Genomic DNA, 72,089 nt, shown 5'->3' with positions numbered 1-72,089 from the left:
AGAGTCGCCACTAATCAGTTTATGATAGGTTTATTAGACATCTAAGTAAAATAATGGGAGAATTATTTGACTTCTACGAACTAGAGATTTTGGGTACGGGGACTTGGTTACACTAGATTTCTCTAATGTCATTTCAGTACCATTTCTTTTTATTTTCAAAAATGTTTTTGCAGACATCTTAGATTGATTTTAAATCTATTTCCTTAACATGTGAGGTGATCATGCGAGTGCGTAAACCACCAATTTAACACTCAAATAAAACAGTGAATAAATTGTAGAACTTACCTCATAACAATGAAAGTATCTGCAATGTTAGATCAGAATTTATATCAGCAGTCATAGATATGATTTCTAATTAAAACGCAATCACTCAAGTTTTTTTTTTCACTTAATTAATGAAAATCATGCAATGCAATGCTTCTAATCTAATATGAAATGATATGGCATTGCAGCATGTCCTAAACTATATGAATGAGTAAAAATTTTAAGATTTCTTAATGAACATGCAATAATTAAGTATGGAATCTAAATTAACAAAAATGACCTAATTCTAATGACGATCAATTTCTAATTAAATGAACTTAATAACAATTACTAAATGACGTGCATTTTATGAACCTAATTCTATATGACGTGCACATGATTTTTTATTTTCTTAATAAGCATGCAATCTATCTAGGAGAAATTATTTAAACCTATAATTAATAAACATGCAATCCTAACATGTGATGACGTGCAAAATATGCCATAACTCTACATGACATATGCATGATGATTTTTTGTTGTTTTTCCTTTTTTTTTCCTTTTTATAAACTTCGAAATTAATAATTGCCAAATAATTAAACATGTAATCCAAATTAAGAAAGAACTAGCAACCTAAATTAATTCATTTTTTGATTTTTTTGAATTTTTGAATTTTTGAATTTTTTTTAATTCAGAATAAAATTTTTATTCTAAATATGCAAACCCTAAAGCAAGAAATAAACCCAATTCTAACCTACATTTTTTATTTTTTAAAAAAGAAACTTAACTTAAGTGACACGACAACAAATCAAGCAATATTGATATCCAAATTGATGAATCATATCTCGCGCATGAGATTGGATTAGCCAATTTCACCTAAATCACGAATCGAACCTTAGGCAGGAGATCGATTAGCGATTTTTTTTAAGTGATTGCAAGTCGGATTTCGGGCGCGAAAATTAGACCGACAATCACTAATTTCAAGGCAGTTTCATATCATGCAATTTCAATTTTGCATTAAAGTGATAATTACACTAAAAAGAGAAAATAATGAAATAACAATAATAATAATAATAAAACAAAAGATAAATAAAGAAAAGAAAAAAAAATTTACCTAAATTAATTTTGGCTTTTTTTTTTTTTTTTTTTTTTAAGAAAAAGAAAAAGAGAGGCTAATCGGTCGGTGGGGAGGAGGGTCGCCGGCGAGGGTTTCGGCGAGGGAAGGCACCGGCGAGGAGGCGCGTTGTGGCGGGAAGGCCAACGGCGGAGCCAACATTTAGGTGCTTGAGCTTCGACGACTTGCGATGGGGCTAGACACGGGCACAGCGTTCGGATCTCAACTCGGCAACGGCGGCAGCGAGTTCCGGTGGGGGCAGATCGGGAGTCAACGTTAGGTCACGAGCAGATGTGAGCTCGATCCAGACCCGCCCGCATTGGGTCTCAGCTGGAGTAGGGTAGAGTGCAGCGGGACGAACTGGCAATAGGCACGGTGACATCGGTTGTAGTAGCGGGCAGGTCTGGAACAACGGGGGTGGCGTCAAATTGGAGTAGGGGATCTCGGCGAGAGACGGAGCATCGGCAGTCGGAGACTCGGGGGTCAGGTCATCGCAGGCGGAGGCTGACCAAGCATAGCGCCAGCATGGGCAAGGGTTCACCCGTGAAGAAGATGAACAAGTGCTGATTTTTTTTTTCGGCTCGACGCCTTACACTCTCTCCTTTTTTTCAAAATTTTACTCTAAAAAAAATCAAACCTTTCACCTATTTTACTCTCAAAATTTGCTGACCCCTTTTTCTTTATATCATCACACCTTTTATAGGGTGAAAAATTGAATCCGTATAGCATATTTCGTTTCCAATTTTGCTCGTGCAATATTCTCTTTTGCATTTTCCGCATATTCCATCCAAAAAAAGAAATCATTTCTGCTTAAAACACATCCCCTAGCGTATATTACCTGAATATTCAAAAAATCTGAATGGATTATGTGAAAATTTTTTCCCTCACCGGTGGTCTAAAATAAAATAAAATCAAAATAAAATGCTTCTAAACTATATGCCATGTGTTTTTTTATTATATATTTTTATTATTTTTAAGTAAAAATTAACCCAAAAAATTATGCAAAACTTTAGGTGTCAACACCGGTCAAGCACAATGGAAAGCAGTGAAGAGGATCTTGATACTTGAAAAACACCATGGACTATTGGCTTTGTTACCAAGGGAATGATTTGCGCCTATTAGGCTATTTATATGCTGATTGGGGGTGGAAACCTGGATGAGTATAAATCGACTTCTGGATATGCGTTCTTGCTCAATGGAGATGCAATTTCTTAGAATAGCAAGAAATAGACATGCACGACATTGTCTATGATGGAGGCAAAATTTGTTGCATGCTCTACTGCAGTGCAAGAAGCAGTATGGCTAAAACATTTCTTGGAAAATTTAGCCCCTGTCACTGAGGTTCCAAGACCGGCGATAGTTTATTACGATAGTCAAGCAGCCATTGCCTATGTGAAAGATCCAAAGTATCATGGAAGGACAAAGCACATTGACATAAAGAACAACTTCATCAGAGATATAATAGTGCAAAAAGAAGTGATCCTATAGTACATATCAACTAATAGAATGGTTGTTGATCCATTTACGAAGGATGCTCCTAAAAACGTATTCTTGACCCATAGGATGTCACTAGGATTGCGTAGAATGTGATATGTGTTATTGTAGAGGATCATTGGTTTATGTATATGTAGACATATGTATTGTACTTATTTGTTTATTAATGACTTGATGTTTTATCAATAAGTACAAATTCATTATGAGACTGACACATACACACATATATTATTAGGAAATATGTCAGCAGGCAATGATTGACTCACTCACATGAGCAATCACCTCAAGTGTTATAATTAGTACGTTGAGATGAGACGTTATGTACAAATAAATGTTGAAGAGTAAGTTTAGTATATAAAATAATATATCGTCTTGATTGGAGTCAAGATGAAGTCTGTGATTTGTTTATAATAAGATCAAACATGATAGCCCCACAATCATGTATGCCTGAAAGAGGCCGGGTGCGAGTACTTAATTGGGCATTATAGAAAGCGAGCTGATTTAGCACTCGAGCTAAACATGAGTACGTGAGAAGCACGTGACTATGTTTAGGCTAAAATCGGTATAATATATATATTTAATAAATGAAATACGCTCTTATAGAAAGATAAATCCACTATAGCATGTAATTCATACTACATGTGTATTGTACGATCGACAATGGAAGGTGAGTAAAATTATTCCTATTTACTCATCCTATGAGCTCTTGAGATAATTTATAATTTACCTCATTTTGTGCCATGTTCTCAAAGTAAAATATCAATGTTACTACTTTAGTATGTTACCGGCGGTCATGAATAAATATGACTTTATGGGACATGTCTAAGAAAGCAATTGTTCTAAAATGGAGAGAGACATGAGTGTGAAGGAAAACTATTATTATTTTACATCTATCACATGTATTTACTAGTCGACCAATTATATCGCCTTATGTGGTTGCGGATATAATTATAAATACATGGTGTTTTTTTTTTTTTTAGAATAGTCAAGTATAGCCTTTAATGGATAGGTATACTTGGATCAATGTAACAAAATATGTCTAGGGCATTGTGAGACATCAATTGTTTATTTCTTTTTAGGGTTGTAGCCATTATGTCATCTTTAACAAGTGCATAATTTGAGTTCCTAAGTGCAGGTGTACTCACTGGTCGCACGGCTTACTTGCCAGTATGAATTGTTTTGTAAAGTTAATAAATGTTTGATGCCTTATATTCTAGATAGAGAGCTATCAAATCCATCATGTCCAAGTGAGAGATGTTGTACTTAATTAGTACGTTCATGATGAGGTGCGATGAGAACACACTAGTTTGTCTAGATACGTTACGATGGAAAGACACCCTTTGAAAAGGCATGATTGACTTATATAAAATTCTTCTTAAGATAACCGTTGACACGGTTGACAGAACGTATGCCTAGAAAGAAACTCTTCTCATTTTCTTGTCCCCTTTTATCAAAAGAAAAGAAGGCGTTCCATTTCTTCTTTACAATAACAATTGGCATTTACACTGTGAAAATTGGATTTTTTTTTTCTCGTGACTACATTTAGACTAATGTGAAGTAATATTGTTCATGATTCATTCACAATTCAACGTTCGTTCCCAGGTAAATTGTTTATCGCGCATCGAAAACAAGTAAGTCGTCTTCTGCCAACTTTCTTCCTACATAGTGGATAAGGAGACTATCACAACCGGTGTGTGATTAATTGGATATCAATTGGCATCAAATGTGTCGAGAACATATATTAAGAAAAAAAAAAAAGCTTTCTACTAGGAGAAAACTGCTCATTTAACTTGCATTGAAAAATCTTGCTCTTTACGTGGTTTCGGAAGAGAGTGATTTGCATTAGAAAATCTTTTTAATTGGGAAACAAGTTCACATGGAACCAGCTTCTGGTCCTCCCATCTGCATTTGTTCCACTTTAATCGCGAGAGTTCGTAAAGTCTAGTTTAAAAGCACATTAAGGCTAGGATGTATGAAGATTAATTTATAGAATTCGTATAGACAGTGATATGATTGAAGATTGTTTTATTTTTAAATTGGACCTACCTTGGAAAAAATAATGTTCATGTCCTCTGACTCCCATTATGGTGCTAATCATCATAGCAGCATATGAAAGTCTATACCTAGCATCCCCATTACTGCTCAGGATTTCCTCTGGTGAAGCTTCAAATGGAAGTCCACATCATAACGACGTCACTGGAATTTGGTTCTTTCCCTTCTTATTCGTTTTCTTTTCGGCAAAACTTCAGTGGAATTTGGGGGTCACTCCTTGATCCCAAGATCTTCAAAGGAGATGCACACATAGGAAGGATGTGCTCAAGCTAAAATGAACACTGAGCTGACTAATGACCTTTCTCTTTTCCTCTATATTTTCGTATGCGCGATCATTAGAATGACCCTTTTTCCATGTATCAAGATTGCAATGTCCAAATCCCACTTCTCATGGACTGCTTTTGCTCAATTCCGCCCCCATTTAAGTGGCCCAATATCTTTACATCAATAAGGAGAAAAACGTTTGAAAAAACAACTCCCGAGTCACCATGTTCTGCCACACAATGAGTTCCACGTAGGTATGCGAAAGCATATAGCACCATGGCAGAACCAGAAGATTTTCTTTTGCCTCCTTGGAGTTTGAAGGCGTACACTGTTGATGAGCGTGGAACATGATTGCCAAAGTGAAGCAATTGCCTCTTTTGAAAAGAAAAGAAAAGAAATAATTGTGGACCATAGTCCTGCAATTGAAGTTTGTAGGAGTAGATAGTTATGAGCAAAATCATTAGACACTTGCATGAAAGTCTCTAAGTTGTTGTCATATGTGTTCTTGAGGTTTGAAGGTGGATATTGCTTATGAATAACATCACAGGATCTCTCCTGTCTAGTGTATCATAAACTCTCTCACTGAAACCCCTGACATACAATATTCCGTATTTGATTGTGGTCTCGGCCATTTTCGTCACCTTGACATTTTAGAAACATCCATATCAGGAACCGCACCACGTTCGACACCTCTCGCTGCAATAATCATTCCTCGCCCTTAATGAATTGGGAATGTACGTAATTTGTCCATAAACCACCACACATCCATTGAAAGGGATCTTGCCCTCCTTTGTATTGACCTAGCTCATTCCACGTCGACCATACTTCCGAAAGAAGTATTAGAAGTAACTGTGCAAGGTAATGATCATTTTGGGATGGATCCTGGAATAATATCACAAGATCTCACCATTTTGCTCCTGCCGCTAGCCCAGAAGCATACCCTACTAGAAGCCATCCTTTGTTCGAGTAATCTTGCATCAACAATCATTCTCACATCTCCTTGAATTAGGTATGGGCCAAGTCCGTTTAAAAACCACATATTTAATGAAAGGTATTTTTTTTTGATACTATCTGTATCGATTCAACCTATTCCATAAAACTTTCCAAAATAGTCAAAGTAGTTATATAATATTGTTAGAATATTTAAATAATAAACTACGTCTTCATCTAATAACTTAGATCTTTAGAATGGTTAGCGGTGGCTCTATCAATATTTCTTATTAGTATTAGAGTTAGAGGTCTTGAGTTTAAATTGGGCCCCATTTGATTTCGCAATTAAATTTTTCATGCTTAGTACTAGGAAAAATATTAGATTAAACGTAAGGGAGAGTGTTATAATATTTAAATAATAAACCACACATTTATTCAATAATTTAAATTTTTAGAATAGTTGGTAGTGCTCTCGCCAAAATCTTTTAAATATAATAACCATCTAGGTATGATCTTATTTATGGATAACATTACAAGATCTTACACATTTAATGTGAGACTTAGATTGTCACAAGTTTCCAAACTCCGTTGCTTATGAGGCGGATGCTTAACCTTTTACGGGACGAAATGAAAGGGAAACTAATTTTTTGAACAGCTTTATATAAAAGAAGACATTTTCATCAGAGTTAAACTCTGAGAATCTTCCTTTTCCTAGAAGGATGGCAATTATTAACCTATGGAGGACAACGATTCGGATAATGACACTTGAGGGTGTGACAGCGGTCCTTAAGATTCGATTATTGATGTTTGATCTTTAATGTTGAGTACCGATGGACAGAACAAACCCATTTGAAAAATGGGTTACTTATTTGAGACTCTGGGGAGATAATGATGTTTCGTAAAATTTTTTATTCCGTCCACTGGAACAGAGCGCTATAAAATTCGACTTTGTGTACATTTTATTGCTATAATAAAGTGTTGAGGTAAAATTCTTCATAGGTAAATAAGCTTAGGTGACATTTATGATTCTTTAAATTTTAATCACCAACCGCACTGCAGTTTCGACTTTTTGCAATTGATGCAATCGAAATTTAACTAGTTTCCTTGTGGAGATCTGACATGCGATGACATGGCGCCGACAAATTATCCAAGCTGGCATCGTGTCAGCCCTGAAAAAATAATTAAAATACCATCACATGTCTGCTACCACTGTCGGTGTTTGGCTGAAATTCAGTCAATTCTGATCAAATTCATAAATTGGGAAAAATCGAAAGTTCATAGCGTTCAGCTGGTGAAATCAAAGTTCATCTGTTAAATTGCAAACACCCCCTAAATTAAGTGACCAGTGACCAAACTTACCCAAAATAATCCATTATTCTTTGGGTTCCACTACATACACGGCTAGGCAAGAAATTGAGAAATGGAATATACTCCATCGAATGGGACTTCCTTTTGTTTGTATTATTGAAAATCACCTTTCTAAAGTAAGTGGAATATGTTATCATTTGTTTAATTGCATTCCGGTCCTGTATAATTGTAATTTATTTATATTTTGCAAAGGGCGATGGGTGCTATTTCCACCCCATTTTAGCTAAAACACTCCCTTTTTCAGTTAACCGACCCAATTACTCTCTCTCTCTCTCTCTCTCTCTCTCTCCAAGTTGTTGTTTCTCCTCTTTTATTAGTATCAGGCAAAATTCCAAATAAAGACTTGAAGTGGACCAATTTTCTCAAATAAGGACCCGAAGTGAACTTTGTGTCCGATAAGAACCCGAAGTAAACTCATTGTCTCGAATGAGGATCCAAAGTGGTTGAATTAATTCCAAATAAGGACCCGAGCTTGCTGGTCAACCAAATATTTGCCAGCTATCAAGCATGTGACATTTCCGACGACCGGAGTTTGGGCAATTTTGTCCAAAAAAAAATCTAGGGAAAAATTAACAAATCCTAAAACAGAAACAAAAAAACCCTAGGTTTTTTACAGTATCCCTACTCCTTGTACCCATTCTTTGCAAAGTCAAAGGCTGAAGTTATCCATTGTACCCATCCTCCGCAAAGTCGAAGACCTAAATTCTCTGCCAATTGAGGCATGAATTCAAAAACAAGAAGAAAACCAAATTCTTCTTTCTTTGTTTGTGGCACAAGTGCGTGTAGTTGCCGTGGGAGAAGCAATTGCTACATAAATTGAATGTCTCAGCCTCACCAGCGTCCTTGAAGCACTTCACACACGTGAAGAACATCCCCGGTGCAAGGCACCCGCACCCATCACATAGAGGCCTAGCGCTCGTGGCAATGTAAAAACCATGATGGCATCGTCGAAGCTGAGCTTTCCTGTGCCACACGCGTTCAGTTCCTCGAACAAGTAAGGGTTGCTCATCCTCACAGAGCCCTTGAACTTCGTGAAGGAAAGAAACTCCAAGAGGCACACGACGCTGTCGTGGTCATGGTCCATCTCGGTGACAAAGTCCTATGCCAACTGTTTGACGTTCTCGGCAGCTGCATCGAAGTAGGCATTCACAGTACGCTACAAATCCTCCCTTTTTCCCTTGCACAAAGCACAAAGCTCGAGAAGGCCCACCTCCCCATCAATCAAGGTTAGTTTTTCCATCTTAGAATTCACTCACGTTAAACCAGCAAAATGTAGACAAAGCTTGTGTATAAAGCCCAATTCTCCATCATCTTTTTCCAGGTTTTCCATTTATTTCAATTTGCACTCACATTTAACCGTGGTTAGTTTCGTTCAAATTGGTGTACCCAATCATTCTTCGTTGAATAGAAAGTGTTTGTGGCTCATTGAAGCAACATGGCGACAAGGTGTGGGCATGTGATGGAATATCACATGGATGGCAACGACGACAGTGATGGTACAAGAGAGTTCAATTTTATAGTATTGTTTTTACCTATTTTGATGGATTTTTGAGTAAATGTCTCATTTTGTCCGAATCAATGCATATGAGTTGCGTCCACTATGATCTTTTTAATTGGATATGCTGTGTTGTGATCCTATGTGCCAGTGGCAGTGGTCTCTTTTTTGCAATTTTTTAATGCTTTTCCATTGTTTCTATTTTTCGTATACTTTATCGTTAATAGCTAGAGCTCATGGCATGTCCTAAAATCTAAATGTTAGTATTTGATGATTTTTGAGCTATAATACATTGACCATACCAAGGATAAATCACTAATAAAAGATGCAGGTTTTTGATGATCTTAGGATATGGTCCGTCACCATAGCAGTAGCAATTTCGTGCCCACATGAGTCCTAATGTGTATTACCAAATCATTAGCACAAAAAACATTTTAAGTCAATAATGCACAAATTTTTTTTTTTTTTTGGTGACAAATGGTATCTAATAAAAGTGTGGTATGTAGTCACTAGCGTGACTAATTTTCTTTCATTAATAGTAGTGTGGTACATATGTATTGCTATTTTTTTTTTATAGTTTTTGTTTTGTTTTTTCCCGGTGCGTACTATGCATAAGAGTATATTGATGTTATTTTTTGCTTCCACTTTTCACCAGTTGAGGGATGTGAAGAAGCGAACTATTCCATGTATGATAGTAGGCGTGGTAAGGATGCTAAGGGTGCCAAAGAAGATGGGTTTCCCTTTATTGATCTTGATGAGTTATATATACGAACTAGATGTGTAGATGATGATGGTTCAATGGAGAGGGATATGGAGATTGGAGATATCAGTCTATATGTAGATGTGTTAGCTAATCATGTAGATTTCTTGAACAAGAATAGTGAAAATGAGTATATGCATCCTGAGTTCAATGCTGAGGTTGATCTGGAAAATCCTACCTTCAAGTTGGGGATGTGCTTTAGTAATGCAAGGAATTTAGAGAAGCTGTTAGGAACCATGCCATAAAAAATGGGAGAAATGTGAGGTTTGTTAAAAATACACCTAATAAGTTGAGGGCAGTGTGCTCGGAGGGCTGTGATTGGCTCATATATGCCTCTAAAGTGCAAAGGGAGCATACTTTACAAGTAAAAACCTTCAACTCAGTACATACATGTACTATAACACTACAAGTTCCTCAGATAAGTACTAAATGGCTAGCGAATAAGTATTGTGATAGGCTGAGAAACAATTCTACATGACCAGGTGCTTCAATGAAAAAAACAATGGAGTTTGAGAATGTTTTGAAGTTGTCAAGGACAATGGTTTATAGAGCTAGAGCAATAGCAATGAGTATGATCACGGGGAATGAGGAGGAGCAATTTTGGATGCTTAGGAGCTATTGCCAGGCACTTCTTGATGCCAACCCAGGATCCACATATATAATCAAGACTGAGCAATGTCAAGACCAATTCCAGTTTAGGGGAGTCTACATTTGTTTGGATGCATTAAGGAGGGGCTTTGTAGAAGGATGTAGGCGCTTTGTGGGATTCGATGGTTGCCATTTGTCATCAAGTTATAAGGGAATACTTCTAGCAGCGGTGGGCATAGATGGCAACAATTAGATGTATCCATTTGCATGGGCAGTTGTTGGACAAGAAACAAAAAAGACATGACACTGGTTTATTAGTTTGATTGCAGAAGACTTGGGACTTATGGACCCTAAAAATTCAAAGTACTGGACTTTTTTGTGTGACAAACAAAAGGGATTAGTGCAAGCACTAGCACATCTAATGCCTGAAGCAGAACATAGATTTTGCTTAAGGCATTTTTATGAAAACTTTAAACTACATCACAAAGGAGTAGAACTTAAAAAGCTTCTTTGGAAGGCTGCCATGGCAACTAGAGTATGTGATTTTGACTTGGCAATGGCACAACTGAAGGCAGTTGATGAGAAAGCTTATGATTGGTTATCCCAAAGGCCTCCAGTGCAATGGAGCAAGCCCTACTTTAGAACAAGTTCAAAATGTGACATTTCCTTGAACAACTAGTGTGAAAGTTTCAACAAAAGCATAATTGATGCAAGGGACAAGCCTATCATCACAATGCTCGAAACTATAAGAGCGCAGCTCAAGGAGAGGATTCATAAGCAAAGGGATGGGATGACCAAATATAGTGGTGTGATTTGTCATAATATCTAGAAGATATGGGAAAATGTGGGGGTTTAGGCCATAATAGGTATCATTGTAAGAATCCACTAGTAGCATATGTAGGAGCAGCATCAGCCCCAATAGATTTTATGGTTGCCTCATGTTCACAAGATGTGGTAGAAAGCACTCCCTCAGACCCAACATGTTAACTTGAGATCGAGGAATTGCTATGCGTCAATTTTTGGCAAAATTTCAAGTTCAATATTATCTATGGGAAGAGAGACGATAAAGGTAGTTATTTATGCTTGACTTGGTCATAAAACTATTCTTACTTATACTTGACTTTATTTTAACTAATGGTTTATTTTATGTTTCAAGCGCAGGTAAAGAGAAGGATGTAAGGACCTCAACTTTTAAGTGGTCAAAGATGAGCAACTTTTGTGGAGATACACAAGAGCAACAAGACCAATAAACTCAAACTCTTTTTGTTTTACCGTTGGTTGTTATGGATGGATCTATTTTGGAAGCATCTTAAAATATGTGTAGATAAATTTTGTTGAAAAGATTTCTTGTGTTGGGATGTCTCAATTCAAGTTTATCTAGTGCTATTTAATTTGCTATGGAATGTCCCAGCACTTCATTGTAATATGGTGGTACTCACAACAAATCTACATGAGCTTATCAATCCAATGAGAGAAAAGAAAATATAAAAACAATAGCATAAAAAAATGACCCGCGAAGAGCAACGAACACAGTAGTCTAACAACACACCCAATTAAAATGCACTATAGTATAGGCCGAAGAGAAATATAGAATGTCAATGGGCTCTGTCAAAGCTTGAGCTCTATACACAACAAAATATAGAATATCCGACTCAAATGAAACCAAATACAGCTTGTAGTACCAAAAAGCATCATCATTAATTCATCATTGAACACTTGAGTTAATTGAACTTCAATATTTCCATTACAAAAAGAGATAACAAAATATGAGTTTACAACTTTAATATGTGCACATATAACACGCACAATGCTACAAGAAAGAGAAGAAACAATTGAATTTACAAAACAAACTCTCACTGATCATATGCAGTTATCACATCCCATCCTCTACTACAACCAATCTAAAGCACCAAATAAAAGTTTGAAAGACTCCACTACTGAGCTAATGAATTGATGCGATTATAGTTCTTTGGGTTCCATCTCTTTGGTCAAAGATGGTTATTCTGCTCACGACATAATAGGATGGTCGAGTCCACTGGTTGGTTTCGTCAAGGAAGAGAAGCTCCAAGCAGGTAACAAGCTTCAGGCAAATGCTAACTCTTCTCTTTTGACCATCACTTAGTCCTTTGGTCCCTCAACCTCAAATTTTAATGTCCATGGCATTTGCAGTCCCGTTGCCCTTATTGCCATTTTTGCCATTTCCCTCTTCTCATATACTGGTATGGGGTTTGGCAATTGTAGTTGAGTTGTGTAGTAAACAACTTCTCTCACAGTCTTTACCAAAAAAAAAAAAAAAACTTCTCTCACAGTAGCATTGAGATCGATCCATTGTCTTGCATCACATAAGCCTGAATTCATAAAAATAGAGAACCCTGATAAGTGATGAGAAGATAGTTGCTTATCATTTACCAATGAATATTAGATCACCACAAAATATAGGATAGTTGAATTAGTTTTTTTTTTTTTTCATGTGAAGTCACAAATTATTTCATAAAAACCAGAGAAATGAAGGATTTGAGGGATTTGGTTCATTAGTATGATAAGTTTCGAGCTCAATGTAAAAACTTTGTTTTCATAGTATTAAGTGGTGCTTTAGAGTTAATAGAGACAATTTTAAAAAGCAAGCCATATCAAGTAACCATCTCCAAATAGGACAATGCATTATTCACAAAACATCCTCAAAACAGATAGAAACCTATCAAAGGAAAATTAAATTCCTCGTGCACAAGAGTTAATCCTTTAGCAGTTTGCTTCAAACTTGGATGAATGTGAATCTCCACCCAACCTTCTAGAGATGGAGCATGTCTCACCACATTTAACAAGAAATCAGCCAATACTTGTTGAATTCATAACTAATCACCACAGACAGCCAGAGTTTTGATTTCATCTATAATATCACGAATCAATTACAAACCCCATTGTCTTAGCAATATCATCCCTACCTTCGGTCATCCAGATTTTCCTTCTCTTATTAGGTCCCTTCAAAATTTTCTTATTTTCCTTTTTTGCTTGACTAGCAAAGCAGCTGGGTTATAGTTATAAAAAAGAAACAACTTAATTAGCAATCCACGGGGATGACTGCTCCAAAGCCTGTCCTCAAAAGTTTTCCTGCCTGCCTAAAATATTTTGAATACTCTAGCATTTTCACTCAAGATTGCACAAGCCAACTTGTAGTGTGGATACGAAAAAGAGAACGTAGATACGCAATTTCCTCCCACATACATCTACTTCGCCCCGAGAACCTCAAATCCAATAGCACAGCAAGAACCGCACTGTCCTGTCATCCTAAAATTTCCAGGCCAAAAATCGCCACAAAACTACAATACGCGCACACACACGAGTGAACTAGCAACAATTTCCACCAAAGTTGCAATGGCGAAAGCACAACAACGGCGACTATGAGATGATAACCCAGCAAACACCTAAGTGCTAGTGCCGAACACACATACACACAGAGACACGGACTTTATGCACAGAGACACAAAACACTGGCCTTTTAGTGATCCAATCAACTACAAGTACAGCGAAAACAAACAGCCAGACGGAATTTCTCATAATTGAGATCGTATCCAAAGAAAAGCAGAGACCTTGGAACCGTCTCGGCTCTGACCCAAAGCAAACGAGTACCGGCGACCCCTGAGCAAGAACTGAGAGTGGGACCGCAACAAAGGAGAGAGAGGAGGGACAGTACGGCCCCAAGGGAGCGTTCCGTGCGGTGTAGATTCCCATGGCCATCGCCTCCACGACTCTGCCGAACTTACCAGCGCAGGGAGCCGTCTTGACAAAATTTACAAGAGGCTGCCGATAGAAAGAAGAGATGATGGTGAACAATAGACCGATGCTTGCAAGGGGCAAGTGAGAAGCGACAAGAATCGAGCAGGGTGAGGAGCGACAAGAATCGAGCAGGGTGAGGAGCGACGAGAATCAAGTTGCAACGATGATCGGGCAGCGATTTGGTTGAGGAGCGGTGAGGGAGAAGAAAGAAGAAAATATAAACTTAATTAATTTAGAATTTTCCCTTTTTTCCAATCATAATTTTCTGACAAAATTGCCCCTATTGTAATTGCCGAAAAATGTTTTCCGGTGAGCTAAGGTTTTCAATAGAGATTAAGTTGATTATTTCGGGTTCTTATTTGACACAAAATTTACTTCGGGTCCTTATTCGAGACAATGAGTTTACTTCGGGTCCTTATCTGACAAAAGTTCACTTCGGATCCTTATTTGAGAAAATTGGTCCACTTCGGTCCTTATTTGGAATTTTCCCTTAGTATCACTATACAAATGATACATTACACTTGACAATATATTAAAGTTATCATCTTATCCTACATAATGTTATCACTTTGCCTAGAGAAAGTTATTAATTTTAATTTAATGTATCATATTTTTAATCACAAAAGCTAGAAGATTAAAAATTTATATTTATGATGGCTTAAGAACACACAATGAATTACCTAATTTTATCTAATAGTTTGAGCAAAACAATATATCTAATTATCTAGCCGATTTTGATAAAAAATGGAAAAGGAAAATTTATCAATATATGAAAGGTTAATTTGTTAGAAACATGACAAAATGTTAAACGTATTTATGTTTAGATCATACTTAAATATTAACAAAAGACAAGCACAAAAAGAAAAAAGAAGAAGAAGAAGAAGAGAAATCCTTGCTATTCTACTCCTTTTATAAATGAAGTATTTAATATCGGTTGTAAATTCAATCTCATGACAATTGGAGTATAATTTTAATATATGTTTAAAACTTTTGTCTAAAATATTTGACGTGAGTTTTTTTTTTTTTGGTCAGTCCTACTCTATTCATACTCTACACTCACTCGCAGACTTGTGCCCTGCCTCTTGCAGGGCGTGGGAGTCGCAACCCACTCTCGAAACTTATGCGTCCCTACCCCCATCCCCCCCTGAGGAGGTGGGGATTGAAAGTGAAGAAAGTATAGCTAAATTCTCAACTACCATTTTGCAATTCAAATTAAAGTGTGAAAAGCTCACAATTGAGTTGTTAAAATTAATCTGTCTAGCAATTCAACTTTAAAATAAAGTTTTGTTTAAGCTATTTAATAAAAAGAATAATTAATTGTTTGTCCATAAGCTGTTATAGTGATCATATCTTCTATGTGTTGCGACCTATACCTTGAGGAGAGATGGGGCCCTCTCATGAGTAATATTTAGGGGTATTTGTTCATCAAATAGTTCAAGTAGGCATACCCATAAGAAAAGGCTTCAAAAACAATGTCTAGCTGGTGAGCCACACCTGTTCCATCAATTAGGAACCTAGGTTCCCCCAAACCCATACCTCGCACAATAGATATTTGTTTTAAGGTTCTTAAAGCAACCTAAATATGGATCTAGATGTCACCACTAGCTTCTTTGTGGGGGTCGGCTAGATGCCCAATCAAGGGTCAAGGGACCTCCATTGATTTTGTTAACATCTAAATTTTGACAACCCAATTAGTTGTTTATTGCATAGAAAATTAGAGATCGACCCTGACCCCTAAATAAAAATCTATTCAGTTAAATTGCTTATAAATTATAGGAGCATTTTTTAATATGGGTAATAATAGTCCCATATAATTGTATTTGCATTGAACTGGTTGTGGATGAATTCGAATGAATAGTTCCAAACTTAACTGGACTAAGCCTGTGGTGGCCAATATCATGTGTGGAGAATCTAATGAAAATTGAAAACAATAAAGATATTATATTATTAAGATTTTTCTTTCACATGGCACATAAAATAAGGGCGATGATCTTTGGGGTATATGTGCGTATATGGTTATATCAATCCTCTGGATTTTGAGAAATTTCGGTCAATATTGAAGGAAAGGAAAAAAGAGATTTGGTCATGAGGGGAGTATTTGGGCGTGTATATACGCACGGTCCAATGTGGAAAGAAGCAAAAGGCGAAAAAAGGAATGTCAGCAAGCTAGTCGCATGGGAAAGGGAGGAAAACATATGCGTGATTATGATGACTAACTGGATTCCATGACTCATCTTTCTCGACGCGCCCGTGATTATGATGATGAGTTTTGTGGCTAATTCTCCTATCAAATTCAATGTGAAAGGCGGTGACATTTGACATTGTTAGTCATATCATGAGTGATTATTAATTAAAATCATTTTAAGTTTTAATCATTCTAATTTACCAAACTTCTCAAGAGGGACGAGAGAGTTACGTGATTCCTATAAAACTAGTAATTTTAGATGAGATTAAATGATCGTTTATTTTGTAAAAAATAAACGAGTTAGAAAACATTTTTTAAAAATGATCGCTTATGTCGCTTATAAATGTGAACAAACAAAAAACATTTGCATTGTTCACAAAAATGTTTAAATATAAATTATTATTGATAATGAAAAAAAAATCATAGACTAATTATTTCAAACAATATAAACAATCTTAAAAAAAAAATGTTTTCTAGATTAATCATATTCCGCGAAACAAACAGAGTCTAAGCAAAGCGACTTGAAGCTTACGATCCATGGTAAGGCACCATAATGGAGAAATCAAGTAAATGTCCCACAACACTATTCAAGATTGGGATCGTTGGAGAATCTCTAGTGCCCACTATGTCGGTTTCAAAAGAAAAAAAAATCACTAGAATTTAAGTAACATTGATGATGAAGTGATTGGAATTTTCATAGGCAAACATGATAACATGACACAACTCAAAGCGGGCCTACCAACTGGGGTTGGGAACAACCTCAAAACAGGCTAAACAACAGCTGGAACACCCACTAGTTTCTGCTCTGTTCGGTGGCTGAAATGACTGGGTGGAGGCTCAGTTAAGGCAAGAATGGATTGAGATGGGCTAAACTGAGCCTAGGCGGGGCTGGATGGCACTTCATGGGGGTGGAGGGAGCTCCGGCAATGGCAGGACGAGCTCGAGCAGCTCCGGGGACCTTCTGGGCACACGGTGGAAGCAGAATCGCAGGTTGGAAGGCGTGGGGCTAGCACGTGAGCAGGCAAACACGCGGGGGCAGCGAGTGGCGAGCAAAGGCAGTCCGGCAGCTGGCTTGGCTGCTTCGGTGGCTTGCTGGCTTGTTGGTTCTTGCTTCTGGATTTCTGAGCTTCAAATAGCAAGGGGGAGGGGGAGGGGAGATGGATGCTTCTCAATGGTAAAAGAGAAGGAGGGGACAAGGGGGCTTACTTGGCTTCTATCTCATCTTCTTGTCCCCTTGGAGGCCCCACCATGCAAGGCTATCTTGCACTCAGATTTTCCAAACCAAGAATCCTTCTAGAAGCCTTTTGAAGTGGTCCACAAGTCATGGCAAGAGGGGCTACGAATTTCACTTGAATTCCCTTCAATTGGACACCAATTGACTCTTGAATAAATTCAATTTGGCTTCTAAAAATTCAACCAACATATCATCGATCAAATTGGCATTTTTCCTCGCCAATTGATCCCACTTGCATCCTAATTTCACGACAAAAAACGGTCATTTGAATTTTCTAGACAAAAACGACACTGCCTCAATTTTTCTCAAAAAGTTTCGGTTTGCAGAAAAATCTTCGAATGCCAAGTCAACGTTCTTAAAATGATTTGTAACATAACAGAACTTTCAATTTCTGAAATCGGATTCAAATTCGCCGTTAATTTTACTCTGGCACGTTTTTAGCATGACCTAGGCAACCGGGTAGTTTTTAGAAATTTTTGGTGCAAATGACCCGTGATCGATTTTCTTCGGGCCACAATGAACCTCTTCGACACATTGACGACTCTCGGTTGTCGTGAAAATCTCAAGAAATCAAATACAGACACGGGATATCAAAACATAGAAAAATTAATCTAGTGCCAATCGACAAGAATTTTGTAATTTAGTGAAATCACCCACGTTTAGCCACATATCTCAATCGAACCGACCTATATCTGATTTTTAATCGATCTTACTGTGCCGAAATAATCTCTGCAGATGAGCACGGTTGAGTAATCGATTCCTAGTCGAATCCTCCAGTCTATTGCATTAAAATCTCTTAATAACTTCCCTAGATAGTCTAGTTATCTCACAAGTGATCGGCTCTGAGAATAACACTATAAGTGCGTCGATGAAAGGCTCGATTTAATTTAATTGAAACCAGTATTGAAAATTCGGAATATCAAAACTCTTCCCCTCTTATAAAAAAATTCGTCATTGAAATTTAAACCATCACAATTTTTAAGCAAAAAGGTGGGGGTACAACTGTTTCATTGACTCTTTATTCTCCTAAGTTACTCTTTCAGTGCCGTGGTGTTGCCATACCATTTTGACCAACGGGATGATCTTTGAATGCAAAATCTACTCTTTTCGATCCACGATCTGAATCAAGCTTTCAACGTACAATATACGGTTATCCACATCCAATTCCTCAAAATTAAGCACGTGGGTCGGATCAGGCTCATACTTCCTTAACATCGACACGTGAAAGATGTCGTGCATTTACACCAATCTCGGCGGCAACGCAAGACGATATGTTAGGGTCCTAATTCTCTCAAGAAATTCAAATGGACCTACCTACCTCGGACTCAGTTTTCCTTTCTTACCAAAGCGCGAAGTTCCCTTCATTGGTGACATTTTCAGAAAAACGTGATCACCAACTTGGAATTCCAAAGACTTTCGACGCTTATCTACGTAACTTTTCTGCCTACTCTGAGCGGCTTTTAATTTGTTTCTAATAACGGTAACTGCATCCACTGACTACTAAACCAACTTTGGGCTTGTGATCTTTCTTTCCCCGACTTCATCCCAACAAATTGGTGTTCTGCACATTCTGTCATATAACGCTTCAAAAAGAGCCATCTGAATGCTTTGCTGATAACTGTTGTTGTAGGCAAACTTGACCATATGAAACTGTTTTTCCTAACTTCCCTTGAAATCTATTACACAAGCTCGCAACATGTCCTCGAGGGTCTAGATTGTCCTCTCAGACTGGCCATCCATCTGAGGATGATATGTCGTACTATATTGCAGCTTCGTACCTAAAACACTCTACAAGCTCTTCTAAAAAGCAGCTGTGAATCTCGAGTCTCAATTTGAAGTAATTGTAACCAGCACTCCATGCAGTCTAACTATCTATCGCACGCACAACTTTGCGTGTCTATTCAAACTGAGGTCCTTTCATATCGCAATGAAGTGAAGCGACTTTGTTAATCTGTTGACCACCATCCAAATAGAATCGTTACTTCTCTGACTCCTCGGTAGATCGGTCACGAAGTCAATTGTGATATGCTCCCATTTCCACTTTAGGATCTCGAGAGATTGCAGTAGTCCTCCCGGCTTGCAATGCTGAGCTTTGACATACTGACATGTCAGACACTTGGTGACATGCTTGGCAATATCCGCCTTCATACCAAACCACTGACAGTGTTGACGCAGATTCTAATACATCTTGGTACTCCTAGGATGAATGCTGTAACTGCTATGATGCGCTTTTGATAAGATATCTTCTCTAAGCTCGGCATCGTTGGTACAACCAACCATCCTCGGAACCTTAGTGTTTTATCATCAGAAACCTGAAAGTCAGTTTTTCTCTTTTCAATATCCTCTTGTAGAATCTTCTGAACATCGGGGTCTATTGGTTGAAGTAACTTGATCATGATCTGCACATTCGGTTCAATCCTGAAGGTGGCCATAAGATTCGAAATGTGGCCTGCCTCAAATTTGAACACCGAATCTCGAGCTCTCTCGATTAAATTCCACTCCTTAATCAGTATGTGAGCAACTGAAGACTTCCGACTCAAAGCGTCGGCGACCTTATTCGCCTTTCCTGGGTGATATAGAATATCACAATCATAGTCCTTCAAAAGTTCCATCCATTGGCACTATCCCATATTCAACTCCTTTTGAGATAATAGATACTTGAGACTTTGATGGTCCGTAAAGATTTGGAATCTTTCCCTACACAAATAATGTCTCCAAATCTTCGGTGCGAATATGATGGCTGTGAGTTCTAAGTCATGCGTCGGGTAGTTTTATTCATGAGAACTTAACTGACAGGAGGTGTATGCAACAATCTTGACATGTTGCATCAGCATGCAACCAAATCCTCTAAACAACGCATCACTGTAGATCTTGTATCCTTTAGGACCAGATGGAATGGTCAGCACATGCGCGGTAGTCAGCTTCTACTTACATTTTTGGAAACTATACTCGCACTTGTCTGTCCACACAAATTTCTCTTCTTTCTTTAGGAGTCTAGTTAACAGTGACGCTAAAGTTGAAAATCCTTCCACAAACCATCTGTAATAACCTGCCAAACCTATGAAACTTCTGATTTCTGTCACTGTAGTCGGTCTTTGCCAGTTGATCACTGCTACAATCTTGGACAGGTCCACGGAGATTCCTTCACCTAAAATCACGTGACCTAGGAAAACAACTCAAGTCAACCAAAACTCGCACTTGCTGAACTTGGCATACAACTGATAATCTCTCAAAGTCTGCAGTACTAATCTCATATGACTCTCATGCTCTTCATCACTCCTCGAATACACTAGAATATCATCGATGAACACGATCACAAACTGATCCAAATATTCCTTGAATACTCGGTTCATCAAATCCATAAAGGCAGCTGGAGCATTTGTCAACCCGAACGGCATCATAGTGAACTCGTAATGACCATATTGAGTACGAAATGCTGACTCCGGAATGTCCTCCTTTCTAATCCTCAGCTGATGATATCATGTCCTTAAGTTGATCTTAGAAAATATCGACGCTCCTTGCAACTGATCAAACAAGTCATCAATTCTCGGCAACGGATACTTGTTCTTGATCGTCACCTAATTGAGTTGGCGATAGTTGATGCACAAGCGCAACGAACCATCTTTCTTCTTAACAAACAAAACTAGTGCTCCCCAAAGTGATGCATTGTGACATATAAATCCATTATCCAACAACTTCTGCATCTGCACCTTTGGTTCCTTCAACTCAAACAATGCCATCTGGTAAGGAGCCTTAGAGATTGGCTCTGTCCCGGATGCTAACTCAATCACGAACTCTATCTCTCTCTTCAGTGGTAAACCTGGCAATTCTTACGGAAATACGTTTAGAAACTCTTGCACTACTGCGATGTCTTCCATCTTCAGCTCCTCAACTGTCGTATCAACGACAGTTGCCAAGTAACTCTGACAACCCTCGTCTAATAAACGAGTTGCTTTAAGCAATGAGATCAATGTAATCGAGGGTGTCCCTCGACTTCTGACAAACTTGAAACTTTCACCCTCTAACGGGGTTAAACTGAATCGCCTTGCGATAACAGTCCATCTTAGCTCGTTGCTTGGTGAGCCAGTCCATGCCAATTATCAAATCAAAGTCATACATGGCTAGGACTAACAAATTTATTTTCCCCTTTCACTCACCAATCACTAACTTACAACAAGAACAACCTAAAGCAGACAACACATTATCCTTCAACGGTGTAGATATGATAATCACTGACTCCAATAATACAGGACTTAATCCTACCAGCTTAACATACTGCTCGACAATAAAAGAATGAGTTGCTCCAGGGTCGAATAAAGCATAAGCACCATGATCATTTAGCGAAATTGTACCTGTAATCACATTAGGTGCATCCTCCGCCTAACCTTGGGTGATGACATATACTGTTCCCTGAGCTGAGGGTCTCATCTATCCACCCTGCGATGCGTTCTATGGTGCGTAACCTCTTATCTGACCCATTTGTGGTGGCGGCAGTAATTATGGTTGTCCTCTTGGTCACTTAGGATAATCTTTGGCTAAGTGACCCTTCGAGGGCATAGGGATGTACCATGTCGCCTCCCACAGGAGCAACATAGGCCATTCTGACTTGGCATTGATTTTTCAATTCCACCCTTCCTGTTGGGTGGAACGTGAAACCTTCCTCCAGACATGAGCCTCTTTCATTGTCAAATCCCTTCTCTGCTTAAATTAAATCTCGATCCATATGAGGTTGCTTGCTCGTTCAAACGTCTTTCTAACAGTTGGGCTTGACGGTAAACTTCTCGATAGTTATTCAGGTCAAACAGCACCAACGGTTGTTTCAGCTCTGGTGGAAAGCCATTCTTGAACCCTTGAGCTTTATCTTCAAGGTACTCTATCAACCTCGGTGCATATTGAGAAAGCTCCGCGAACTTGACCCCACACTGGTCAATAGTCATTGTCCCTTAGCAGAGACAATTGAATTCTTCCATTTTCTGCTCTCTAGCGCTCCTTGAGAAATACTATTCATTAAATGCCCTAAGGAAGGTGTCCCACAGTGGGACTACTCCTCTCAGAAATAAGGTCTCTCTAGTGGCTCTCCACCAGGTATTGGCGATACCCTGCAATTGATAGACTACTAGGGTTACTTTCTCCTCCTCATTGCACCTCAAAAGTGCAAATTCCTTATCTAAATCTTGAATCAAAAGAGAGGCAATCTTTGGATCTCTGGAACCCATGAACGTTAGTGAGTTCAGCTTCAGAAATTGTTTCCCTAACTTATGGATCAGTCTCTTCCTATCCACATCGGCAAGTGCGGCGACAAGTGTGGTGGCAACTGTGGCCTCAACAGCAGCGATAACGGCAGCAGTAGCGGCAGGTTGAGCGGCGGCTGCAACGGCAACAATAAAGGCGGCAGTATGATTCTAGGCCTACTGCCCCATCATCTCTCTCATTGCATAAGCTTGCATGATCCAGACTGATCCTAGATCACCAGGGGCTGCAACTCAACATCAACAGGAGGTGGTGCTATGCCATTAGCACTAGTCTGTGGTGGCGCTCTGCCTCGGCCTCCTCTGGCACTGATTCTTGTCGGCATCCTACCCCAAGTTACAGCCTTCCTAGGAGTTCTCTGCTCCTAATTGCTCATCTCGATGGTACTTTACAGAAACTTGCTTCCAATTCCACACCAAATTAGAAGCTGAGCGATCTACACAAGCAATCAATTCTACCAATCAACTATCACAGACATGCACCGGTAGAAATTTAAAGGCCATTCCTACTAACTATCCCAACGACCATCGCACCTTATCACTCCAATCACTAACTTGCTCTGATATCACTTAAACGGGAATGTTACGCCCCGATCCTCCGAGCACGTGCCCATCCCTCCTTGGTCGATTAATAGCGACGTCCCAGAACGCATCGCCGACCCATTTGTTTAAATACGCATCGCCGACCCATGCGGAAGCAGATAAATAATCCACAGACAATAACACAATAGGATAGAAAATAGGATCATATTTTGAAAAACTAACATCACACACACACACACACACACACACACACACACACACACACACACACACACACACACACACACACACACACACATAACATATCGGTCATGTCATATATAATACAAGCCAGTCTAAGAAAACAAGTCTAAAAACAAGGGTAGGGGTTCCACAGCACTACAGGTCCTCGTCGTCCTCTCTATCATCCACAGTTTCACCTTCTTCCACACTCTAGTTAGAGCCTTCAGCAGACTGCACCGGGGACGTTGGTACTTCTAGATTCGAGTCTGTAGTGTCTACGACCGAACCTCCTCGGGAATCTGCAGTACCCCTCCCAAAAGCAACCTCCAGAGCATATAGAGCAATCTCAAATTCTTGAATAAGACCCTCTCTCTAGCCATCTTGAGCCTGGCGGTACCACGATATGTATCGATGAGGCACCTTGTGGGTGAGACCTGCATCGACCTAGACTACGAACCTTACCAGCTCATAGTTCCAACCCTTAAGGCCCTGATTCATCGAAATATAAGATGTCTGCTTTGTAACACTCTTAGGTTGTCCAAAAAACTCAGGAGCTGCCGTCTAAAGATTTGAAATGTTATCCCACAATAAGGTGAGATGACATCTCAGCAAAATCTACCTTCTAAGACTCGACTAGGAAGAAAATACGCTTTAAGGCTGCCTAAGCACAAACATGAGTTGGAAGTCTTACTTTTGCCTCTGTTCCTTCCTACAAGTCAGTATAATTGACATTTTCAACCAATTACTTCAACACATCATAACGGATCAAATTATTGATCAATTGACTTAGTCGATTACATGTCAACAAGACCATTTCCCAGTCATCTCAATCAATACTTTTTATAAGTCCAACCATACTCTAGGACTACTCACTTTAGCTGATATATAGATAGTATAGCTTACCAGAAACTGCCGCAAATATACCTATATAGTATACTATTTATGCTCACAAGAAGTTGCCATCAATATACCCATATAGTATACTATTTATGCTCACCAAAAGCTACCGCAAATATACCCATATAGTATACTATTCATGCTCACCAAAATTTGCTGCAAATATAGATTCTGACCATTTGATCAAATCGCCAATTTTATCATTCCCGATAAAAAAAAACTCATGTGTTGGTAGACGGTTGGCCTTAACCAAAATATAATATTTTCACACTTGAACATCCCACTAATTTCACTGATCCATAAACTCATTTTTGGCATTGTAAACTGACATCCAGTGATTTTATAATTAATTACCAAAATTAATTATTTTTGGAATAATTTTTCAAAATACAAACCACACCAAATCAGCACGAATTAGAGCTCAATTAAATAAATAGACCATACCACTGAAATTAGCATAAAATTCTAGTCACTGGTTATTCCGGTCTAATTTTCGAAAAATAATTAATTAATTAAATAAATTACAAAAAATAATAAATGAATGCAAATAAATGCAACTTAGGCCCGTAAACCCTAATTGGAAGCCGAGACGGGCCCAGAAAATTACCGAACCACTCCAGTTAAATATTATAACTTGTCTAGGCTCTAACTACACTACTGTAACCACCTAACATGCAATAACAATTAATTAAATTGCTAATCTAATCTAACTATCCACCTAAACCATACTTAGTCTAAACTAATCAACCCTTTAATGTCATTAACTTACTAAGCAAGAATTAGTGAGTTAAACTCACTTGATTAACGAACCACTCGGTTCGAAATGATGGGGACGCAGCGAGAATCAACTATCTCCAAAGCTAGCCTACCAACTGGGGTCGAGAATGACCTCGAAACAGGCTGAAAAACAACTAGAACACCCACTGGTTTCTGCTTTGTTTGGTGGCTGAAATGGCTGGGCAAAGGCTTGGTTAAGGCGAGAATGGATCGAGACGAGCTGAATTGGGCCCAGGCGAAGCTGGACAACATTTCACAGGGGCGAAGGGAGCTCCGGTGATGGCGGGATGAGCTCGAGCAGCTCCGGGGATCTTCTAGGCACACGGTGGAAGTGCAACTGCAGGCTGGAAAGCGCGGGGCTGGCACGCGAGTGGGCGACCACGCGAGGGCAACGAGCGGCTGGTAAAGGCGGTCTGGCAACTGGCTTAGCTGCTTCGGCAGCTTGAGATTGGACAAGGGGGGCTACAAATTTCACTTGAATTCTCTTCAATTGAACACCAATTGGCTCTTGAATCAATTGAATTTGGCTTCTAAAAATTCAACCAACATATTATTGATCAAATTGGCATTTTTCCTCGCCAATTGATCCCACTTGCATTCTAATTTCACGACCAAACACGGTCCTCTAAGTTTTCTGGACAAAAACAACCTTACCTCGACTTTTTCCAAAAAAGTCTCGGTTTGCAAAAAAAATCTTTGGAGGCTAATTCGACGTTCCTAAAATGATTTGTGACATGACAAAACTTTCAATTTTTGAAATCGGATTCAAATTCGATGTTAATTTCATTTTGGCACGTTTTTAGCATGACCTAAGTGACCGGGGAGTTTTTAGAAATTTTTAGTACAAGTGACCCGTGGTCGATTTTCTTCGAGCCACAATGAACCTCTTCAACACATTGGCAACTCTCGGTTGTCGTGAAAATCTCGAGAATTCAAATACAAACATAGGGTACCAAAACGATAGAAAAATTAATTTAGTGTCGATCGACGAGAATTTTGTAATTTAGTAGAATCACCCACATTTAGCCACATATCTTAGTCAAATCGACCAATCTCTGATTTTTAATCGATCTTACTGTGCCGAAATAATCTTTGCAGATGAGCATGATCGAGTAGTCGATTTCTAGTCGAATCCTCTAGTCTATTGCATTAAAATCTCTTAATAACTTCCCCAAATAGTCTAGTTATCATATGAGTGATCGATGTTGAGCATAACACTATAAGCGCGTCGATGAAAGGCCAAATTTAATTTAATTGAAAATAGCATTGAAAATTCGCACAACTTTTAATTCATTTTATTTCTAAATCACACTTTATTCTTTAATAATGACATGAAGGGGAAAAAACCATAGTGAGATCAAAGAATCTTTGCAATTACCACTCAAAGAAAACTCGACATTTAGATGAAAAACCCATTATTAGTATCAACATTCAAATCAAAATCATAGAATCCTTAATGGTAGTTGGACAAATAGGAAGTGATTCTACAATTGAAAGAAGAAAATAATGGTGTCCCTAGCGATGTAATGAAATAGAATTGCAAGGCAGTCAATGATCCCCTCTCTTTTCGTTAGAGAGCAATAATTTAAAACTTAAGGTCCATGAACAAACCTAATTATTAGGAAACTAATCCAATTTCATCCCCAAATTTAGGGAGAGATCATCTTTTACTGATGTCTGTGTGTATTGGATTTTAAGGTCCCCCATGTCTCTAGATCTTGGGTCCATCAATTCCACTTCACCTTATGTGGAACATCATTTTAATTTTCTTTTTCTTTTTCCTTTTTCATTTTTCCTTTTTCATTAGAATTTGCCCATCCAAAACTGATCCTCCACCACCAAACACTCCTTCCTCAACTAAATACCCAATTTCTCTCAAAACAAGGAAGAAGTAAAAGATGGTTGAGAAGACACTAATGAAAAACCAACCCATCTTCATTCTCTCGGGAACCACCATTCGGATTTAATTGAGGATACTGTCTATCGCTGCAACTTTGACCGCAGCATTGGTGATGAGATGACCAGTAAGCGATCCTTGACAGTTTTCGGCATTCTCGTCGATGCTCAATATACTTATTCTGTAGCTTTCAAGTTATGTTTTAGAGTCACTAGTTTTACCTTATCGATGGACGAGTCTGAGCAATACTTCGAGTGACTACCAGTTTGGAAATCCATGTCTAGGCCCTTCATGACAAGAAGGTGTTGGATTTTCTTTATTGCAAATTATCAGGCCATGAAAAGCCTTGGACCCTAGGCCCATGAAATCGCAAAACCTCAAAGTTGTTAATTATTGTCTTTGTTCTTGATTTTCACACTAACGATTGAATTCCAATTATAGGTTATTTGGATATGCAAAGTTTGTAGCATGTGCTTGTTATCCTTGTTATTCATTCTTACAATCGTCAGATGAAGAGACTACTGTTCTAGTAGCTATATTTTCTTCTTCCTTCACGACTTGGTATCGTACCGAGGCATAGCATATCAAATCATACCGTATGATTTGAAATATTATTTGGCTAATTTTGACACCGTTCATGCTTGTAGGTGGTGATGACATTGGTGACGGCGGGGTGTGCGGCCACAACCGCTATTGGCTACGTGGGGAAGCATGGAAATGCACACATAGGATGGATGCCCATCTGCGATCATCTCGACAAATTTTGCAACAAAGTCACCATCTCAATCACCATCTCCTACGTATCTTTCCTTCTCATGATTGTCACCGTCATCTCCGCCTGCAACTCCAGTATTGTGTTTTGGTTTGCAAGTTTGAAGGTCCGAGTGTTACAATATTTTATTATTATTTCAAATATGATCCCAATATTGTATTTTCCAATTTATCCCGATTTATTGCCCAATTTATTACCTGTGTTTATTACGTGATATTTGCTAGTTAATATATTACTATAACAGTCTTGATAGAATACATTGGTAATGTAAGAAATGGAATAAAACGTCGGGTCGTCTAGTTTCAACCCGATCACTACAGAAAATACACCATCACATTTAAGGGGTATTAGTTAGTGGAACAAGATATACAAATATGGTGTTTCCTTATTCGTAGATCGATCGTGCTTCATGGATCCATATAAGGTTTTAGGATTTTTCGCATTTGTAGATTTTCATCAATAACTAGAGGTATGTCAACCTTTACGTTTCCACAAATCGATCCCAAATTTTGTATGAATTTATTTGTGAATGATAAATTAGGATCGTTAGGTTTTATTTAGATTTAGTCTTATAATTGGTATCAAAGCTTGTTTATAAACTCTTTCTTGGAGAAAATTTTAGAATTTTTGTATGTTTTCACTGAATTATGCATGGGTAAAATTAGGATCTTTGGTGGTTTAGAACGGAATTTCAAATTCCGATCAATTTGAACAACCCACCATGCGATGACGGATCTGCATGGTCACACCGCCATTAGGATGAAAAACCTAAAGATTATTTGGCATATTACTAATTGTCAGAGGTTAATTGAGTGGTGAAACTTTGGGGGTTAGGGTTTTAGGGCAGATTGTTTTAGGCTTAATTCCAGTAAATTTGTTGGTTGTTTTTGCCGAATCTTGAAGCTATGCGTTCGTCTTGGCATTGTCTTCGAGACCCATTGATTAATTTAATCGGACATAGGCCGTGGAAGAAGACCCAACGGCGGAACGAAGGCTGGTTGCGATAAAGTAGTGGTGAAAAAAGAAATCTCACAGAGAGAAGACCTTAGGTGCATGCCATGCACACGCCAGAGGGCAAGTAGCACGCGCTCGAGTGATGCATGTGCTCGAGCACAACAAATGGGGTTCTATGCAAAATTACAATTCTGCCATATGCAGCCTAGTTTACTATTTAGCCCCTCTGCATAAAGGAAAATCACTGTTCTACCCTAGTTGCATAAAATTTCGACTTTGACCCCTTTGGTCATGAAAATTTATGATTTTGCCCTTTAGGCGTAAAGTTCCTATTTTACCCCTTACAAGTGAAATTCTAACTATGCCCTTGCGTGTAAAATTATAGTTTTAACCCTTTTACACATGATTTCATTGTTTTGCCTTTACATGCAATTTTTGAATATTTTCTAGTAGAATTACATGTCTAGTGATCCGTATATTTAACTAATTGAATATTAGTCACAACATCTTTGATTATATTAAACTATATACATAAAAAGCTTATGGATCACATACAGTGAAAGGACATTCATTGTGATTAGTCACATTAATAGTATGGATTTTATCCCGTAGGATTTTTCAATATATTAATGTGATTAATTAGGATGAAATATTATTTTATCTTTCTTAATTTACCAATAGGGATTAAGGAAGGGAATGTGATTTGGTAGTTTCTTCATGAAGTAATTATGAATCTATTTAAATTAGAAACTTAGCCCACGGGTACTTTTTGATGTTATGTAATTCATATTTTATAACATGTTTTACATTGGTAAAATATTATTTAAGTTTATTTGAATCAAATATTTTCCTTTGATTATGATGCAGTCTTATTACTTACGATTAGTTCTGGTATAGTTGTTCCCAGGCTTAATGGAAATAACTATAAAGAATGGAGAGAATTAGTTCTTCTCTAATTGGGGTGCATAGATCTTAATTATGCTCTATAGTCAAACGAACCACCTGAACCTACTGAGGATAGTACTCAAGCTGAATATACTCTTCAGGTACAATGGAAGTGGTCCAACCATCCCATTGTGATGTACATAAAGACAAAACTCTCTGCTAGTATTTGTAGTTCAGTCATTCAGCATAACAATACCAAAGAATTGCTAGAAGTTATTGATGCAAAATTTGAGTCTTTAGATAAGGCACATGCAATGACCTCGATTATGAAGTTTTCATTGCTGAAGTTTACCAATGTAAAAGGTGTGTAGGAGCACATTATGAAGATGAGGGACATTGTAGTTCAACTGAAAACTTTTGAGGTTGGGATATCATAATTGTCACGCCCTGATCCTCGAGCACACACCCATCTCTCACCTTGGTCGATTTATAGCAACGTCTCAGGACGTATCACCGACCCTTTCATTTTAATACGTGTACAGAAGCAGATAAAAATCCCTAGACGATAAAGCAATGGGATAGAAAAGTAGGGCTATATTTTTCTTTAAAAAAAAAACAAACCACAACCACACTTTTTATACAAGGCAAGCCTCATAGTATATATTACAATACTATTACCAATAGTCTGATCTATCTCATAACACTTCACACTTAGGGTTTGCAAAACAGGGTGAGGTCTCGGTCCTCATCCGAGTCATACTTCAGCTCATCCTCGAGACCCTCCTTGGACTCCTCCTCCAGTTCCTCATCAGGGTCCTCCTCTTCAAGTTCTTTCTCCTCAGATTCCTCATCAGGATCCTAAAATGTTGTCCCACAATTGGGATGAGACTATGTCTCAACAAGTTCTACCTCTTAAGACCCGATTAGGAAGCCAATACACCTTAGGGTTGCCTAAGCACAACACGAGTCGGAGGACTTACCTTGGCCTCAGTTCCTTCCTGCAAGTCAGTATATATATCAGATATACATGAACACATTACATCACATCACCTAATCAATTACGATAGAACTATCAATCAATCGACCTAGTCGATTACATATCATCACGACCATTTCTTGGTTGGCCCCTTCCATACTATCTATAAGTCTGATCAACATCCAAGACTACTCACCCAAGGTGATATATAGATAGTATATTACCCTATCTCCAGATGACATATAGAGTCATCTAATTGTCAAATCATACCGTCCTGTCTCGAGATGACAAAGAGAGTCATCGAGCCGGTATATCAATATCATTCCTTACTATCTCAAGATGATATGTAGAATTATCAAGCCAGTATATCATACCATACTAACTCAAGATAATCTATAGAATCACCAAGCTGCTAGATCATACCGTCCTGTCCTAAGATGACATATAAAGTCACCAAGCCGATATACATGCTATTCCAAGCAAATAATCAAACTATCATTTTTATCATTTCCAATAAAATGTCGTGCGTGGGTACACGGTCGACAATAGTCAAAATATAATAATTTTCTTTCCACAAATCCCACCGTTTTCTCTAGTCCACCAAAACATTTTTGGCACTATTAACCGACACCCTATTACTTTCCAATTAATTATTCAAAATTAATTAATTTAGGAAAATAATCATAAAATCAGTAATAAATCAATTCAGCACAATCTAGCACTCAAAAAATTAAATAGAATGCATCACGATAATCAACATAAAATTCCGGTCGTCAACCATCTCGGTCTAATTTCTGAAAATTAATTAATTAATTAATTCCGAAAATTATTAAATAAATACAATAAATCCAAATTAGGCCCGTAATGCCTAATTGGAAGCTGAGACGAACTCGGAAAAATCTCGAGGTTCGTTCAATAAATACTATAAGCTCTCTACTTGCTAATTACTAAGTCTAACTGTTTAACATGCATCATTAAGTCACTAGTTTAATTGTTATAAACTAAAATAACCACCTAATTACACTTAATTAAATCTAATCAACCCTTTAGCATCATTAGCATATTAATAAGGGATTAATGAACAAAACTCACCCGATTATCAATCCGTTCGGATCGAAATGTCGGGAACATCGCGATGGACGTTTTTCTCCAAAGCGGGCCTAAGGTTTGGGGCTCAAAAACACCTCAAAACGGCCTTGGCAAGTTGCTGGAAACCCACTTCTGGGCTTGTTGTTCGGCGGCTGAAAATAAAAGAAAACAAAGCTAAAGTTGCGGCATGGCTCAAGGATGGACAACGGGGTAGTTTCGAGTCCAAAACCGATAGCTTCGGGGATTTCCTCAGCCCTTGCAATGGCTGAACAGGGCTAGAATGGTTGTGTAGAGTAGCTAGATGACAAGAGGGAGGCAGCAAGGCGCGACGTGCGAAACTGCGGTCCGGTAGTGGTGGGTGGCTGTCCGACGGCTCTTGGTTGCTCTGGTCTTCTTCTCTAGCTTGCTGGTCGCAAATGGAGGGAGAGAGGAGGAGTCTTGGACGGTGGAGTGAGAGAGAGAGAGAGGGAGAGGATAAAGATGAGGGGGATGGAGGGCCCCCTTGGCCTTAGTTTCCACAAAATTGTCCCCCAAGTGCTTGCCCACCAAGCCAACTTTTCTTGGCTATCATTGATCCACCAACACACTTCTCACAACTCATGAAGTAGTCCATTTTGGCTAGGGGGAGGGGGAGCTACGAATTTGTAAGAAATGAGCTTCAATTGGATGCTTGGTTTACTTCAATTCAACCTCAATTTTCCCTCACAAATTCAATTGAACTATCACTAATCTTCTTGGCATTTTTCCTTACCCGTGAATCCATCTCGCATCCCAAATTTGTGACCAAAAACAATTCCCGGCATTTTTTGAACAAAAATGGTCCTAAGCCGACTTTTTCCCAAAAAGTCTCGGATTCTTAAAAAATCTTCTGAGACTGAGTCGATGTTTTTAAAATTTGTTGTGACTTAAGAAAATCTTCAATTTTTGAAATCAGACTTGAATTGACAGTTAATTTCCATTCAGTGCGTTTTTAGCGTGACCTAGACTACTAGGTAATTTTCAGAGATTTTGAGTGCAAATAACTCGTGATCGATTTTTTTCGAGCCATAATGAACTCACTCGATACATTGGTGACTCTCGATTGTCGTGAAAATTTTGATGATTCAAATACAGACACAGGGTACCAAAATAACAGAGAAATCAAACTAATGCCAGTCGACGAGAATTTTTCAATTTAGTGGAGTCACACACGATCAACCACATATCTCCGTTGAACCGACCTATCTCTGATCTCTAATCGATTTATATTTATGCCGTAATGATCTTGGCAGATGAGCACGGTCGAGTAACCGATCCCTGGTCGAATTCTCAAATCTATTGCATTAAAATTCCTTAATAGCTTCCCCATATAGTCTAGTTATCTCAAGAGTGATCAGCTCTAAGAATAACCCTATAGGCCCGTCAATGAAATGCCCGATTTATTCAGTAAAAAACAAGACTGAAAATCTGGGATGTCACAAGAATCATTTCTTGTGTCCTATATCTTGAACACTCTTCCATAAGAATATGCCCTTTCCAAGATCTATTACAACACACGTAACACTAAATGGTCAATCAATAAACTCATGACCATGTGTATTCAAGAGGAAGAGAGGTTGCTAATGGAAAAAAGGAGAAAACGCTCATATGGTAACACAAGATAAGTATAAAGGGCAAAATAAGTAGAAAGGAAAATGTAAAATATCTCTACCTCCCCAAATTGGCACTAAGAAGGAATCCAAGTGCTTCTTCTGCAAAAGATTGTGCCAAATTTAAGGCTTGGCTCAATACTAGGTGGATTGTTTCTGGTTCTACATTCCACATTTCGAATTCCTTACAGGGTATTCAGAACTAGCGAAAACTAGTGAAAAGTGAATAAAGCATCTATTCGGAAAACAAGATGCTCTCGAGTATGAAAGCTATTGAGACATATAGATTGGTTCTTAATAGTGGCTTTGTTTTGAATTTAGAAAGGATCTTTTATATTCCTAGTTTCTCTAGGAATTTAATTTTAATTTCAAGACTTGTACCTTTAGGATACTCTGAATTTTCAAGTTCAATTTTCAATTTATCGTATAAATGTAAAATTGTTGGGAGTGATATTTTATCTGATGGTCTCTTTCGAATTAATTTACAAGACAATGCCATCTATGATGCGATGCACATTTATGATAATGGTGGCATAAAATGATGTGTTGTGAATGAGGATTCCTCTATGTTGTGGCACTAGAGATTGTGATATATTTCTAACAATAGAATTAAGCGATTAGTAAAGGATGGAGTACTTAGTACTCCAGATTTTACGGATTATGACACTTGTGTGGATTGCATAAAGGTAAAGTAGACTAACAAGTCAAAGAAAGAAGTTAAGAGGAGTACGAAAATATTAGAAATCATAAATATAGATATTTGTAGTCCAAATATGGACTCAAATTGTCAGAGATACTTCATATCTACTTGCTTTGTACTAAGCACGAAATGCTGGATGCCTTTAAGGTATTTAAAATCGAAGTAGAGAAATAATGCGGTAAGTAAATTAAGATTATGAGATCAAATAGAGGTGAAGAATACCATGATAGATATATTGAAGATGGACAAGCACCTGGTCAATTTGCAAAATTTCTTAAAGAGCATGAGATTATTGCCCAATACACTATGCATAGTTCTCCATACTAAAATGGTATAGCAGAAAGAAAAAACCAAACTTTATTGGATATAGTGTGAAGTATACTTAGCAGCTTTAAACTTCCTAAGTCCTTGTGGACTAAGGCTCTTAAAATGATAGTATACATATTAAATCGAGCTCCAATCAAGGCTGTCTCAAAGATACCTTTTGAGTTGTTTAAAGGTTGGAAACTTAGTTTGCAATATGTACGCGTTTGAGGATGCCTGTCTGAAGTAAAATTCTACAATCTACAAGAAAAAAAAAGTTAGACCCAAGAACTATAAGTGGGTATTTCATTGGATATGCCAAAAAATTCAAGGGATACAAGTTTTATTATTCATCTCACACCACTAGGTATGTGGAATCGAGAAATGCTAAATTTCTTGAGAATGACCTGATCAATGGGAGAGATCAATTCGGAGACCTTGTTCTTGAAAAAGATTGACTGTTGTTTACAATGCCCGTTCAGTTCAATCGGCCATTGAACAATTAATCATTGAAAATCCACAAGTTGCTGACATTGATTTGGTAGGCCTAACTGTTCAGCAATTATCAAATACCACTAAACTTCCAGTTGAACAACAAACTCCTCAGGAGAATATTGATGTGACATTAAGAAGGTCAACTAGAAGTAAGAAATCAACAATGTCTAGTGATTACATTATGTATCTGCAAGAATCTGGCTATAATGTTGGAGCTGAAAATGATTCTGAGACATTTTTATAAGGCATGAGTTGTGATAAATCCAATTTGTGGTACAATGCCATGAAGGAAGAGATGAGTTTCATGGCATCTAATGAGATTTGTGATTTAGTTGAGTTGTCTATGGTGTGAAGGCCATTAGTTATAAATGGGTTTTCAAAACTCAGAAGAATTTATTGGGGAATATTGAGAGATACAAAGCCAAACTCGTTGCTAAGGGATTCACTCAAAAGGAGGGAATCAATTATATAGAGATTATATAGAGACATTTTCTCATGTATCTAAGAAATATTCTCTTTGTATTATTTTGGCATTGGTTGCTCATTTTGATATGGAGTTACATCAAATAGATGTGAAAACGGCATTCCTCAATGGGAAACTAGAAGAAGTGGTTTACATGAAACAACCAAAATGATTCTTTTCTAGTGCTAGTGAGAATTTTGGTGTGCAAATTTAAGAGGTCTTTGTATGGCTTGAAACAAGCATCTCGTCAAAGGTACTTGAGGTTCCATGAGGTATCTCTTCATTCGGTTTTGTGGAGAATGTTATGGATCAATGTTTATACCAAAATGTTAGTTGGAGAAAAAATTGTTTCTTTATGCTATATGTGGATGACATTTTATTTGCAACTGACAATAAGGGGTTGTTACATGAGGTGAAATAATTTCTCTTTAAAAATTTTGACATGAAGGACATGGGTGAGGCATCATATGTCATTGGCATTAAGATCTATAGAGAAAAATCTCAAGGGATATTAGGACTATCTCAACAAACCTATATAAATAAGGTCTTAGAGAGATTTTGGATGAAAGATTGTTCACAAAGTATAGCACCCATTGTGAAGGGTGACGGGTTTAAATTGAAACAATGCCTAAAAAATGACTTTGAAATGGAGCAAATGAAGAACATCCCATATACTTCTTCTGTTGGAAACTTGATGTATGCTCAAGTTTGTACTCAATCTGACATTGCTTTTGTTGTGAGAATGTTGGAAATATACTAAAATAATCTAGTTATGGACCACTAGAGAGCTGCAAAGAAGGTGATGAGGTACTTTTAAGGTACAAAGGGACACGTGCTTATGTATAGACGGACCAGGCTTATGTATAGAACGGACAGACAACTTGGGAGTGAGATAGCTAGTATAAACACCTAGAGGGGGTGAATAGGTGCACACACAATTTATCAAGATACAGAAGTGATTCTTCGCAAACGATAGAAAGGAAATTCTCTCTTGATTAACAAAATGAAATACAATCGAGGTAGAGAGAGTGAGGAAGAGAAAATTGAACATAGGATTTATAGTGGTTCGGCTTATTCCAAGCCTACGTCTACTCTTCCGCACTGACAGCCCACCGGCTGGATTTCACTATGATCAAAAGAGAAGTTACAGCACAGCTTTGCCTTGATTCCACAGTGTAGATGTTCTACCACACCTCCTCAAGGTTTCTCACAAATATAGACTCTCTTTTGTATACAAGTATTCGCTCAAAGGATTTGTCTAAACAAAAAGGAGCTTTAGACTTTGGAATTCTTCTATCGCGCACACCTCGAACAACTAAGAACGTCTTCCTTATATACTCCTTTATGCCATCATACCCGTTGGCACTTACCAAAGGAATTCCTCCAATCTACCCGTTGGACGGAATCAATTAGGAAGATTGTTCGAGCTATTAAAGGAACGTGTTGATAGCCCATCAATCTTGTTCGCCCATACAATCAGGATCTCGGTTTCCATAAGTAGAACCTTCCAATAATATTTAGACAATCATCGAATCTTCAATCATTGAATCAATCTTGATCAATCAAAGGATTCTCGTTACATCTTTTCCAGCCACGAGATCTTCTCCAGATGATAAGGTTAAATCCTTAACGAAACATCCAGTTCGGATAACCTTTCTTCAATGGATTAGAGATCACAATGAGGATAGACTTTGAGTCTTGAGTCTCGGCTGTCCAGGAGGTCCGAAGACTTTAAAAGCGAGTCGCAAGCCTTCGACTAGGCGACGAAACGTTTTGTCAACTTCAAAACACTTCAAGAAGATTTCTCCAACAATCTCCCCCTTTTTGATGGTGACAAAACTTTCCTGCAGATTTGGATATCTTTGACCTGCAAAACATTTCTCAAACACATATGCATATCTTATAGAGATAAATGGCTAACATAATAACACTAGAATCTGCACCCACAGAAAATAGGTTAGTCCAGTATATGATGAAGCCATCCATAAGATATCAATATTAGTTAATAGAAGCAGTCAAGTCCAAGTCTAGTTCAGTTCTCATCCAGACACAAAACAAAGTCAAACAGAGTTTAAACAACAAACAATCCAACAACCAGTTAAAAGTTTAATGATTGAAAGTTTGATCAAATCTTGCATCTCTCCCCCTTTTTGTCATCATTAAAAAGGATGAGATGAAGTCGAGATTGCTTGAGAACGCGGACAAGCTAGAAATCTTCCATAGACTGAACGATGCCTTCCAGCCTTTTAAAGTCTTCCTTCAGCTGTGCAATCTCCTCACTCTTGGCATTGGCCTGATTCGAACAGAGAGGGCTTGCATCTTATCATTCAATGAACGGGAAGAAGCTTGACCTTCATTCTTCAAGCTTTGAACTTCGCATCCCAAGGCATAAATTTGACCTCGCATTTCCAAGAGAATATCCATGATTCTGCGAAAATCTGCTCCATTATCGCCCGAGTACTTGCTTCGGCTCGATCGATGGAGTAAATGCATGACGATGGTAGATCAGCATAATCTCGCAGGTTTGGCGATGAAGCTTCATGACCTTCCTCTGGAAATTGAGAGGCATAAACATCCTCTGGGTCTGCTGGTGAGCGACTGACTCCTTCACTTACATCAGGATATGAAGACTTCACTCTTTTCTCCTGATCTCCCCCTGTTTCCATGCCTACAAGTGGAGAAAAGTGTTCTTCAGGTTCTCCTTCTTCTCTTCTTTCTTCTTCAGGTCTTTCCTTCTCTGTTTCTTTTTCAGCTTCTATTTCTTCTTCTTCCTTCTCCTCTGCTTCTTTCGTCATTTGTTCCGATTCTTTCTGTGGAACAGGACAACTTAAATTCTTCAAAACCAATGCAGAGATGGTGATGTCTTCCTCATCATCTTCATCCTCAACGAGGAGAGCTCTTCTTCTCTTGGATGGAGCAACCATGGGCTCCTTCCCTTTTCTTTTAGCTGCATAAGAGATTTGATGAGATTTTGCAGGAGTCTTCTCCTTGAATTTCTCCAACTCCTTGCTCGGTTCCTTCGACGCATTTTGGTCACCATTTTCAGTCCTACCACCATATGATCGCATGGTTGAACACAAAAGATTTGTGGAGGCTGAATATTCAAATGTCCGAATAACTTCGTAACAAGGCTTGGGTAAGGGAGTTGACCTCTGTCCTTCATCATTGCTCTATACATGTGAAACATAACGGTGTGAGGGAGAGAAAACCTTTTTCCAAAGAGAATGACATACATCGCCTTGGCCCTCGAACTTGAAACATCGAGTCTTGGAAGTTGATTTCGGTCGGAGGCAATTAATCACAATCTTGTGAAGCAAGATGTTGAATGCACCCATCCTTAAGTAGGTAATCTTTTCATCTGTTCTCCTGTCCTTCACCAGTTCAAGTGTGGCCCGAGCAATGGAAACTTTGATTGGTTGATATCTTCCTCTTTCGACTTCTAACACATTTGCCAGCATATTCATATCCACAACATAGTCTTGGTCTTTAACGCTGAAAGAGAATCTATTCGCATCCAAAAGCTTAGATTTGAATAGAAATATGCAGTTAATTTAGCATAGGCCTCTCAGAGTCGGAGCGGAACTTTTCAAGTTGAAGATAACCGAACTTTTCCCTCAAGTTCACATTCACAAAGCATCCAGAAAATCAAAATCCACACTCCTAGGGTTTATTACCCCACGCTTCAGCAATTTCGAGTACGAGATCCTTTTGCTCCTTTGATTTGAACAAATCTCCCATTTTCCTTGATTTTCAACTGCAACACCCATTTTCGGTTGAAATTGACCGTATAATTTATCATCATCATTCCCATCTACGAGGATTCGGCCCCCGATCACGAGGATCACTTGGGATATTTGCAAGGGTTTCCTCGGCCACCCATTTTCGAGCAATTCCCAAACTTTCCATTTTTCGCGAAAGATATATTCGTTCCCATGTCCTTTGTCTTTAAGAAAATCATCAATGTAGTTCAAAGGAGTACGAATTCCTTTTAAGGCACGATATAACTGGTAAATATAAGCGGGCTTTTGAACTCTTACGTGGGTCGCATCCTCGATGATTTCTTCCGTTGTTGATGATCAACGCCTTGAGGACTAGATGGAGGAGAATGACGCTATTGAGAATGTTGTGGGCTCACTTGCTGTTCGGGAGTCACTTCTTCTTCGCAAGATCGAAGTGCGTAGGCCCCTCACTCATTCGCCGTGGTCCCCTGCTTGCAATTCTCGAAGACTTTCTTGAAGATGACATCTTTCTCAGTTTTGGAAGATTCCTTGCTTGACTTTCCCAGGAAAGATGACAACTTTTTGGAGATTAAACGAAGAAGACAAACGGAAATGTAGGATCGATGCTTTCTAGGGTTTTTGAGAGAAAAGTGAAGAGGAATCGACAGTGCACGATCGATTAAAAGGAGGGATAAACGAACCGTCACAAAGGAAATAAAAAATGCCTTTTCAAAATAACTGTCTTTTTCCGCAAAAATAGCCATTTCAAAAATAACTTCCTTTTTGAAAATGAAACGATGCAATATTTACGTCAATTAAATATAGCAACAATTTAAACACAGTCTGACGATCGTACCTTTTCAAGATAAGATTAGGGAGAGAAAGACTTACAGTCTGACGGTCGTGCCAAGACTATCTTTTAGATAAAGTCTTGTAAGTCTGAGTCTGAAAGTCTTTAGACTTTGATATCCTCATACCTCAAAATGTTGAGTTTGGAGCGTATAGATTCAAATTGATTTTTCTCCAAAGGCTTTGTGAATATATCCGCCAGTTGATTCTTTGAGTCAACAAATTGAATTGAAATATCTCCATTTTGAACATGGTCTCTAATAAAGTGATGTCGAATCTCTATATGCTTTGCTCTTGAGTGGAGAATTGGATTTTGGTGAGGTTGATAGCGCTGGTGTTGTCGCAATTAATCTCCGTGCATGAGTCTTCAATTTCAAAGTCTCTTAGCTGTTGTTTTATCCATAGAATTTGCGAACAGCAGCTTCCCAGGGCTACATACCCTGCTTCTGTTGTTGAAAGGGACACAGTGCTTTGTTTCCTTGAAAACCAAGACACTGTCCTGCTTCCAAGCAACTGGCAAGTTCCCGAAGTGCTCTTTCTATCAACTCGCAACCGGCCAGATCTCGCGTCTCGAATATCCCCAGAAGATTAAAGTCTCCCTTCTTAGGATACCAAAGACCGATGCTTGATGATGAAGCAACATATTTAATGATGCCTTTCGCAAAGACCGAGATGGGATTCTCTAGGATCCGATTGAAACCTAGCACAGATGCAAACACTCAACAAGATGTCGTCTAGAGGCGTAAGATACAGGAGTGAACCAATGATGCTCCTGTACAGCTTTTGATCAACTTTCTTCCCTTCTTCATCTTTGTCTATCTTCAAAGAACTTGACATCAGTATGTCGGTCTTTTTGCACTTTTCCAGTCCAAATCTTTTGACAAGATCATTAACATATTTTTCTTGATAAATAAAAGTTCCTTCCTTCAATTGTTTTACTTGAAAACCAAGAAAGAATGTTAACTCTCCCATCATACTCATTTCAAACTCATCCTGCATAGACTTAGAAAATTTCTTGCACAGATTTTCATTAGAGGATTCGAAAATAATGTCATCCACATATATTTGAACAAGTAAGAAACTTTTGTTTTCCTTTTTGATAAATAAAGTCATATCTACTTTACCTTTGACAAAACCATTTTGTATTAAAAACTTACTCAATCTGTCGTACCAAGCTCGAGGTGCTTGCTTTAAACCATACAAAGCCTTTTCACCAAGACCGAGTCCGGCTTCTTTGGGTCTTCAAACCCTGGTGGTTGTTCCACATAAACTTCCTCATGGATAAATCCATTTAGGAAGGCGCTTTTGACGTCCATTTGGAATAACCTGAAATTCTTATAACAAGCAAACGCAAGTAATAGTCGAATAGCTTCTAACCTTGCTACTGGAGCGTAAGTCTCATCATAGTCTATTCCTTCTTCTTGCGTATATCCCTTGGCTACGAGTCTTGCTTTGTTTCGTACGACTTTTCCTTTCTCATTCATCTTGTTTCTGAACACCCATTTAGCTCCAATAACAGTTTTACCTTTTCCTTGACGGTGACCTACATTTAAAATAAAGTCTCAAGCTTTCTTTGGTACCCAAACTTTCTTGGGTCCTTTGGTGTTAGTAACATAAGCAGTATTAGCCCATATTTTCTGAACAGGTTTCCAAACCTTAGGACACTCTTTTTCAAAGTGATCCGGAGTTGTTGCATTTTGAACATCCGAGAGCATTTCTACCTACAGATTTTACAAAAACTTTCTTGAAATGATTTTTGTAAGCCTCTCTCGAGGGTCTTTTCTTAATTCTTTCTTTTACTTTAGGAAAATCAATCAAGGGAATTGTTTCTACTTGTCATACCTAGACCGGACTTATTGAAGTAAGGTCTTTGAGCTGAAAGAATTTTTCAAGTTTTTCAGACCCTATTGAAAATTTCTTTGAAGTATTTGATAAGTCAGTTTTTAAAAGAGCATTTTCTTTTAAAAGATTATCTTCATTTTCTTTAAGAGTGGAAACAGTCAAGTCTAGACTTTTAGCTCTTTCTACTAAAATATTTTCCTTTTGTTTTAGAGCCGAGTTTTCCTTTTTCAGTTCGGAAATTCTTTTGAGAAAAGTCTTAAGACTAAAACACAGTTCATCAATGTATTTAGAAACTTTGACAGGAATTTTAAAATTACTTGCCTCAAATTCACTTTGTCCGAGTCCGATCCAGTCCGAGTCGATTGTGCCATCGACATAGATTGGCATATTCATTATCACTTTCTTCACACTCGTATCACTCCGTGTTTCGGCTTTGAGAGCTTTTCGAAATTTTTCAGCTTTTCCTCTCTTCTTCTTGAAGAGGACAGGTTGGTTCCGATGTGTCCCTTTTTCTTACATTCAAAGAGACTACATCTTTGTTTGGTTCCTCATCATCAACAGACTTGGTCTGCTGTCTTTGAAAGCTTTGTTTCTTTGAGTTGAACCTTCTTCATTTTCTATTCAGTTTTCTGAATCTTCTTATCATGAGAGCAAGCTCCTCATCGTCCATATCATCTTCAGATTCTGTATCATCCGAATCATCATTTGATTTTAATGCAATGGATTTCTTACCTTTTGGATCTTCATCTTCATTGATCCGTTCCACTTCATAAGACTGCAGAGTTCCAATCAGCTCGTCGACATATAGTGGCATAATTCTTTGCGTCTCTCTTATCGAAGTCTTTATGTGATTCCAATCCTTTAAGAGTCCACGCAGTAGCTTATTTACCTTCATGGGATCATAAATTTTTTGTCCTTGATTCTCAAGACCATTGACAATATCTGTAAAACGGCTAAACATGTCAGTTATATATTCTCCTGGTTTCATTTTGAAGGCTTCATATTGACCGAGAAGAATATTAATCTTGGTTTCCTTCACTCGATCTGTTCCTTCATAGGTGATATGCAATCTGTCCCAGACTTCTTTTGCTGTAACACAAGAAGATATTCTATTATATTTAGTTGGTGACAAAGCACAATATAAAGAGTAAATTGCTTTTGCATCGAGTGTTTGTCTCTTGTTTATCTCTTCCTGAGTCATTCCGCTGGTCTCAATAGTTTCTTTCCCTCTTTCAGAGACTGATGCAGTTGTAGGAGTAATTCCTTTTTCTACAACGTCCCATTCCAGAGGATCCTTTGATCGTAGGAAAGCTTTCATCTTGTTTTTCCAGATGTTGTAATCCTTTCCATCAAAGTAGGGTGGTTTGGTATTGCTTTGCCCTTCCATCAGCCTTGGTGCTAGCATGCTAGCCATGGATCTTTAACTCTGAAGTAAAACACTTCAAACAAAGTGAGTACACAGGCTCTGATACCAATTGAGATAGCTAGTATAAACACCTAGAGGGGGTGAATAGGTGCACACACAATTTATCAATATACGGAAGTGATTCTTCGCAAACGATAGAAAGGAAATTCTCTCTTGATTAACAAAATGAAATACGATCGAGGTAGAGAGAGTGAGGAAGAGAAAATTGAACACAGGATTTATAGTGGTTCGGCTTATTCCAAGCCTACGTCCACTCTTCCGCACTGACAGCCCACCGGCTGGATTTCACTATGATCAAAAGAGAAGTTACAGCACAGCTTTGCCTTGATTCCACAAAGTGTAGATGTTCTACCACACCTCCTCAAGGTTTCTCACAAATATAGACTCTCTTTTGTATACAAGTATTCGCTCAAAGGATTTGTCTAAACAAAAAGGAGCTTCAGACTTTGGAATTCTTCTATCGCGCACACCTCGAACAACTAAGAACGTCTTCCTTATATACTCCTTTATGCCATCATACCCGTTGGCACTTACCAAAGGAATTCCTCCAATCTACCCGTTGGACGGAATCAATTAGGAAGATTGTTCGAGCTATTAAAGGAACGTGTTGATAGCCCATCAACTCGTTCGCCCATACAATCAGGATCTCGGTTTCCATAAGTAGAACCTTCCAATAATATTTAGACAATCATCGAATCTTCAATCATTGAATCAATCTTGATCAATCAAAGGATTCTGTTACGTCTTTTCCAGCCACGAGATCTTCTCCAGATGATAAGGTTAAATCCTTAACGAAACATCCAGTTCTGGATAACCTTTCTTCAATGGATTAGAGACTGTCAATGAGGATAGACTTTGAGTCTTGAGTCTAGCTGTCCGGAGGTCTGAAGACTTTAAACAGCAGAGTCTGCAAGCCTTCAGACTAGACTGATAGAAATGTTTTGTCAACTTCAAAACACTTCAAGAAGATTTCTCCAACAGAGAGTAGTTGGTTACTTTGATTTAGACTTTGCTGGCTACATTGATTTCCGTAAATCAACATCGGAATATGATTTTATGTTTGTTGGTGAAACTATATTATTGAGGAGTGCGAAATAAACCTTGGTTACCACTTCCCCTATAGAGGTAGAGTTCATTTCTTATTTTGAGGCAACCTCACATGATGTGTAGTTAAAAAGTTTCATATCGAGGCTTGGAGTTGTGAATTCCATTTCTAGGCTGTAGAGAATGTTTAGTGATAATTCAACTATAGTTTTCTTGGCTAAGAACAAAAAAAGTGGTAGTTGAAGCAAGCACATCGACATCAAGTATTTAGCCATCAGAGAACGTGTTAAAGAGAAGAAAATGGTCATAGAACACGTAAGCATTAGATTGATGATAGTTGATTCTTTAACTAAAGGCATGCCACCAATGAGTTATAAGGATCATGTATTTAGAATGGGCATTAGTCCACTCATGTAAATTTTTCTTTATATGAAATAATTTGTGGACTTTCATTCATTTGCAATGATTTTCTCAATACAGTTATATATATTTAGTTATTCTGAAAAAAAAAAAAAAAAACAATTATGTTTGACTTGGACTAAACATAAGGGTTATTCATTAAGTTATTTTATCACATATGGGCTGATGAAATGCATTGTGATACACGAAAGATAATATTTGCTCTAAGAGGACTCATCGCCGTGATTCATATATTTTATTTCAACATGAAGTTTATATGGGTTGGGTTAATATTTCATTTGATAGAATATTGGGATCAAGTGGGAGTGTGATCCCAATATTGTATTTCTAAATTAATCCCGTCTATTACCCAATTTATTACCAGCGTTTATTACATGATATTTATCCATTAATATATTACCATAACAGTCTTGATGGAAGATGTCGGTAACTTTAAAAACGGAATAAAATGTTAGGTTGTCTAGTCTAAGCCCGATCACAACAAAAAAACATACCATCACATTTGAAGGATATTAACTAGTGGAACAGGACGTACGGATCTAGTATTTCCATATTCGCAGATTGATCGTGCTTCATGGATCCAACCAAGGTTTTAGGGTTTTCCACATTTACAGATTTTCATCAATAGCTGAAGGTATGTCAATCTTTACATTTCTGCAAATCGATCCCAAATTTCGTACAAATTTATCCGTGAATGATAAAACGGGATCGTCACTTTTATTTAAATTTAGTCTTACACCGAGGAGAAGATTATGCAGAAGATCAATCAGAGTAATAGCATTTTTACCCGGCATCAGGGACGAATGTAAAGCAAGCATGTTGGGGCACCCGTAACTTTTGCTCTGGCAGCAAACGTATGAAAAAAGTTCACTTTTTTCCTTTCAATTATTAGAATGTGTTCATGTAACAAAGGTATCTTCTTCTCATAAAAAAAAGACGCCTTATTTTATAGTACTAATAACTACTCGGCGAAATATATATTCACGTCTCATAAAAACGACAAATTAAACTATTAATGTGAAAGAGAAAAACAAAGAATACCAACATCAATGTTTCTCTAAGTCTTGCTAGTTTTGGATCAAAGGGTCATAATCCATCCATTGTCCGACTCAATAAATAACATTCCATCACCTTAGCACAACACTTTACCATAAGCCTATATTGTTGAGCTTGGCCGACAGTTTCTCTAAGTTACTAGTTAAATAAAAATCAGAATTAAAGAATTGTTAATCTGTAGTTTAAACAAATATTAGGAAGATCTACATGTTGAGTCAAAAGAAGAAAAAAAGAGATCTATCCACTTCTAAGCTAACTGGGCCTAGAATTTTGGGGGTTTTTACATTAAACAGCCCAGAGGAAAGAAAAGTTTCTGAGCCCTTTCCTTTGTTTTTCAATATCTAATGACGATTCTTCCTTTTGTTAGTGTAACTTTTGTCTCAAACAATGTTGAATTTGTCTATGGCAACCATGACGCCCATGAAGATCTGTCAAGATGATTGCAAGACATGGTCATATAACCTCACATTCGAGAGAGACAGAGTTCAATAGGACCTTACATATCTTGCCATTTACATTATGAACATTTTTTTTTATATATGAATATGATTAAGCTTGTATTGAAGGATCTTGACTAGATTAAGCCTAACAAGTAAGACAATGTGCAATCATAACCGCACAGAAAAATTACACGGTTGGTCCTGGATCTTGTGCTGTTTTTTTCAAGGTAGTTCTCAAACCTGTAATGTGTTCAATCAAGTCATTAAGGACGTGGACTTGTCACGTTTCTCAAACCTGTAATTTGCCGAAAGTATGATGGGGGAAAAAGCCCTTTTCATTGTATAGAATCAATTTGCACACACCAAACTTTAAATTTTTTTTCCCTAAATGCTCCTCTCTTCAAGACAATTATTACTGAATCACCTACCACTCATTCGCCCGTATTCTACTCTCATAATTTCTCTCGAAGGAACCCCTGGAGATTGTTGAAGTAGCAAAGTATTCTCGTTTTCCTCACTTGACTTTAAACCATCATATTTGTGCATTGTTTCAGGCCATCTCCAGTAAATCAGAATTTTATGCTCTTGCGGTCAGTCGAGGTCTAGGGGATAAGGAGACTATCACATCTGGAGTGTGATTAATCGGATATATATTGGCACCAAACATCTCGAGAACATATTTTTTTTTTTTTTAAAAAAGAAGCTTTTTACCAGGCGAAAACAGCTCATTTAATTTGCATGCTCTGAGCTTGAAAAATCTAGCTCATTACATGGTTTCGGAAGAAAACGATTTGCTTTACAAAATCCTTTTCATTGGGAAACAAGTTCACATTAAACCAGCTTCTGGTACTCCCCTATGCATTTGCTCCACTTGAATCGCAAGAGTTCGTGAAGTCTAGTTTAAAAGCGAATTAAGGCTAGGATATATGAAGATTAATTTATAAAATTCGTATAAATAGTGAAATGATTGTTTAATAGTTTATTTTTAAATTCGACCCACCTTGGAAAAAATAATGTTCATGTCCTCTAACTCCCATTATTGTGCTAACATCATAGCAGCATATGAAAATCTATACCTAGCCTCCCTATTATTGCTCAGGGTTTCCTTTAGTGAAGTTTCAAATGGAAGCGCACGTCATAATGACGTCACTACGCTTTGCTTCTTTTTCTTGTTCTTGTTCTTCTTTTTCTTTTGGACAAAACTTCAGTGGAATTTGCGGGTCACTCCTTGATCGCAAGATCTTTCTTTTTCGTTACAAGGGAGGATGTGGTCGAGCTAAAATGACCGCTGAGCTAACTAGTGACCTTTCTCTTTTTCTCTTCTTTTTCGTATGCGCCATTATTAGGATGACCCTTTTTCCATGTGCCAAGATTCCAATGTCCAAATCCCACTTCTCATGGACCGCTTTTGCTCAATTGCCCCCATTTAAGTGACCCAATATCTGAGCCCAATATTTTTACGTCGGTAAGGAGAAAAACGTTTGAAAAATCAACTACCAAGTCACCATGTGCTTCCACACAACGAGCTCCACATGGGTATGTGAAAGCATATAGCACCATGAGAGAACCAGAAGATTTTCTTTTTCCCTCTTGGAGTTTGAAGGCGTGCACTGTTGATGAGCGTGGAACATGATTGCTAAAGTGAAACAATTGCTTCTTTTGAAAAGAAAAGAAAAGAAAAGATTGTGGACCATAATCCTGCAATTCAAGTACGTAGGAGTAGATAGTTATGAGCAAAATCATTAGACACTTGCATGAATGTCTCTAAGCTGTTGTCATACGCATCTTGAGGTTTGAAGGCAGATTTGACTTATGAAACATCATGGATCTCTCCCGTCTAGTGTAGCATAAACTCTTTCACTGAAACCACTGACATAAAATATCCCCGTATTCAATTGTGGCCTCATACATTTTCGTCCCCTCACCATTGCATACTTACCAAGAACCACACAACATTGACACATCTCGCCCTAAAAATCACGCCTCACACTTAATGAATTGAATATGTGCCTATTTCGTCCAATAACCACCACACATCCATTGAAGGAGGGGGTCTTGCTCTCCTTTACATTGACCTGGCCCATCCAATGTGGACCATTCTCTCAAAAGGAGGGTTAGAAGTAACTACACTAGGTAGTGATCATTTGTGACGAATTTCACTTAGAATAATATCATAAGGTTTCACCTATTTGACGTGGGACTAGAAATATAATGAACTCCTCCACTTAAACCATTGACATGCAATACTTCCAATGTTTGATGTGTAGTCCCATCCATATCCGCTCTTCCGCAAGCCTAGAAACCTACCTACTAGAAGTGACGCCTCATTCGAGTCATCTTGCATCGGCAATCATTCCCACGCCTCATTGAATTGGGTATGGGTCTAGTTCGTTCAAATACCACGTATTTAATCATTCCCACGCCTCATTCCACGAAGCTTTCCAAAATAGTCAAAGTAGACATACAATATAATGACCATGTAGTTATAAGTCTTATGTATGAATATTTGACGTGAGACTTGGATTGTCACAAGTTTGCAAACTCCCATTGCTTACATGACTAGTGTTTTACCTTCTACGGGGCGAAATGAATGGAAAACTAATGTCGTGAAGAGCTTAATATAAAAGAAGTCATTTCTCATCAAAGTTAAACTCTCTAAAATGCTTAGTTCTTGTTAAAAAAATTGCTTAGTTCAAAAAAAAAAAAAAAAAACTCTCTAAAATGCAGCACGTGTTCTTCGTTTTCCTAGAAGGACGGCAATTATTAACCTATGGAGGGCAATGATTCAGATAATAACACTTGAGGGTGGGACCGCAGTCCGTAAGATTCGATTATTGATCTTTGACGTTGAGTACTGGGCAGCGGAAGAACCCATGTGAAAAATGGCTTGCGTATTTGCAACGTTGGGAAGATAGTGATGCTTCCTAAAAGGTTATAGAATTAAATTCACGAAAAACTCCAAATTGATATACATGACATAAATTTATTAAAAATTAATATTTTAATTATAAAAACTCTAAATTTGTACATTTATGATAAATTTACCATTTATTAATTTTCGTAAATAGATTAATATCACAAAAATCACAAACTAATATAACCGTAACAAATTGAAGATATAATCCCAAATTAGTTCATCTATCAATTGTCACGCGTAATTTAACTTAGCAATTTAGCGATAAAATTTGACGAAACTAATGGATAATAAATTTATTACATGTGTACCAGTTTAATATTTTTTGTAATCAAAAAATTAACTTGATAAATTTATAACACATACATCAATTTAAAGTTTTTCATAATATTAACCTAAAGTTTTATTTTGTGCACCGGAACAAAGTTCTATATAATTCAAAATTTTGTGCCCTTGAGTGCTACAATAAATTGTTGGGTAAATCTCTTCAAAGGTAAATAAGTGTACGTGACATTTGTAATACAAGTAATGAACTCTGAATTTTAATCGCCAAATGCACGGCAGTTTCGACTTTTTGCGATTGATGCAATTGGAATCCATCTGACATTCGAAGACGTGGCGCTGACAAAATATTAAGGGAGACAAACTTAATTTTTTTTAATTAAAAAAGACTTAGTTGAGTTTTGTGTACAACCTCAATAACATGCTAAGCTAAAAAGATTGTCCAAAAAGTTGTAAATCCATTCTATTTTTATCAATTTTATCCAAAACATTTCAATTGTATCAATCAAGTTCTAAACGTTGTTGTATTTTGTCAATTGAGTTCATCTAACTAATTTTGGCTAAAAAACGTTAACATGATGTCAATTGTTCTACATGGCATGACTAACGTTGACATGAACAATTAATAATAATATTTTTTTATTAATTTTTTTTTTCCATTTTCCCCCTTTTCCCTTTGCCGACCTCGAACTAGGGAGGCTTGGGCCTAGGTTGGCGAGGGCCGCCAACCTCAAGCACTCTTGCTATCAGGTGAGGATGACCCTCGTTAGGCCAAACACGAGCATCCCTTGCCCAAGGTCAATCCTTGCTTGAGGCCAGTGACCTCTACTTGCTATCAATGAGACTTGGCGAAGGGAAAAGGGAAAAGCCAAAAAGAGAAGAAGAGAAGGAAAAAGTAAAGAGAGGAAAAGAGAGAAAAATAAAAAATATTTAAATTTTATTAAATATTGTCCACGACAATGATGTCAATGCCGGCAATGCTATGTAGGATGGCCGGCATATACTTCAATAATTTCTAATCAAAATTGGTAAGATGGGCTCAATTAATAAAATGTGAAAAAAGTTGAATACTCAACATGTACAATTAAAAGTTTTAGGATTGAATTGGAAAAAATATAGAAGCTTTATGACTTTTGAGATAAATTTACCCATGCTAAGTCCATGTTCAACCTCAATAACAATGCAAAAGTTCATATTTTCTTGTTCTCCTCGGAGCTGCAATTTCTGCTGCCAACATCTTGCAAGTTGGTTTTGGAGGAAATATCAGGAGCATATTGGCAAACATACAGTTCATATTCCTGGGAAAATCGGCATCCTGATGACTTATCAGCGACCACGATTCAAACTGATGACCCATGCATATCACTCGCCGAGTTTACGACTAAGAACTTTTGCTCATTGAAATGGAATGGGCTTTTGTTGTGCGAACTTGAAGAATGAACGAGCTATTGTCAGATGATTGAGGGAAGAAGTACCGCCCAAGTGTCAAAACTTGACACGATGGGATATATAAGTGCCACTTCCGGTGAATCTCACTAAAAATCCTAAGCGACAATTTTTTATTATTTTTGCTTGCTACATGGTTCGCTAGAGAGCTAACTCAGCAAAGAAACGCAAAAATGACGTCGTTTTGGCACGGATTTGAATTTTAATATAACAATTAATTAAATTAAATTATAAAAAAATTGTATTATTTATATAAAGGAAGCATGCAACTAAGGGCTCAACCTCGCCATCGCTGCCTCCTCGCCATCACCGGGAACCCTCACCCTAGATCTAGGCGCATGCTTGCAGGCCCTCGCCTCCGAGTGGCTAGGGTCGCTGGCCCTTAGTGAAGGCCCAGTGACCCCGGCCGACCCTCCTCCCACCGTTGTCAGCTCTTCCTAGCAACGGCAGGGAGGTGGCGGCGGTAGCAAGAGCTCAATCCTCAACCACGTGCTTCCTCTCATTTTTTTCAAATTTTTTAAAAATAAATTAAGTTTTAAATTTAATTTAATTACTTTTATTAATTATCTCACGTCAATAGCAAAACGTCATTTTTGCACTTGTCTAGCCACGTTAGCATGCAAAATAACATCGTTTTGCACTTTCCTCGCCGGAAAATTATCACGTCAGCATTTTTGCCGGATTTTCTCGTTGCTGGTACTTAAGTGATCCATTTTGCTTCAATTTTGGCACTTAAGTGTCACTTTCTTAACTTTTGGCAATTAAGTGTCTCTCCATGCCAAATTTTGGTACTCCGGGTGTCCAACACTCGATAATTGAGTGTATGTAGTGTGTTTGTGGTTCCGTTCCATTATTAGTAGCCGGTTCTTGTGTGAACAGCTTCTTTTGCAGCAGCAACATCAGGGCTGTCTTGAGAGAACCCCGTGGGTTGGCTTAGCGAGTTAAAAAGAAAATAAGCAGCATAAGAAACGTATTTGCTTTTATGAATTAAGCTCACAGACACATTTTTGGCATCAATTTCTTGAGAAGCAATCGCTGATTTTATTTTGCGTGTGGAAAACATTTTTTGGTCGATTGTTAACAGAAGATAAACTGGGGCAACTTTGAAAGTGCATTCAAAGCAATTGAATTACCGATTTCCAGGAATTTGGACTTCAATTTGAAGGGAGCTTATGACAACATCTTCAGAAGGCTATCAGACTACGGTTGGATGCACCTAATAATGAGTAATTCAGGGTCCAGCAAAGATGTACCTGATGTCTCAACGTGAATCGTTCTATAAACATATTTATGTTATGACTTTGTTTCAATTGCTTTGTGAAGTGTGTTACGGGTTTCATAACACGATGGCTTTTGGTATGTTTCTTGAAACTGTTGCAGTGCAGTCGTGGAGATTCTATAGTTTCCGATTGCAAGGTATTTAGCGAAAAAGCGCATAAAAGTTGTAGAACTCATTTTCACGACAATTGAAGTCGTTGAAGGTACCAAATGACCTCTAAAGCTGATTGATATATTTCCGACATCGATGTATATTAATATATATATAAAACCGATGCTGACTCAGTGGACGACCCCTGCACTCCAAGGCCTCTTAGATAAAGTTTGATTTGTATGATCGGGGTAGAAGAGGGAGGGAGAACTAAAAGTTATCTTCGTCAATTGTCATTCGTAGACATTCTTGACACGGGATATAACAGGATGAAGAGACGAGTTATTCCTTTTCGAAAGTAGATCTACAACTTCTTGCTCTACATATTACAAACACAAGCTCTACACTCACGGTCAGCCCCCCCCCTCTTTCGCATCTACTAGTGGCTTGCGTATAGCAGCTTCGTCAACCAAGTGAAACGTGTGAGATCTATTTGATACGAAGCTTCACCAAAGTGTCGAGAGTTAAGCTTCAATATTGATTGAAGTTGGAACCCCCCGTTTGATGTATGTTCAAATGCCGCATTGCAAGCCTTCTTACTTAGCATCTGAATTAGAAGAGTCACCACCACCAAGCTTAGGGTCAATTCGGTAGTAGGCAACCTCCCCGATGTCGCTGACATAGTGATCCCTCTTCAAACTTTGTATTAATGTCCTGATCAAATAGAAGGGCTATGGGCTCAACTTCTTCGGCTCCTGGTAATATTTCCCGAAAACTGGCTTTGCCGCTTCCGTCTGCATCATCGCATGAAAAAAGGGTATCTCTCAAGTATTTATCAAGAGATGCCATCATTATCGAAGCCCATCACTTTGTAGATATGCATTATTTAGTCTGACAGAGACAGCGACGGGATGAACCTATTTCAATGATTCTCGTGATACTTGCGTCTACACAACAAAGCTTCTATTTTTATCAATTAAATCAATTTTTGACTACCCAAAAGAGGGATAAGTATTTAACTCACGGCTTCAATCGAGTGATATTGGGGGATCTGAGGGAAAAGATGATGTATGACGTGAGTTTCGATATTATGGTGAATGTTATTGAACCACCAGTAGTTGCTATTGAATATGGTGGGCCCACCTCATAAGTAACTCCATTCCTTAAAACAGAAAAAAGCGAAAGAGACAACCTTCAATTACTTGCATGAAATTATTGTCCCAGAACAAGAAAAAGAAGGTGGAAAGTGTCTTCTTTCATTGAATGACATTACCTTTCCCCTGTACCAAGGCAGACTGTCTTCATGACCATGGTGATGGAGATAAGTCACAAAGTCCAGCCATATCACAAAAATCTGATAAAACCAACAACAATTAGAAATGCACTCTGGTTAGAATCTGTCGAATGCTAGGAAATACTACAATTAATGAACAAAATTCAGATATGGACAGATATGGCAAGCCGTAAGTAGACCTTATGAACAATTGGGTCACACTAAACATCGAAATAAAAGTTTGCCGTGCCGCTTAGGGTGCAGAATTTTCAAATCCATAGTTACTATACCGAAACTTTAAACTTTAGTGAAGATGATGATGAAGAAAGAGGAGAATAGGAAGAGGGATTACCCAATAAGGGATGCCATAAAGCTTGAGCAACTACAGAGGACCCATCACGAAGGACAATCCAACAAGCAAACCCAATATGACAATATTGGGTGAAAGTGTGACCCTCTTTCCTCTGACTACTTCTCCACTGGGAAATTAACAATATGTGACTCCATTCTCCCATTCAAAATTTGGCTTTCTTTTTATGATCTGTAAAAACTCAAGAATACTTTTTTCTGTTTCTAAATTCTCCGCTAAAATTCAGGCTTTGAACTTAAAAGTAGAATATGAAGTTCACAGACGATCTTGCTGGTCAGAGGAACTGGAATTGATTTTAATTAATTACAATCACGAAGGCATGTCCAAATCATCGGCAGAAGTCCAGCACAAGTGCCATAACTTGGCACGCCGGGACACTTAAGTGCCATAACTTCAAAACGGTACACTTAAGTACCACTTTTTTTTTTCGAGTGGGACACTTAAGTGCCACCTCCGGCGACCCTTGCCAGAAATCCTACGTGGCAATATTTTATTATTATTTTTTGCCTACGTGGCTCGCCGGAGAGCTGAGTCGGCTCTCACTCACCAGAAACGACGTCGTCTGCATAATAAAAGCCCCAAATCTTCCAAAAACAACGTTGTCTCCCCAAATGCCCCAAATCTAAAACCCTAAATCGGCCAAAATCCCTATTGAAGTGCTCGAATTGAAGTCTCAAACCCTAATTTTCATTTGCTCAAAATTCCTTCGTCGAATCTTGGAAATGGAGAGCAGGACTCGCAGCAGCGCCTCAATTTCCTCTCACCGAAGCGAAGGAGAAGGCTAGCGTTTCTGTTTTTGTGGGTTACCGAGTCCAAGAAGAACATCGTGGACTCAAATCAATCATGGGAGAAGATTTTATGGATGCGCCCGATATAAAGAAGCGTCGAAGTGCAAATACTTCAAATGGATCGATGAGAAGTTCTCTGACCGAGCCATAGAGGTGATATTGGATCTACTTCATAAAAGACAGCAATCTCCATCTGTGTTCGTGGACGACTTGGACGATGTTGACTCAATGCAAGCTCAAGTGTCTTCAGTTAAACTTTTGAAGAATGAAGTCTCAATGCACGCTCAAGCATCTTCAACTAAACCTTTCAAGAATGAAGTTCCAATGATGAAAATTGAACGAAAGTGTTACCAAGCGTGTATTATGGTGTTGTTTTGTTGTCTATTGTACTTTATGATGAAATGTAAAGTACTTGAAAATGAGAAAAAGTTTCTCCGACTGCCATAGTTAAAAATGGTGTTGTTCTGGATTAAATGTTGGCTTTTTTCTTTTTGAAAGATGCGAAGAAGTTTGTGTTGTGGAACAAGATCATTGTTGCTTTGTTGTTGTTTGTGCTGTCGTATGGACTTGCCATAAGTTTACCATCATCTTCTCTGTTTTGATGCAGACCAACATATACACAAGACAAACATGAGTGATTACCCGAGTGCCATAAGTTGTATTTAGTAATCACGTAAGTGCTAGTCGCGATGAAAAAAGGATCACTTAAGTGTCAAGTTATTGTTAAAGTGATCGGTTAAGTGTCACTTGTAGTTAAAAGTGAACAGTTAAGTGCCAAGTTTTTTTAGAATAGGATCAGTTAAGTGCCAATTTTTTGTGGGTTTTCTGTAAAAATTACGCCAGCCACTAGCACCGGCGACACCACCAACCATCACCACTAGCCACACTACACACTAGGCGCTCCAGCCACCACCATGCTGGTGGTGTTGCTGCACAAGATACTAGTGCAAGCTGAGCCTTGCACTAGTTTGCACCAATACGCATGGTGTAAGATGTGCAAATTGCACACTTGTACCAGGTGTAGGTGCAGCTGCTTAAGCCTATAACCCCCACCACAAACCAATAATCACCAGGCATCACCACCAGCCACACCAGCACCCCAACCACCACATTAGCACCCCAACAACAAACTGACTACCACCAAACATCACCATCCACCATCACCAGATACACCAGCACTCTAGCTATCACCACAGAATACCAACAGCAGCAGCAATAAGTAAAAGCAGAATCCATGATAAACAACAACATAAATTGACAAGCATCGCAAGATCATTTCATTGATATTTCATCAAGTCTGAGTCTGACAACATCAATGTCATTTCATTGATATTTCATCAAGTCTAAGTCTGACAACATCAATGAATGACAAACTAAAGAAAAAAACAAAAGATGGTTATCCATAGACTTTCTATATACACGACAACATCATCATTTACATAACTGTTTTTACTCCTAAGCTCCACAAATCCTATCACATCTCATCTCATCAATCAATATACACGACACCCCCTGTTCGTCCTCCTTTCGATGGGCCTTTCACTTGATTCATAATTCTGGCACTATTTCTAACTGGACGTGCAACTTCTTCTTCAACCTTCTCAGTATCCACTAACTCAGATGGAGCCGTAAATGTCCTAGGCCGAATTGAATCAAAAGGAGCTGGAGCTGGAGCTGGAGCTGGGTTCTTTCTCTTATTTTTTGTTGGCACAGTTGATGTTGATGTTTTCTTTTTTGTTGGTGCAGCCATCGATTCTTGAGTTGGGCTTGAGATAAGAACTTCGAACTTCTCCCTGTGCTAAAAAAAACAATAAATTGTTAGCAAAAATCTACAGCATAAATTAAATTAAATGCAGCCAATAAAACTTACATTGAGAATGACTATTCCAATACGCTCATCTGTATAAAGGCCATAGCCATATTGTCTTAACCTCTTCTCAAGTGCCCCTCTTGTTTGAATAGGGGCGTCACTTTTAGGAACTTGTGATTTGTTGCCCCTTTTTCCTGCTTTCTTGGGCCCTTTAACTACAGCCGGGGCTTCTTCGACCAATTGTGCTGGGCGTCTTCTAGATGGCCTTTGTGTACCTGCCCCTTCACCTGGCCTTGTTCTAGTTGTCCTTCTGTGTAGCCCTTCAACTTCAGTGACACCTCCTTCTGTTGGGCCTTCTGGTGGTACTGGTGGTGGTACTTGTGGTGCCCCTTGCAGTGATTCTTCTGGTGGCTCCTGTGATGATCCTTGAGGTGGCTCCTGTGATGGCCCTTCAGTTGTGTGATGGCCCTTCAGTTGGCAGTTGAGTTCCAACTTGCTTTCTTCGAACCTGAGAAAGAGGCCAAAAGATACCATAAATATAATATCGAGACATATAATAATAAAAACTGAATACAAATTGGTTGAATTTAGCACTGGGTATTTCTTTCGTTGCTGAAGAACAGTCGACTGCACTAGCTGTGATTCTGCTTGGGCTAATCCTTCAGCTGGCCCTGATGCTGCTTGGGTGAATCCTTCAGCTGGTCGTGATGCTGCTTGGGCCAATCCTTCACTTAGCTGTGTTCTACCTTGCCTTCTTCGAACATGCTGTTCAGTTTCATGACTTATTGAGGTTCTTCTTGTGACCTAACAAACACATTACATACAAGGCCAAATAGGATATTATGTACATTTTTATGATAAACGACATGAAAGCAACATAAACATAAAATAAATTTCATGACTTACCGGGGTTCTACTTGTTAACTGAAGAACAATCGACTCACTTGGCCCTGCCGTGTGCATTTCTCCAACTCTCTCTTCACTAGGCCCTTCACCTTGCCTCAACCGTTGTTGCTTCCTCAATTGACAACCTTTAATATTTGTGGCCTGTTATGCGACAATAAGAGCACGTGATCTTTGCACCCTGCTTACTCATTCTTTGCTGACCCGAGACCTCTCCCTCCGCCATTCTTCGTCTTCGTTTTGTCCTTCCAATTGTCTTCTTCAGTGGCAAAGGTTGAGGTGCTTCATGATCCGTGGGCTCCCAAAACTTGCTACTTCTAATTGGCTGCATCATGAACTGATAGGAAGCAAGATATTTTGATTTATGGTACCAATCATCGATGTAATCATCTGTATTGTCGCCCTTCAACTAGATGGCACATATGGCATGTGCACATGGAATTCCACTTACTTGCCATGCTCTACATGAACACTTCCTACTTCCTAGATTGACAATATACTTATCTGCACCGTTCATTATCTCATATCCGTCATCTCCATTCCAAATGGGATGACAATGCGTACTTGCAGCCAAGTTCTCATCCAATTTCTTCACAATCCTAGGACCATATTGTCTTGTCCACTTTGCAGCCTCATCTCTTTGTTTCTGCAGCCGAGTCATAACCGCAACTCGTATATCTTCAAGCATTGAGATGACTGGTTTGCATCTCGGCATCTATTATCTTCGAATTAAATACTTCACAAATGTTGTTGTCGACGTTATCGCACTTGAACTCCTCACTTTGAAGAATGCCCCGCACCAATGCTTCGGTTCTAGTTGAAATAGGGTAGCACAACCTTCCTTTGTCAACTGAAGCAGTCCTTCTTTGGCTATTCTAAAGTCAGCCATGTTTGCACTCTTTGCTAATTGCCAAAATTGCAATTGCAGCTTATCCCCTTTATAGTTCTTTGCCCAATTTCCGTATATGTGCCGCGCACACATTCGATGTTCAGCATGGGGCAACAACTGCCATCGCCGGAACCAATCCCCGCAATAATTCAAAGTAAGAAATACTAGAGCAAATTACATGTTCATATTACAAAGCAAAGCAAACTATTGACTAAATTTTTCAAAAAGCAAGCATTACCTTCGTTGGTCGCTCGTGAATGCCCACCCTTCCCGTTTGTTATCTCCAAGTCAGCCATCAGATTTTTCAAGAACCAGGACCAATTGTCCTTGTTCTCAATCTTTATAATAGCCCAAGCTAGTGGGAACATTTGGTTATTCGCATCTCTTCCAATCGCTGCCAACAATTCTCCCTTGCACAAGCCCTTCAAGAAACAGCCGTCCAATCCTATAATCCGTCTACAACCAGCTAAAATCCTCGTCTCGCATGCATCAAAGCACACATAGAACTTATCGAACTTGGTCCCATGATCGTGAAGCGGTCTCTCAATCACCTCTACATACACTCTACTTGTAGGGTTTTGCAGCCTACACTCCCAAGCATACTCCCACACCTGTCCATATTCCTTATCATACTGACCAATAAGTACCTTTATCACCTTTTGCTTTGCTCTTTTGCACTGATTCCTAGATACATTGATGCCTACAAGCTCCTTCACCAGCATCCTAAAGTTAGCAAGTTTCAAGTTGGGCATCACCTTGATCAGATCGAAGAAGTGCTTGGACAACCATGCACTTGTTACCCTTTTGTTTTGAAAATTAATGGAACAAGTGTGTTCCTCTTGGTAGGCTCTAATCTGAAAAGACCCACTCTTCTTAACAAACGCACAGTAAATCGTCCATGGACAGTTTTGCTGCGAACACCTAGCTCTTACAAATTTCTTGGTATTTCTAATGAAATCAATATTTCTTTGTGCAGCAATGGAGTTCTTCAGTATAGCTTTCCTAAATTGTATCGCATCATGGAATTTCATACCTACTGACAAAGTAGGAGACACAATAGATGGATCATAGGAAGGAAACTTACTTTTCCTTCTACGCACAGCTCGTTGATCTTCTTCAACTTCGTCCTGGGAAGTTGTGGTGTCAATGCTTTCTTCATAATCTGTCTCCAGGACCTGGCCAACAACACCAACATTTGCAGGGCCTTCGTCTCTGTTTGGATGAACAGCTACATGCAAAGTTGCAAATCTATCTGACAAAAAGTCCCTTTGTTTTTTCCTTGACTGTGTAAGCTCCTCATCGTCGGCGTCACTTAAGATTAACAAATTTTCTGCTTCAGTAGCCAACCCTTCATCGTCATCGTCATCATCACCGTCACTGGATTCAGCTACTTCCCAATCTAATTCAGTGATGGTGACATCACCCATGTCACAATCGCTCTAGTGAACAGCATTTGCGCCCCTCTCCTCCCCATCCTGTCCATCATGACCTACTTCATCTCCTCCTTCTCCTACTTGGGTGGTATCTCTGTTATCATCTTCGTCCTCACTATTATTTTCAACAAACACTTTCGCCTCTTCGCCATGAAGATAATGATATAAGACATCCCTAAAACCATTATCATCTTCCAAAACTCTCAAACCATCTCTCAAGCCTTTCCTAGGAACACAATACAACAACTTTTGTACTCTACAAGGCAAAAATGTCACTATAACCCTAACAAATGAAATATAAGATACCTTCTTTATATCTACAAAGATAGTACCCTCATTCCCCCCCTCATACTCCCACTCATCCTCCCCAATCACAAAATCTCCACCGTAGTAAACGATGACAACAACATAGTCTTTATGCGCCATTTCGCAACAAAAGAGGACAAATATACAATTAACTTTTGGGACCACATTCACAAAGAACAGACAATTGCAAGTGGAGGTCCCTACACTCTTTATTAAAGAAAAGAAAAGAAAAGAAAAGAAGAAGAGAGAGGGAAGATGCGGTCAGACGACAGCTGCAGCTTGAAAACAAGAGGCCTTAGGACAAGGACAAATAAAATTAAAGATGGGACCCGACAACTGCTTTGATTATGCCGTCGCATTTCTTTAAAATATGGAGAGATTCCTCAGCATGGGTCCTCAACAATGCAATTTATTAAAAAAATATCCAGAAGTCCCCATCCCCACAACCTTCGATTCGAACATGTGCAAAGTCCAATACTCTGAACCCTAACAATCACCAATCATCGCACATTTCACATCCGACCACTACAAATTACTTTCGCACATCACAATTCAACACCCTGAATGAATCACACATCACAGTGGATGAGGCGACGTCGAGCCCTACACTGAGCCCTAATTTTCCCCCCGCCAAGCCCTACACCGAGCCTATATTTCAATGCCGCTCCTAAACTGTCAATTCGAACCCCCCAATAGGATTGTAGCACTACATCTCAGCCATAAATCTCACATCAAGCCTGACCTTTCCCAGCCGAACCCCAAATTTGAAGTCTGAGCCCTAATAAACGAGTCGGAGCCCTAATTTCACCACCGGGTAGAGGAAGAAGAGAAAAAACCTGAGCAAATCGACGACGACGAGCGATGACGGCGCTCGACGACGGCGAGCGACAACGGCGAGCGACAAAGGTGAGCGACGACGGTGAGCGATCACCTGCGAACAGCGAGCTGTGAACGGTGATGGATGGAGAGGACGTCAGACCTAGTGTGAACTGACGAAATGTTAAAATCCAAATAAACCAAACGAGGTCGTTTAACACTAACGAAAAATGACGTCGTTTAGTTTGGCCAAATGCACAGTGGATGGGGCGACGTCGTTTTCCTCCTCCACGTGTGCTTTTTTTTATAAAAAAAAAATAGCCACATCAGTTAAGAATGTCGCCGGAAAATGCCACGTCTGCATTTTGACCGGTTTTTGGCCGGATTGGCACTTAAGTGTCCCATTTTACTCCGATGATGGCACTTAAGTGTACCATTTTAAAGTTATGGCACTTAAGTGTCCCGGCATGCCAAGTTATGGCACTCCAGGTGTCCTCACCTCCCAAATCATCTATACCCGAGCGGTTATGCTCGAGATCACGAATCGATAGCGAGGTATCGAATCTTAAAGAGAATAAACTAAGCTTCAAGCTCAGGCTCCACCATTCAAAGCAAGCATTGATTGCTCCATGAGTAGGATTCATGTTCGATTTGAACAAGTTAGTTGGGCCTATGATCTATCGGCTTGGGAATAAAGTAAGGCAATTCGGAAGGCTCTTTGTAGGATATTACTTTTCTCTCCTTGCTTTAACGTTGTTGATTCAAAATAAGCAACAAGAAGAGTATCATCTTGGGGAGCATGTGTCGAACACTCACAAAATATAAGGAGTAGGCAAGCATCTGAAAAGGGACTGTGAAGCGGAGAGTCCTTGCAATGGGGTCGAAGCTCTTGTGCATTCTCTCTGATAACTGCAAGAAGGAAGAAATTGAACCCAACTTAGAAATAACGATACCAATAATTGAGAGGTCCAACTTAGAAATAATGATACCAATAATTGAGGGGGGGTGGAAGGAAAGAAAGAGCAGAGGCAGATGACTAAGGGCGCGTTTGGTAACGATTCTGTTTCCGGGAACAAATTCTGATCAGAAATGATTATTTTTTATTTTGCTCCCGGGAACTAATTTTGAGTAAAAGAACATGTTTGGTAACTGTACAAAATTTCTGATTCTGGAATAGAATTGAGTTTGGTACCTTGTTCATTGATTCTCGCTCCAAATCAATTTCTTTTAATTTTTAAATAATTTTTATAATTTTTTCCTTTTTTTTTCTTTTCTTTTCTTCTTTTTTCTCCTATTCTTTTTCTTCTTCAGGCCGGTCACCGAACTGGCGATCAGCCCAAACAAGGGTCGCCGACCTCACTAGAGCATCGCCGGCCCAGGCGAGGTTGGCCCTAGTCGCCGAGCCTTGCCGGCAGCTGGGCGAGGCCCGCTTGGCCACCGGCGAGGCTAGGTGTTGCAAGGCTCGCCTAGCCACTAGCAAGGCCGAGCCTCACCGGTGGCTAGGTAAGCCTTGCCAAGGCTGGGTGAGGCCCGCCTGGCCACCGATGAGGTTGGGCAAGCCTCACCGGGGCTAAGCGGGCCTCACCCGGCCCGGCAAGGCTCGACCAGATCAGTTGCCGGCGACCGGCGATGGTGAACGACGGCATCCGATAGCAGCGGACGACGGCGACTAGCGGCGGATGACGGCGACCAATGGCGGTGGCAAGCGGCAGCGGGCGGCGGTTGCGGGATGGCAGTCGATGAAGAAGAAGAAAAGAGAAGAAGAAGAGTTTTGATTCTCAATTCTGATTCTGGAACAAAAATCACATTTTTTTTTATTCTTGATTCTACTCCCAATCTATTCCCGGGAACAAGAATTTTACCAAATGTGATTTTGAACCCAAACTGATTATGGGAACAAAAAATTAGAATTTTACTCTGTTTGGATAGTTACCAAACATGACCTAATTGGATGCCATGACTTGTCCTTCTAAATGTGCCCGTGATTATGGCGATAAGTTTTGTGGCTGATTCTCATGTAGAATTTGATGTGAAAGGAAGTGACATTTGAGATTGTTAGTCATATCATGCGTGATTGTTGACTAAAATCATTCAAAGTTCTAACCATTCAAAAGCTTCTTAAAAGGGAAGAGTAAGGTAATTTCTATAAAACTAATGATTTAGACGAGTTCAAACGAAACTAAGGCTTTGTTTAATTCGTGGAAAATAAATGAATAGGAATATAATTTCTTAAAAATAATCACTTATATCGCTTATAAAAATGAACCAACAAAAAATAATTTCATATTTTATGAAAATGTTCAGACATAAATTATTATCAATAATGAAAACATTTTTATAAACTAATTATTTCAAGTAATATAATCAGTATTTTTAAGAAATTTTTTTTAAATTATTCATATTTTATGAAATAAATTGGGTCTAAGCATTAGCAACTAGAAGCTTACCATCCATTGTAAGGCACAAGAATGGAGGAATGAAGAAGATGTCCCACCACACTATTCAACTTGGAATTGTTTGAGAAGCTCCCGTGCCGACTGTGCCGGTTTCGAAAGAAAAGAAACACCAAAATTTAAATGACGATGAAAATAAAGTGATTGGAATTTTCATAGGCAAACACGCTAACAAGAGACAACTCACCTAAGAATTGATAAAGAGGGAATGCAAGGTGGAATAACTGAACTAAAGACAATCACAACACAAATTATGACCTAAGTAGCACCGACACTAACACGCGACACAACACGCCGACACGTCCTTTTTCAAAAAACAAAGAATTCAAATATGTTAGGACACGTTATATATTAAATATACTTTTATATATACATAATAAATTATCATTTTTATGATTATTTCAATCAAATTAATTTGAATCAAATTCATAAATAAATAAATAAATAAATAAATAAGTCTGGAATGAATATACACTAGAAACATTAATCCATTATTTATTAATATCATTCATTATTTCAATTTGACAAATTCAACTATTTTTCAATAATTCATAAAACTTGGAGAAAAAACAAGCGATCTATATTCTGGACTCGCATGTTAGATATGTTCGAAGAGGAGAAAAAAAACTTAAAGAGTGAATTATGTATCACAAGAAGTGAGAGTTAGAAGAGAAAAGAAGACTAGATTTTTCTTCTTTCTCCATTTATTATTTTTATTATTGTGTTTTTTTTTTTCACGTATATATTTTGACCTCTCATTTATTGAATTTTTAAAATTAATCTCGATATCGGAATCACGTATGGGAAACTCGTATGTCAAAATTCCGACTCGAGTATCGAAGAGTGTCAAGAAAGTTGACCAGGTGTCAGATTTTTTGACACGTCTTGACCAAGTGGCAGAAAGTGTCAGACACATATCGAAGTGTCCGACACGACTCAAAGGCTCTTGAAGAGTATTAGTGCCTCATAGATTATGACAATGTTAATATGTCCATGAAATATGATGACATGATATGAGTTTCTTTGCAAGAGACAAGCTAGAGATTATACCAATCGTGGCGGAGAACGAAGAGGGCCTAGAACATGGTGCCTTGGGCGGCCTAATAGAGAGGCCAAACGACCCAGCTATTCAAATACACCGCCCCACAGATAAGCCCGAAGACGACGGCGATGTCTCCCAAGACATTGGTCATTGACCTCCAAGGATCCTTCACCCAGCAGTGCTTTCGTATCGCCGCTCTCTCGTTCGCCAGCTTGAATGGCAGTGTGGCCCCGGGGTCAAAGATTTCCTCTCCTCCTTTCCTCCTTGCTCGCAGATGACCCCATTTCGTTTTCTCTTCTCTCCATCATCTTCTTCATCGATTGGTGAGATCCGCAATGGGGAGCTCACTCGGGTCGACAAGGGAGACCCACATTTTAGTCCAGTTGGACAGAGCATTCTAATGAGTCATTAGTGACGAGGATGTTATTTATTTTTGTGATCCCACATTTTAGACCCACATTTTCTCTTAAAGTTGTGACTATTCGCATGAAGTTTTTCCACGCTTCGTATCCTTTCGTGACAACCGCCCATTTGGTAATCGTCTTTATGGGAGACGGGATATAAAAGGGAACGTACGTTCATTTCTGACGGGGTGATAACAAGGTCTAACACAAACTCTCATATTTGGAATACACCATCAGTATGTGAGGGAGGCTGCGTTTTGTTCAGCATTTGCAATGGGCTTTGAGTCCAATGCAAATGCTGAAAGCCCAAAGCTATTTGGGAAAAATACAATTGTGTTTGGTAAAAAAATTTTGCAAATGGACTTTGAGTTGAATATGTGTTTGGTAAAAAGAACTTTCCAAGGGGCTTTAGGTATATATATATATATATATATATATATTATTTTCTTTTCTTTTCTTTTCTTTTCTTTTTTTTTTTTAAATTTAACTAAACCCTTCGCCGGTTTGGCGAAGGGCTGCGGCCGCCGCCGGCCGTCGGCTGAGGTCACCTGAGGTCGGGCGACCTCCGGCGAGGGTCGCACGACCCAGCCGAGGGCCACCAGAGGTTGCCCGACCTCGGGCGACCCTCGGCGAGGGTTGCGCGACCCGGCCCGAGGGCCGCCGGAGGTCCCCCGACCTCGGGCGACTGTGGTCGCTCGACCCAAGGGCCGCACGACCCGGGCGATCGCCCCTGGGTCACACAACCCGTCGTGTGACCCCGCCCCGCGGCCGCGAGACCCGGGCGGCGGTCGCCTAGGTCGCGCGGCCCCCGGGTCGAGCGACCTGGTCGCCCGAGGTCGGGCGACCTCCGGAGACCCTCGGCTGGGTCACGTGATCCTTGACGAGGGTCGCCCGAGGTCGGGCAACCTCCGGCGGCCCTCGGTTGGGTTGCGTGACCCTCGCTGAAGGTCGCCCGACCTTGGGCAACCTTAGCCGATGACCGCCGACACCAGATCTGGCTTGCCAGTAGCCGTCGCCCTTCGCCAGTCCGGCGAAAGGCTACTCCTTTTTCATTTAAAAAATAAATAAATACAGAGGCAATAACGGAAATATGAAAAATTAATGAGGGTAGTTTAGGAAGAAAAAATTGTTTTTAGCATTTGGTAGAATGCTGAAAGCCCTACTAGCCTTGGGCTTTCAGCATTCCAAGGGTTGGCTTTCATTTGAAAGCTCTTTGAAATTGATTGCCAAACACCCATATTTTAGCTGAAGGGACTTTGGGGGCTGAATGGGCTTTCTAAATGCCCATCCAAACGCACCCTCAGACCAATATCACCTAAGCCCAACCATCACGAAAAAAGTTAATATAGTGACCATGCAAGCCGGGTGAACTGCACTCAAGCCTAATTCGGCCGGACTTAACTAACCGGTCCTTGTCCAAGCCTGCTCAAAAAATGCCCCGAGCCGTTACGGCGCAGGGTGGGAGCAGCATAGGCCCGTGATCTAAGCCTATAATAGCCTACAACAAATCCGCATCCGCCTCTTTACCCTGTTATATGTATACATATCCTCCCGCATTTCCCTGCATCCCTCTCACCGCATTCTGGCAGGCGTCTTGCCCAACTCCTCTGCCTCCCTTTGCCGCCGCTCTCACTCGCCAGATCCTTCCGTCTCCGTCCTCGTCCCTCCTCTCCAGACCGTCGAAGAAGACGAGAGAGTGCATATCAATTCATATTGGCCAGGCTGACATTCAGGTCGGCAACGCTTGCTGGGAGCTCTACTCTCTCGAGCACGGCATTCAGGTGGGTTTCTATAACCTTTCATAGCATGCGTATATCTCAAAATTGAATTGTTCATTTAATGATCGTTATTAGCTGTTAACATGATGCCCGTGGCTCTACAGCCCGATGGCCAAATGGTGAGTGACAAGACGATCGGTGGAGGCGATGATGCTTTCGACAACTTCTTTAGCGAGACAGGCACTGGCAAGCACGTCCCTCGTGCCATGTTTATGGATCTAGAGCCTACTGTCATTGACGAGGTGACGACTGGCACTTACCGCCGACTCTTTCACCCTGAGGAGCTCATCAGCGGCAAAGAAGATGCCGCCAACAACTTCGCCCGTGTTCATTACCCAAGTAATATATCTTTTAACATCGAGTCGTGGAGAGGTTGTTCCAAAGGACGCGAATGCAGATGTGGCCACCATCAAGACCAAACGCACTATTGAATCTGTTGACTGGTGCCCAACGGGGTTCAAGTGCGATATTAACAACCAACCACTTGCTGTTGTTCCAGAAGGCGACCTGGCCAAGGTGCAGAGGGCTGTCTACATGATCTCCAACTCAACCAGTGTTGCCGAGGTGTTCTCTCGCATCAACCACAATTTTGACCTCATGTATGCCAAGCGTGCTTTTATGCATTGGTACGTCGGTGAGGGCATGGAGGAGGGAGAGTTCTCCAAGGCTCGAGAGGATCTTGCTGCCGTGGAGAAGGACTATGAAGAAGTCGGTGCCGAGTCTGCCGATGGCGAGGATGGTGATGAAGGAGATGGGTACTGATGCAATTATGAATTCACTTGCTTGTTTGCTTCTTATGTATCGGTTTTATGTTTGTCCCATCAAAATCGATTGTGTGTGCGTGGGGATTTTCCTGCCATGGACCAGATGGTTTTTCGAAATGAATTGCTATCAAATTGGTATCTTAGGGCGCGTTTGGTAACGATTCTGTTCCCGGGAGTAAATTCTGATCAGAACTGATTCTTTTTTATTCTGTTTCCGAGAACTGATTCTAAGCATTTTAGGCCGTTTGGTAACTGTCCAAAATTTTTTATTCTGGAATATAATTGCGTTTGGTACCGTGTTCATTAATTCTGTTCCAAATCTATTTCTTTTAATTTTTAAATATTTTTTTTACTTTTTTTCCTTTTTTTCTTTTCTTTTTCTCATCATCTTCTTCTTCTTCTAGCCGGCGACCTCACCGGAGCGTCGCCGGCCCTCGGTGAGGCCAGTCCTCGTCGGGCTAGGCGAGCCTCGGCCGAGCCTCGCCGGCAGCCGGGCGAGGCTCGCCTAGCCCCGCCGAGGCTCGGCCGAGCCAGATCTGGCGAGGCCGAGCCCCACCGGTGGCCAGGCCGACCTCGTCGGGGTTGGGCGAGGCCTGCCAGGCCACCGGCGGGGCTGGGCGAGCCTCGCCTGGCCACCGGTGGGGCTGGGCGTCGCGAGGCTTGCCCAGCCCCTGCCCAGCCCCGGCGAGGCTCGGCCTCGCCCGCCCCGGCGAGGCTCGCAGCGGCCACCGGCGAGGCTTGGCCTCGCCATCTAGGGAGGCCGAGCCTTGCCGGTGGCGGGCTTGCCTCCGGCGAGCTCGCCGAACGGCGGCCGGCAGCGGCCGACGGTGGTGGACGGCAGCGGCGGACGGCGGATGGTGGCGGACAGTGGTGGACGGCAGTCGCGAGATGGCCGAAAGGAAGAATAAAATTTCTTGATTTTGATTCTCAAATTCGTTCCCAGAACAAGAATCAACTTTTTTTTTTGTTCTTGATTCTATTCCCAATCTGTTCCTGGGAACAAATTTGTTTCCGGGAACAAAAATTTTACCAGCGATTCTAGGCCGAAACTGATTCCGGGAACAAAGAATCAGAATTTGGCCCGGTTTGGATGGTTACCAAGCAGGGCCTTAGTATTCCGCAGCTTCCCTCTTGTTCTTTTTTCATCCCTCACATTCGATTACCGTCCTCACTTTTAAGATTTGAGTAGCTTTCGCAATTGTGGACAGGATAAAAAAACTGGGGAAAATCTTAGCCGTTGAGATCATGATTTTGCTGTTTCACCGAAACTGTGCAGCATGTGAGCCAAAACTGATCGTGGATTGCAAATGATATTAACTCATGGCACAAAATCTTCTGCGGTCATTGTCTTTTTCTACCTACCCGGCGGAAGAAGGTGGACTGCAGCCTGTGGCCACAAATTCCCCTTTGGCGCTCAAGTGTTGAAATAATGACTAATGAAAATATACCGTGTGATACCTATCATGAATGGAAGGGAGTGCAAATACACAAATTTGAAGATCCATTCAAACAGATGAGCGGCTGTGTTTCAGAAACCAAATGAGGTGTTACTAAAAAATAATGGGGAGCAAATTTCATTCATTCACAGAGAATGTCAAACACTATTTACACGGAGCTTCATCTCCAGTAATTTTGCACCCACGAGTACCTACTAAAACATACGAAGCAAAAGCCGGCAAATAACTTTGTTATTCAAGAAAGTTCTCATTTGGGAAGGTACAATTCTAGTATTGTCCCGGCTTTTTCACTTATAAGGTCCTTGATGCTTGTAGATCAGTCCACGCTGCAAACACTAAATCGATTGTCTCCGCTGATTTTTTGAGATGCTTGGTTAGGGGTGAATAAGAGAAACCACTCGGATTGAGAATCACCTTAATCAGACTGTATTGGCCAATTCTAGGTGGTTGTCGGAGGCATCGGTTTGGCTCCCGGTTCCAAATGTCAACGTCTACCACCTCATCTAGTACGACATCTCCGATGTCCCCTTCAAATCTCACCTTGCCGGGCTCAACCACCATGCCTGGTCTCATCCACTACCCTAAGTTGCCGCCACAGATATATGTTGTGCTTTTCATCGTCCGGTTTGGTTCTAGGACCAGAGGGGTCAATTTCGCAAATCGGTAACCGGACCGGTTTGGTTCTTGATTTGACAGTGGGAATCGACCCACTTGGGAACCAATTACCCCTAGTTGAAGACAGACTCCCCCAATGCATGGTTGGTACCTGATTATGCAAATAATAAACCAATTCCATTTCTTCATCCTCTTGATATCACCACAGTGTTGATCCTAATAAGTAACAACACTATTCTCGCTCACGTGACCTCTTCTCACCATTTCTTTTTATGACGCATCATGAAATATAAAAGAATCCCATCTTGAAGTGGATTTAGATGCCAAATCATAGAAGTTCTACCGATCATATGGCCATCCAAAGAAGGCCTAGGCACATCATAAGAAATTCCACCACATTAACTAGTTCCAAATCACAAGATCTCCCCCAATTCCACAACCTCAGTTCTCATATCTCCTATCTTCCTCCGATTGACCTTAGTCTTATCTTCAGCTTCCTCTCCAATTGCCACATCGCCGCAATTGACAAGTCCTATTTTAGCCCTCCGCCTTGTCCACCACCGGCCTTGGTAGCAATTCTAGCACCTTCGCTGTCAGATGGAGGCCAATCCAAGCATATAGATCTAGCATGAACGAGCTGAGATTTGACGCGTCTTGAGAAATTGAGAATTTCATGTCGAAGAGAATGATCGATGTGAATAATTGCAATTACGCTTCTCCTCGCCAAAACCAATGAGAGCCCGTATGAGGATGTGAACCTCACGAGCTCACCGATCAGAGGGCTAATGATGGGGTCGAAGATGGAGGTGATATAAAAGCAAAGTAGGCAGCTTTAGGAGGATGCGGCAAGGGAAAAACAAAATTATCCTTACGAGAAATGCGCATAGCCGAGAATAGAATTTGACTAGCTAGTGAATCGGGATCTCTATTTGAGATTAAATTGGCCATTTCAGACCCTTCTTCCAAACAATGTCAACTTTGGGTCCTCTTTTCAGAAGATGATTTCATTTGAAGCTGTTATTTGAAATTTTCTCTAATTTAATTATCGAGTGGTCCGTAAGGTTGATCAGATATGAACCCAACCCCAATAAATATTTAATGTTTTCAAATTTCCCCTTAGATCCTCAATTTCGGTACTTCATTTTTTTATCAACTCAGAGCATACGTAGTTAGAACATTCAAACTATTTGAATGTTCCTTGGCATCAAATTCATAGCCATGAGGATATCGAGTGCGCCACTCTTTCGAAACTTTGTCTTTCAAGACCGGATATTGAAATTTTTATTCTCCTATCCATTGTTGATTGTTCGTTTAAGCTATACATAAGGAATGAAGCCAGCACTGTTGATTACTTCGTTATAAAATACTACAGTGCAATCAAATGGCAAGCTCCAAATCCATCCACTTCGACCATTTGTAAATTTTCAAGGCTGTAAAAAAGTCAAATACTCAAAAGCATGAACCCATTTTATTAAGAGTAGAAGTCCGTTTATTTTTGCTTTCCCTCCACCCTCGGACACACAAACTCACATCCATCAATGGTCCTAACCTCGAACACATTGACATCTGCCATCTCTAATAATGAGACGAAACCCAGGAGGACACTCCACAAAACAACTTGGATCATTTGCCGCATCAACCGAGACATCGTGGCCTTTTGTTGGAACTATTTCAGCATGTGAGACGACGAGACCTTAAATGAAAAAAAATATATGGAAAACTAGTTAGTTCTATTCTACGTTTAGAAATGATAATGGTAGACGTAGATAATGGTAGATGAGAGATGAGAGTAACCTACTAGATGCAAGCAGCAATAGAATGACCATCACGCTGAGCTTGGCTTCACCCTTCTCCATTTTCAAGTGTATGCCTTGATTGTCTAAGGTATGGTTGTGCATCATGTGTCCCATTGAAGTGGGTTTATATAGATACCTAAAGTCCAATATTAATTTATTTTTTCGCAGGTCTCCATTGATATGCATGTCTGCCTCACTAGGTAAGACAATAAGTACTTGTGGTGCATAATTATGAAATTTGAGATCTCCTACCATAATTTGAGCATTTGTTGGAGTTAATAGGATGGATTAACTTCTTCCTTTTTACAAAAATTAGGGCAAAGCCCTAAAGTTTGATCACTACTGTCCTAACAAAATTTGGTCCTGTCTTCTCTCCTCCTATCAACAAAGGAAATAAATCTCTCGATGGCCTATCTAATGTTAGAGTGTCATTTACATTAGATGATTAAAATATCCAATTTGATAATTAATATGCACATGAGTTTCCTTCTCTAAAAGTATGCACGATTTTGACTTGTTGGAATACTCTAACATTTTCCTTATCCGAGAAAGGAAAATGTCAACAAAATTGAGAGAGGGAGTTGATTTCTAAAAAAGCGAAATCGCCGCTTGCGAGTCTAGCTCTGAATAAGTTTGTTGATGCCTGATGAGATGGCTATTTTGAGCCTCCAATCAATCAACTCTCTCTTAAAAATTAGCAATTTTCCATCGTACAACAATGACGTTGCAACAAATGACTATTTCCACCTCGACAACGATTTTGCCTTATCAATTTCAAATTTAGGTTTGTCAATCTTGTGTGAATTTGATCTCTGTTGACATTTGATTTATAATTGACAAGTCTCACAAAGACAAAAATTAGAGATTAGAGATTTCTGATTATGACTGGACCTGTTTCTTTTCAGAAAAGAGTAATTTTAGTGTTTTTGGACAAATTTCAAGTTTCAATGTGTTATTTTCTATGTATCTTGGAATGCTTTTGTTTGTGCACAAAGTAATATGAAGATCTCTCGTCTTGTCGAGTTCCTCTCTAT

At 39.4% G+C, this 72,089-nt stretch overlaps 2 pseudogenes; one reads left to right on the top strand and one right to left on the bottom strand.

Moving 5' to 3' along the window:
- Positions 1–52,754: 52,754 nt before the first annotated feature.
- On the bottom strand, positions 52,755–64,637 carry LOC104452879 (annotated as a pseudogene).
- Positions 64,638–66,180: 1,543 nt separating this feature from the next.
- LOC120296031 lies at positions 66,181–67,185 on the top strand (annotated as a pseudogene).
- The last annotated feature ends 4,904 nt before the right edge of the window (positions 67,186–72,089 follow it).

This window comes from Eucalyptus grandis, chromosome 1 (genome assembly GCF_016545825.1).
Source record: "Eucalyptus grandis isolate ANBG69807.140 chromosome 1, ASM1654582v1, whole genome shotgun sequence".
NCBI classification, from domain to species: domain Eukaryota; kingdom Viridiplantae; phylum Streptophyta; class Magnoliopsida; order Myrtales; family Myrtaceae; genus Eucalyptus; species Eucalyptus grandis.
This window is presented reverse-complemented; position numbering and strand designations above follow the sequence as displayed.